The sequence below is a fragment of the Hemicordylus capensis genome, chromosome 6, assembly GCF_027244095.1.
Source record: "Hemicordylus capensis ecotype Gifberg chromosome 6, rHemCap1.1.pri, whole genome shotgun sequence".
Lineage (NCBI taxonomy): Eukaryota > Metazoa > Chordata > Lepidosauria > Squamata > Cordylidae > Hemicordylus > Hemicordylus capensis.
In genome coordinates this window covers 52,997,636-53,058,583 of record NC_069662.1, presented here as the reverse complement: position 1 = coordinate 53,058,583, position 60,948 = coordinate 52,997,636, and the positions used below count along the sequence as shown (strand labels likewise).

The 60,948-nt window shown below is 44.4% G+C and overlaps 1 protein-coding gene across 3 annotated transcripts; it reads right to left on the bottom strand.

Annotated features, from left to right (window-relative positions):
* Nucleotides 1-7,672: 7,672 nt before the first annotated feature.
* GJC1 (gap junction protein gamma 1) lies at nucleotides 7,673-50,965 on the bottom strand. Of its 3 annotated transcripts, none has more exons than XM_053265865.1 (2): nucleotides 50,663-50,965; nucleotides 7,673-9,249 (listed from the first exon to the last, which is right to left on the bottom strand). In XM_053265865.1, the coding sequence occupies exon 2, from the start codon at nucleotides 9,228-9,230 to the stop codon at nucleotides 8,049-8,051; it is 1,182 nt and encodes a 393-aa protein (XP_053121840.1). In that variant the 5' UTR covers nucleotides 9,231-9,249; nucleotides 50,663-50,965; the 3' UTR covers nucleotides 7,673-8,048. The 3 variants fall into 3 exon arrangements, with proteins under 3 accessions (XP_053121840.1, XP_053121841.1, XP_053121842.1); XM_053265866.1 differs by lacking the exon at nucleotides 50,663-50,965 and adding an exon at nucleotides 47,204-47,670; XM_053265867.1 differs by lacking the exon at nucleotides 50,663-50,965 and adding an exon at nucleotides 14,206-14,330.
* Between the last annotated feature and the right edge of the window lie 9,983 nt (nucleotides 50,966-60,948).

Genomic DNA, 60,948 nt, shown 5'->3' with positions numbered 1-60,948 from the left:
ATAACAATCAATTGGGTCCCAAGGGGATATACAAAAGGCACTTTTCTGGCATTCAGTCTAAAGGCTGAAACTATGCAAACGGACTACAAAATCATTTAAATAGCACGTCCTTAGTCTGAAAACATGTCGCCAACCCTTTAAACCCTTTTTCAAAAAGAGAAAAACATTAAGCTGCTCTATCGAAGTCATTTCCAATGGATCGTCACCAAATGTGCAGTGGAGTGGTGTCTTGTCACATAGTGAATGTGTGCTGACGACCGGGCAGATCAGACAAATGATTTTGATTTTATATGCAATAGAATATTCAGGGCTTATAATGGTGCAATGTTAAAAACATTCTCCAGCTTAACTATACAGTCATCCCTTGCCAATTGCAAGGGTTAAATTCCAGCAAAACCCAGTGGTTTGCAGATTCACAGTTGGCAAGGCAATGAAATACGTGGAAAACGGGGTTAGGGGAACCGCAATAGAAAAAACACCTAAAAATAAAGGGGGGAATGCTACATTTTTGGGGGGCAAAAATAACTAAAAATCCCTTAATATCGTCAAGAGGAATCAGCAGATTTAATCTCGGAAAAGTTTGGACACCCCTCCCCCCACCTGCCGCACAATCACTAAAATGCACTTTTTATTGGCAAGGGTCTGAACTGAAGACGAATGAGCAGACTGAACCTCTGAACCCCGCAGAATCCCTAAAAAATTCCCACAAAACCTTAAGATATCTTGCCAACTGCAGATACTCGGGTCACGATTGCCAAGACCGGTCACAATATTTCATTTGCAGATACTTAAAACCGCCGTTGTTAAAACCGTAGTTGGGGAGGGATGACCTGGTCATTCGTGTCAGGATAACGACAACAACTACATCCTAAAGTTCTCTCTTCCTTCTTCTCTCACACAAAACAAAGGGCGGGAGAACATAGTCACATAGTTTTCTATGTGACATTTTCTCAGCATGAAAGAGACATCCTCACTTGAAGCAACACACGCTCCATTTCGAAGTAAGATGAACCCGGCGTCTTGCAGCTAAAATGCATATGAAACAGATACAGAAGGAACAAAAAAAAATTGAGCTCAAGTCACTTTACATCTGCGGAGAAGGTTTAACTGCTGGTAGTAAAAATGTTTTTGTCTTCTTTCAGTGCCAAATGCAAATGCAAGCGAATGCAAATCACTTCCTCCTGTCTGAGAGAAACACAAGAATTAAGCCTAAGGAGGTGCTTTTCTTAGCAAGCAGCAGAGCCAAAAGGTTGCCCTGTGATGTGAGAGAGAGCAACATGGACAGGAAAAGGTCTTACAGTGGTTTCCAAACTTTCTACTTTCTGCTTTCCACACCAACCTATCTGCAAGAAACTTCTGTGCAGTGCAGAGGATTCTGGGCCATGTTCTGAGGTAAGCGAAGCAAGGCCCAGGAAGTTGCTGTCCTATGGAAACTGAGCGCACAGCGAGAGCACACTCCAAACCACCCCACAGCTGCACACTCTTCACTAGGGGTGAGAACAATGGGCAAGCTCTCTTTCAGCTTCTCTGCCGCTACTGTTCTTCTCAGAGAATCCCCTGACAAGTTACAAATATGACAAATATTTATATACCACTTTTCAACAAAAGTTCCCAGAACATAGCTATATTGAGTGATTGATTGATTTAAAAAAAACTAGCTGGCCTGAGTGCAGAGCATCTGTGCCTCTAGTTCTCCCTGCTCCTTCCCCCCTCCTCCCCCCATTCTTGGCCCTCTCCCATCCCTCTTGGCTCTTCCCCCCCTTCTCAGCACCCCTCCCTCATTCTCAGTCCTCCCCCCCTCTCTCCCCTTCAGCTCTTTGCCTGTTCTTGGCCCATTTTGGCCACTGCTTTCCCACCTCCCCCCCGCCACTGCTTCCCCGCTTGCCACCACTTTCCCACCTCCCCCTGCCACTGTCCAACCTCCCCGCCACCACTTTCCTGCCTCCCCAGCACCACTTGGTCTTGGCCAGCCGTCCATTAGCCTGCCCATTGACTTTTCCCCTGCAGCTTGTTCGCGAACTCTTGCAATAACTGCCACGCATGGGATTAGTGACGGGTACGTTTAAGAGAATTAGATAGATAGATAGATAGATAGATAGATAGATAGATAGATAGATAGATAGACAGATGGCTCCGTCTCCACAAAGAGCTCACAATCTAATATATTTTATTGGATTGGGGAGGACGTTGATAAAGTCAGGGTCATTTCCCAAGGTGGGGGCCATAGTTCAACATTTCTCTATTATGACCAAGTTCAGACATACTGGGAAACCGGAGGTCGCTTCATTTCTAGTTTCCGAAGCTGCATGTCCGAACTCGGCAAACTGGAGTTAAGAGTGAAAAGGGTCCTGCAGGTTCCCTCGCCAAACTCCATTCTTTACCTTTGGTCGGAGTGGAGTTCTGCTGCCCTTAACTTTAATGGTGTCTGTGCTATGTTCGAATGCTGGCACACAGTTTGGGCCCAATGGGACCAGAGCTGAGGGAGCCAGCTCCTCCCTCACTCCAGCCCAATTGGCTGTGCAGGCAGTCTTTCTGTCAAGAAGGAAGCCTGCACAGCCAGCTGTCCTGCCTCTCCGCAGCCTCGCTGACTGCAGAGAGGCTCCAATGTCCAAACATGGATGAGAGAGCGGGGTGGGGGAGATCTTTTAATTTGCTGTTGAATGTTAACACATTTAAACTGTACTTTATGCTGGTCAACAACCAAAATAAAGCATATATATGTTTCACCTGTACCAGATGCTGCTTCATATGGGGAAGAAGGGTGCATTCAAAGGTCTGTTTTCAATGTGTGTAGGTTGGCACTGGATTCCATTGTCCGTGTGTCCACCAAATGATGCACATGGAGAAAGAACTGCTGCGTCGCATGTGCATGGACACCTCTGCATGTACATCTGACCACCACAATCTATCTTTGATGTCCCAAAGCAACATGGATGAGTTGGACTGCACATTACCATCTGCCTTTCAATGCAAAAGAAACTGATAGCACTGATAGCAAGTTTCCTATATACAGTGTAGATCATGCTGCATAGCGCAGTGATCTCGGGAGAAGGGCAATGCAGGTTATGAAAAGCATAATATACAGAATCCTTCCTTCCACGATCTCTCTCCCCCTCCCTTCCTCCCATTTGCAGCCCACTATGCCTTTAAAAGGCCTGGCAATTTTACATCGCAAGAGCAGGCTAACGAAAGAGGAAGTCACAAGGATAGGTGGGCTTGATTTTAATGACTTCAGCAGGCAGGGCCCATTCAAAAGTTATAAAAGAAATCCTCAAACCACTGGTTATTGTTTTCCAAACTTCCTATTGAATGTGGTTCTGGACAGAAACCTTAAGTGACTGAACAGCTGTTGTTTCTAAACAGCTATTATACATTTTGAAGAATGTGTGTGTTTGTGCAAAATAAAGTCATACAATTATCTGCAGATAAAAAAATTTGTATGAACAATCCTGCCACTGAAATTAGCTGAATGCATTAATTTTTACACCAGAATATTCTTGGGGAAAGGTTTAAATAATATTTTTTGTAATTTTTAAAAGAAATCCGGAATAGCATACATCCTGGTTACTTATAGACACCAAATTTTGCATGAACAATCCTGTCACTGAAATTAGATGAATGCACTATTTTTTTTTACACCAGAATATGCTTTGGGTTTAAATATTATTTAAAGTTTAAATACTGTTTTGGATTTTTTAAAAAGAATTTCTGAATATAATCACATTCTAACTGTTAGTCTGAATAGGTTATTAATACTCAATAATCAGATCAATAATTCCAAAACAACATAATGCCCAAGAAAAGTAGAAGATCTTTCTCAGATTCAAATTTACTGTGATTTCAATTTACCATATATGGTCATTATGCAATAAATTGGTAATATTTGGTGTTGGAATCCTACAGATTTCAAACAGCCATTTTACTTCCCTTCTGCAAGCACTTCAATAATACATTTCTATGACATATATGTAATTTCTTGAACTTTCCTGACAGTGTAATCTGCACAAAATTACTTTGCCCAGTCAATGACAGGTCTCACTTCCTAGTGGGAAATGTTTTGCCAAGGCGAGTCTTGGAAGGTTGGTTGAAGACCATGGCCCACATGATGTGCAGTCCACCATCTCCTTCACATTCCGCCAGGGGGCTGCTGTAGACTCAAGAAGCAGCCCTGGCACCGTTCTCAATGGGTCATTGCACAAGCAGTGCTACTGCAGTTCCCCCCATTAGTGGCTTGCACATCTGCTCATTCAAAAAAGTCTTGAGTGAGACTTCTGAGTCTGCAGCAGCCCTGGGGTGGAGCATTAAGGAGACTGTTTTTCCATCATGTCACCTAACGACTATTTTTTAGGAGTCTTGCCCCGCATGAGCCTGCTGCCAGCCCACTCAGCCCTTCAGAGAGAGACCTGCTCAATGAATAAGCTGCTCACTGTGCTATGACTAGCAGACTTTGGAGCTGAGACTTCTCTGTGGTGGCCCCTATATTGTGGTGCTCCTTCCCAAAAGGGGCCTTCCTAAGCTTTAGCCTTCTGAAGGACTGCAAAGCTCCCTTTTAAAGAAAGCTTTACATGAGTGGTTTTGAAAATGGCTTTGAATCCGCCCCCCCCCCCCCACACAGCAAGTACCATTTTCCTGAATATTACCTTTGCAGGTACCACTTTTGCGAGTACCACTGCAGCTGCCCAAGATGGCGCAGAAGTGGGTCGCTTGCCCCACAGTGGTCCCTGCAGCAAGGGAGAGGCTGCTCCTGGTCTTCTCCTCTGCTCTTGCCAGGCCCTTGCCTCATTTGCAGGGCTGGGCTGTCACACAGTCTCACCTTGCTGCTGGCGCACTTCCACCCGTCATCTCTACTCCTGGCAGGGCGGGCTAGGTGGAGTAGTGCCATGCAGTCCCTCTGCCATTGGGGCCAAGTGCCACCTGCCACACCGTGAAGTACCACCAGTGGCGCTGGTACCACAGTTTGAGAAACACTGGGTTTGAAGTTCTAGAATATGGTTTGTTTCACTGATTAATTCAAATTGACTCTCCCCCCCCATTTCAGATTCATATATGGTGAGTTGCCTTAAGTTGTTTTTTTCAGAAAGGCATGCTGGAATAAATTTTGGAATAAATTCAAGCATGTCAGCTTGACTTCCATACCTTAGAGGAAATCAGAGCATAGGTCTATATACGATGGCCTCATACCACCACACGACAGGGTGGAGAACAGAGCAGCAGGGGCCTGGATTCATCATAAATATTTGTTGAAACTAGCATACACAGTAGGATCAACCTCGCATCTCTATTCTCACTTGCCCTTGCCAAAAAGACATCACCAAAGGCAATAAACACTGCATGCTCTGTTGTCTAATTATAAATCCGAATGCCAAAACCGACTGGTCTCTTGAGCACAATAAAAACAGAACTCCCCCCCGCTGCTCCTCCCGACATCATATTGCTCTGAGTGGGGAGACAGAGAAGGCAATTTAATCAGCACAACCCTTCCATTTAGCAACACTGAAGAGCCCATCAAAGGCGGCTGTGTACATTTGGAGTAATTTTTCACACTTGGGGTGCTTCCAGGCTAGAGGCCCACATACTGCACAGGAAACCACTGATCCAAGCAAGAGGCGCGTGGACTGCTTCGAAGTCACTCTAGAAACTGTAAGGTTAGTCCCCGGCTATCTGAGCAAGGAGGCACCTTTTTAAAGTAGTGATACTCTTAATTAGCAGGGGGAGGACCACTGGCTCTCTCCATCCCCAACACGGCATTCCTCCAGTGTCTGTGTTATGTTTCTTTTTTAGATTGCGAGCCCTTTGGGTACAGGGAGCCATTTTATTTATTTATTTCTATCCAAGTAAACCGCTCTGGGAACTTGTTGAAAAGCGGTATATAAATATTAGTCGTATTTGTTAGCTGTAACAGTGGGACTGCTCCATGGCATCCATTAGGAATGGATCACCAGTGCAATGATGCACTCCTTAGCAGAGGCGTAACTAGGGAAAACGGCGCCTGGGGCAAGCACTGAAATGGCGCCCCCGCCCCCCCAACATACTACATTATACTTAGGTTTTTCCTCACAAGCGCCCGCCGCCGCCGCCAAGCCAGGCCACTGACTGGCCGCCAGGCGCCAGCAAAGCAATGGGGGGGGGCGCGGGTGGCACGGAAGGGACCGCTCGTGGGGGAGGGGGCGCCAAGGCGCTCCCTTGACTGCTGCAGCGCTGCTGCACTGAGCAGGAAACATTTGTATTAACAAAAAATTTAAAAAAAATTGTCATGGCGGCACCCCCCACGTGACCAGAAAATATGGCGCCCGGGGCACATGCCCCCCCTGCCCCCCTATAGTTACACCTCTGCTCCTTAGTAGCCACAGAGCAGTGCTGCTGTCATTAACAGTGCAGGTGGGTTCTAGAGTGCTTTTTCTCTCACTTGGATCAGCAGATCTCTGCATGGTATGGTATGGGAGCCTAGGGGCTTTTAGCTGCTACCTAGTAATTGTTCTTCCTTCCACAGTAAGCTACATATAGAACTGCAGTTGATGTTCCACAATTCAGGAGGCACTGCATCTCTTTGGTACACATATCTCGCTATGTTTTTGATATATTAGTGGCATGATCTAGCCATGTGAGAAGAGGGAGGATAATCCTATCCTATCCTACTGCTTATATACCGCTTTTCAACCGAAATTCTCAAAACGGTTTGCATAGAAAAATAATCTACATGGAAAAATATTACATCTAAAATAAATAAGATAGTTTCTTTATTAGGACAATGCACCTAAGCATGATGTTTTCGCCACAGGTTTACTTTTTAAAAAAATAACGTAAACCATTTGCACGAACATGCTTTTTCATGTAAATGTTATGTTGCAAATATTTTATTTTAATTTTTGACGTAGGAAAAACGTCTTACAGCACTAACTGAAAGCTCAGCCCAAAATAAATAAATAGTGATTCTAAAATGGCATTCACTGGGAAAGGTAATAGGGTAGGTGTGCCAAAGTGTTGATGTCTGGTGACAGGCTTAGCTGCTTGATACATCACAGCCTATTTCAAAACTACAACTCTTCCAAAAAGACACCTACATCTACAGAGGTAGGTGTTCTAGGCAATCCATACCTACAGAGATCAAGCTAGCATTCTGTTCTTTTCAGAAAAAGTCAAATTTTCTGCAGTCTGAAAAGAGATGGGCGACACATGGGGGAAAATATAGGAAAGCAATTATTTGAGGACAACAGCATGCTGCTGCCCCATAATAAGTGAATGAACCAACGGTGGCAATTCCATAGTAAGCATGGAAGCACCTTTGAAAGAGGAATGACAGTGTCAGCTTTGCCTATAGTACACACATGCTTTCCCCCCACTGCCCTGTTAAGGCCTCTGGACTGAAAATGTCAGCAAGTATGCACAGCAAATATTAGCAATGCTGCTTGAAAGCATCCTTAGCTTTACTCCATCTGGGTTGGGTTGGGGTTTTTTATCCCAGTTTTGAGGTTCTGGAATACTCCTCATAACACAAGTTCCTAGAGCATCAGAAGGAAGGGGCACAGCTCACAGCACATACTTTGGCTTGCTTGTTGCTCTGTAACTCTAGGGTTTTTGTTTTCTAAATCATGTAAACCACAAAGGATAAAATCTGCAGGAATATGAAATGTAAAGTGTGTGTGGGGGGGGGCGCTTACAAAAATGACCAATGTTACCTATTTTGTTTGCTTTTAATATAAAAAGTACAACCGGAGAGATTCAATAAACAAATACAAAAAATTGTGCATAATAAAATGTACCATAATACTGTACATACAGTGTAAACCGTTCAATGAGAATGATTTTTTTAAATAAACCTGGGTCTTCTCTCGACCTGGAAGAAACAAGAATAAATCTTCTGCAAACATCAGCATGTGAGCATAAATGCTCCCCCACACCCCAACCTCACTCTTGGCCCTTTTAGAATGTCAATTGGCAGCCATTAACATCCCTGAAGCTAAACAAAGTCAAATATTTATTCAATGCAAGTTCTTATTACCAAAAATTGTAAAGGGGAACAATAGTCATTAAATCCCAGGCGGGCAGCATCAAATCCAGACTGAGGTTTTTCCATCCCCTGATTTGCTACTGCCACTGCTTTTGTTCGAGCTTCCTTTGGGTTTCTTCTCCTTGGAACAGCTAGGGTTGTTCTGGTTATTATAAGCTTGGATGGCAAGGTCTAAGCGTTCTTGAGCTACTTTGATTTCTCTTTGGAGGTTCTCCAAGTCAGTGGGAATGTTCTCTTCATTGCTCCCATATTGCTGTTCTTGAGCAATGTTGGCCTTGTTCTGTTTATAGGCCATTTTGGCATTAGACAGTTCTGTGTACTGGATCTGGTCAGGCTTTACTGCAATATTGTAGCCCGGAGGGGCAGAGGGTGTATTCCAAGTGAATGGATAATTATAGGTCCCAGAATCCTCCAGCTCTTTCCTCTTATGGTTCAGAGTGTCTCGGATAGTACCAAATCCTAAATGAAGCATTTCCCAGATGTTCAGAAGTAAACATAAACAGCTCACACCATACATGATGAGCAGAAAGATGGTTTTCTCTGTGGGCCTTGAAATGAAGCAGTCTATTGTGTGTGGACATGGCTTCCGACTACAAAGAAATTTCGGGCTCACTTCAAACCCGTAGAGAAAATACTGGCCAACAAGGAAGCCAATTTCGAACATAGTCCTGCTCAGGAGCTGTAGTATGTAAATCTTCATGAGCCCATCCTCTCGAATTCGCCTCCTGCCATCATGCTTTGCCTTGGTCGGAGGTGGATTCTCTTTGTTCTCCCGCTCACTCTCCACCTCAATCTCTGGGTACATCATTGGGTCTTCCTCGTGGTCATCCTCCGCCTCTTCTAAACCTCGATGCTGTTTCCAGCGCATTGGGAAAGGCTTGCTTCGGATCTTCCTCTCTGTTTCGCCATGTTCCACCATCCGAGCAATTTTGTGAATAGCATAGCCCAGGTACATCACTGAGGGAGTGGAGACAAGGATGATCTGAAAGACCCAAAACCGCACATGCGAGAGGGGGGCAAAAGCGTCATAGCAAACATTCTCGCAACCTGGCTGTTCCGTATTGCACACAAATTTGCTTTGCTCATCATAATAGATGGATTCCCCTCCTACAGCAGTGAGGACAATGCGGAATACGATTAGTACTGTCAACCAGATCTTCCCAACAAATGTGGAATGGTTATGGATTTCCTCTAATAGACGTGTCAAGAAACTCCAACTCATGGTGGTCAAAAACAGTTATCTGACGATAAAAAGAAGAGGGGAGGGGGAGAGAAGGTGTGAATTGTAGCTTGATATAAACAAAGTAAATCTGTATTAATCACCAGCCACCTTGCAGGGCTGTTCAGAAGTTTCAACCAGAAATGTTACAATTTGTAGGTTAACATGAGCATTGCAAAACAAAACAAAACAAAACCAAATCAAAAACAGAGAGGACTGAAAGGCATGGATGGTTATGATTATTTATGCTTGGACTAAACAATGGCTCCCAATGGGAGTATCATCACTACTGCATCTACACAACCCTTAGTAGGAACGCAGAAGGCCCCACATCTGAAGTCGTATGGGTATGCTTTACAGTGCCTTGGAAGCAGTGAGCATGTCTGTGTAGTAAGGGGGCCACTGATTTTATAAACAAAAAAACAACCAATTGTTCTGTTCTAAAAAATATGTATCCATAAGCATTTTACATCAACATGTGCCTACTGTCATATGTTATCCTGAACTTGCTATGAACAAAGCATGCTTGAATAATTTAACTTTTATCAATTCTACATTTCCACTACAAGCAAAAGAGCAGGGGGGGGGGATACAATATCTTACTGCAAAATGTAAAGCCTGTTTTCTCCACAAAGGAAAGAAAGATGGTTACCAAATGGTATTTTGAAACACACTGCTGCTGTGTTTCATGACATTTACTTATTTTAAAGATCTGTACTCTGCCTTTCAAACCCATGGTTTTACAAGGCAGATTACAGCCAGATAAAGGTAAAAATACATTAATGGATCACAATCAATACAATCTGTCACTTTAAGTTCTTAAAGCATACATAAATAAGGCAAAAAATAAGTGGATCTGGATGCTTGTGTTGTGTGTGCATGTTTAAATTTAATAATATAGACTAACACAGACAGCATTTACAAATTGATGACAAGTTTTGTCTCTTTTTTCCTTCCCTTCTCGGAACAGATGTGAAAAGTGTTATCAACCATATTTAGCCGAATCAAAGACGACTCTGAATTTAAGATAACCCCCCTAAAAAGTACAGGTTAAATACAGATTATACCAGCATTTACTTAAAAGAAAATGACTGAATTTAAGATGACTCCCTGATTTCTAATATCAAAGAACTTGGGGGGGAACCTAGTCTTGGATTCAGGTAAATATAATATATGGATTTGACATTCTAGTGTAACATTTTTTAAAAAACAAAAAAAAGAACAACTTTGCTGGGTTAGACCAAAGATCCATCTAGGTCAATTTTTATTTTATTTCCAACAGTGGCTAGCCAAAAGTCTCCAGGTGCTCACAAGCAGGGCATGAATATGTAAGCCTAATCAGATTTAAAATGCAATTAGGGTCAAACGACGCATTACTATAAAAGCATAATTTGACACATTAGCACCAATGGAAATGATTTCTCCAAGGAAAATAGCACATGCAGGGTGTGTGCAATCTGTATCGAGGTGGAGGCAGGATATATGGCCCTTCTACCCTACAGTTCTCAGGACAGCTTTTCCTCCTACCTCAGGCAAATGAAGGGGATGGAATCTGGGTAGGGCATACTCATCCTACCCAATCGCCACCTTGCACATGATCATGCTCCCCTCTTCCTACCTTGATGCTTGCAAGCACACAACTGTCGGGAGTACAACCAGGCTGGACGCTTCTCCTACTCTGCCGGCGGTCGTGTGAATGAGCCTAATGTGTTTGATAGCAATCTCTCACCTCAGGAGTGTCGACCTTAAGAATACTTTTGTTTCATATATATTAATATTTTTGTCACATACCCTTGCTAACTTGGCAAAGCGGCCCCTTTTAACGTGGTGATTCTCTTTATTTAGCAGGGGGAGAGTAACTGGCCCTATCACTGGCCAATGGCTGTAATAAAAACTGATTGATTGAACTGGCCCTATCCACCCCCAGCACAGGACCTCCAGTGACTGTTGCTGGTGTCTGTCTTCTGTTTCTTTTTAGATTGTGAGCCCTTTGGGGACAGGGATCCATCTTATTTATTTGTTATTTCTTTGCGGGCTTGGTTCCAATACAGAGGGGGAAACCCTAATTGTGTGAGGAGTGGTCTCTGAAATATCTCACAGACTTTGGGGTAAATCAGGCCAATATGTGAACACCCACCCACCCTCCCAAAGCGCTTTCCCAGACAGCAGGTTTTACCGTGGGTTTTCTGCGAGGCTTTACTGTGAGTTCAAAGTTGCCAAAAAAACCCAACACAAAAAGGGGATTTTTTTTTTTAACCCCAGATATAAACCAGGCTACACTCTAATGCCCAATGAAAAGCCCGAATTGTGTGTGAAGTGCTCCCTGATAACTCGTAGGGACTTCGCGGTAAATTTGACCAATATGTAAACACACACCCTCCATTCTGGAGGAGATGCAGACGAAAAGCTGGGTGTGAAAAACTTCAAAGTAAAGCCGCAGTAAAGTCACCGCCTGAAAAAGCTCCAGGAGGACAGAGCAAGATGTGCAAGGGTTCCTGGTGCATCCATGCAGACCCTCCTCACAAGACGTACTTCATTAGTTAGGATTTCAGCCTATGTTCTTAAAATCATCCGTTTTTATCCACTTGGAATGTTGCCTCCTCCTGCTATCTACCCCAAACATCTAGTATTCAGGGCGATTCAACTTAGCTTGTTATCATAACTAAGTGTGGCAAGAGCCAGTGTGGGTCGGCAGCAGTGTTGGACATGCACAAGGCAGACTTGGCTTCAAACCCCACCCAGCTATGATACTCACTGTGTGATTTTGAGCCAGTGGCACTCTCTCTTGGCCTAGTCTCCCTCACACGGTTGTTATGAAGATAAAATGGGCAGGGGAAACCATAATATAGTATATAAATAAAAGCTACTGCTATCTCTGGCCAATCCTTTCAAAAAAATCAATTTATCAAATAAGAAAAAACATCACGTCAGAATTAGGCCACAGGCAATCCAAACATAGCCATATACAAGCTAATCTTCTCCCTTCTTAGGTCCTTATCTTCCACAGATTCCAGTTCCTTCAGAATGTGGAGAAAGTCAAATGACCTTCTTAAAAGAAGACATAAATATCTTGAAGGAGCAAACTCACATGCCTTATTAGGAAAAAAGGTTATATTTGTGACAGAAAAAACACTTCCTGCTTTTAAGATGCTTTCAGCAGTAGAACAAGCTGCCTAGGGAAGCTTATAAAATCTCCATCCTTTGGGGCTTCCCCGAAAAGGCCCCAAGTTCCCCTGACAATTTAAGGCATTCCCACACATGAGGCTTAAACTGTCTTTTCCTTAAAAAGATCTGTACTGTAACATCTGCAATAGTGAGGATTTACATTAGTTACATTCACATCATGTGGCCACAAATAACACATAAGATGCTCCACACACAGTGCCTTAAACAATTGCGTTTGTGCATGTATCTGTGCATGCCTCATGTGAAAAGGGCCTCAGCCATTCAGATCAGAAACCTCTCCCATCCTCTTTTGGTGGGTGGCGATTTCCAAACCTCTGGGTGGATGGTGATTTCACACTTTTACACAAGGAGGCTGTTCTAATGCACAACCTAACCCAGGCTAGGGAAGCCCAGCCCGGGTTAGGCTGTGCATGAAAACTTTCAGGATCGAGCCTGATCCTGGCAGGGCTGCGCCACCTACCATGGCTTTGTTGCCTGGCTTCTAGTTGGGGTTAAGGGAGTGATCCATTAACCTGGGCTTTGTGGTTGTGTGTCTCCTTAGGCTGCATGCAGCCCGAGGAGACACCAAGATGGGTGCCTGGAGAGACCGTCCCCTGAATCCCCCAATGCACTGTGCTCAGTGCATTGTGGGATACCTGGAGGCCGGGACGTGTTGTCCTGGCCTCCAGAGCTCCACGCTGCATGGCACAGTGTTGCTTGTCAGTGTTGCTTGTCTGTCCGTGCTCCCAGCAACATACAAGGAATTGACTGGGTGGGAAGGTAAGGTTTTGCAGCCTTCCCCCGCTCAAACAGTCTTGTGTATACCCTCAAGGAGTTGCAGACTCAGTGAAACTATAGTGACACTTCTAGCCCACCATTAAATGGGATGGGCAACCAATGCAAAGAAAAGGCACAGAATACCATGGAGGTTTGGAGGATAGTATGGATCCTCCATTCTGCTCCTGGTCCACATATGGTGGTGTTCCAAGTGGAAAGATGTGACAGTGTGTGTGTAGCAGATTACAAGCCTTTGTCTCAGAGCAAGTGCATGTGAGGGGAAGAAAAATGCTGAATCATCTTCTCTATGCTTCCCTAGCATGGCTTTCCCCTAAACTTTCCTGTATCTCAGGTAGTTTCAAAAATGGTTCCACCACCACCCCTCCCTGGGCTTGGGGTGGATATCCCAGGAAAACTCTCCTTTTGCTATGGGAAAAATACTCAAAAATTCTCCACGTGCAAGCCTACATGTGGTGAGAAAACTGGTAGATTGCTGACTTTGTGAGGCATGTGTGCACCAGAATGTACCCCCACTTCCAGCCCTCACTTTCCTGAGTAAAAAATCCACTCCAAGAGGTAAAATGCAAAGAACAAAAAGAAAAAAAAACTTTATTCAAATGCTACAGACTGCTTCGGTCTGAGGCTCCCTCAGCTTTTATTTACTCAGTGGTTACAAGAATACTCCAAAAAGCACCCCAGCTGTAAGGAACAGGGATGTAGGAAAATACATAAGCACCTTTAAAAGCTTACAGAGTCTTTTGCAATACCCTGGATGGATTGGCGCAGGCTAGCGTTTCTTAGCTTACTTACGTTACAGGTAAACAATCCTAGAACAGTTTCAGGGATATACAAAACACACACTTTCCTAGTCTTGAACTCACTAAATCCTGGATGAGAATTCCAGTTTCCTGCCCTCCTGTCTTTCAAGGAGCTGCAGAGGTTCTTCCAAGAGACAAATCTCCAGGTTAGCTTTTGACCATGAAGGAGCAGAACTCCATTGCTCCTCACTAAGCCTTTCCACCCATGCTTCTCTTACCTCCAGCCTAGCTTCTTCTCACAGAGGAACCTTCTCTTCCTCCTCATGGTTCTCTAGGTCCCATCCACCTGGTGTGCTGATTGGTTGAGCCCTGGAGTACACCAGGCTGTCAGTCAGGACAGGGTTCACTTCTGGTGAGGGCTGGCTGGTCACTACGGTGTATAACTCTTGTCCCCCACCCCCCTGTATTTATATATATATACACACACACAAGGCAGAGATTCAGTCTGTGCACTGCCACCAAGTTCTGGCCACAGGAAGGAACAACACAAACAGGTCACACCAGTCAAAGAAGCCTCCTTGCACTAGTAGGCCAGAGCAAGCCAGGCGATATTTCCTAATTCAGAAAAGCTTTTGGGCCAGGCTTGCTCACTGGCCTAAGGAACTATAATACCCATGTTTATGACCTGAAGACTACCTTCCTCCTCCTTTGCCTTGCTCCATCAACAGCAAAGGAGGCAGGGTTGACAAGAGTACAACCTCACCCATGTTTGTCATTTCTGCCCATATGGCACAACGTGCTTCCATCATCCCTCCTCCATGTGCAGCAATCCATTCACCTTGGGCTAAAAATCCCACTGATGTTGCATGACACTGGACAGATTCTGTAGCCCAAAGTGGATAGGGTTACTTTGGGAGACATCTATGGATCTCTACCCACGCCATGTCAACAGGCTGGATGGAGGTAAAGCTGTGTCTTGAGCCAATATAGTTTTGGCAGTAGGCTTATCAATCTTCCTTTGACAAGAAGCAAGCAAAGAAAAATGCAAGAAGTTGGCAAATAACAGATCTTCCTCCCTTCACAAACAAACAAAATGGAACACAAAATAGTCTTCTCACTTATTTTCAGAGTCAAAATACTGAAGACAGGCCACAGAAAAGAAAATGGAATTGCTCCACCATAACAGTTTTATTATAGCAATACTAATGTTGTTAATTGTGCTTGAAATGAGCCTTCTAATGTAAACTGTGACAATTTGGTCTTTAACATGTACTTTGACGGACATTAGATAAGAGTCTCAACATTTTACATCTGCTGTTTTAGGAATGCCTTGACTCAATTATCTTCCAACACTTGTGGCAAAGATTTACAGACGCTGGCTCTTTCCCTAGCTGGTGGGGGAAGGACAAGGGTGCCCCATGAGTCCTCCCATCTGGCTGCTCTATGAGGTAGGAGTTCTAATCTTCCGGTAACCCCTCTTTTGTCTCTGACATGACCGTTGCTGTCGGCATGCAAAGGTGAGTTTGGCCATAGCCCTACTGCCCCGCTCTTTCTGATCCCAGTGCTCTGTGCAGTTAGCTAATGAGGGCAGCTCTTGTCTAGAACCCCTTCCAGGGAGGCCTGTGTGTTTGTTATGCAGACTTTCTACAGTCATCCCTCGCCAACCACGTTTTTACCTACCGCGGTTTTGAGCATATGCAAATGGGAAATCGGGACAGGTTTTGCCAACCGTGACCCGAGTATCCACGCTTGGTAAGGTTTTTTAGGGATTGGGGGGCGGGGTGTCCAGCGGTTTGATCTGCTCATTCCTCTCGGTGACCCTTGCGGACTTTGCTGTCCCTTGCCAATTTAAAATGCCTTTGAGCGATTGGGGGGGGGGAGGTGTTTTTTTAAAAAAAAAATTCCAGAGGTTTGACTGCTCATTCTTCTTGGTGGCTCTTGGCGATATTACAGGATTTAAAAATCAACTTTTTGGTATTTTTTCCTTTATGTTTAGGTCTTTTTGTGGTCACAGTTCCCCTAACCCCCTGTTTCCCATAGACTTTAATACCTCACCAACTGCGAATTTGCCAACGGCGAGGTTTTGCCAGAATGGAACCCTGGGGGTTGGCAAGGGATGACTGTACTACTACTACTACTACTGATATTTATATACCACTCTTCAACCAAAGTTCTCTAAGCAGTTTACATAGAAAAATAAATAATACACAAATAAGGTGGTCCCCTGTCCCTCACAATCTAAAAAGAAACATAAGGTGGTAGACACCCGCAACAGCCACTGGAGAGATGCTGTGCTGGGGTTGGATAGGGCCAGTTGCTCTTCCCCTGCTAAATATAAGAGAATCACCACTTTAAAAGGTTTCTCATTGCTCAGTTAGCAGAGATAACTTCTTCTTCTCCCATGGGAACATACATGAGCACAGGATGCTGCCTTATATGGAGTCAGACCATTGGTCCACCTAGTTCAGTATCATCGACACTGACCAAGAGTGGCTCTTCAGGTTTTCGGGCAAGGGGGTTTCCCAGTTGTACCTGGAGATGGTAGGGATTGAACGTGGGGACTGAGACTGACCTACCTTCTGCATGGAAGGCACATGTTCTATTACTAAAGTGCAGCCCAATTCCCAAATAATACTTAGTAGGCTTGTGCCCGAAACGTTTCGGGTGTCGGGGCAGATTCGGCACCGGCGGGGGTAGGGCTTTAAGGGCGGGGGAGAGTGTACTCACCCCCCCGCCGCGTTTCCCCCGCCGGCGCTCTCCGAATTTGAAGCCCCTCGGGGTGGCAGAGTTCCTCCTTGCCGCCCCGTTTGCCCCGTCGGCCGGAAGTGGCCGGAGGTTCCGAGCGCGCATGCGTGCGCCCGCCCGCCCACTGTGCAGATAGATAGATAGCTCATGGCTCATCCTTCCTTCTCTTTTTAAAGGGTGATTATTAACTCTGTGTATGTGTGTGTGTATGTCTGTGTTGTAAGGGAGCTTGAACTCCCGTGTGAAGAGATTCCTGGATGCTTCGAGTCCTAGGACTTTTGCAGCCTACATTACAGTCACTCATGGAGTACGTGTGCGGTGTGTGCACACGAGCTGTGGTGTCCCTGTCTCTGGCAGGTTGTGTGTTGTGCATGTGGTGTGGTGGCATCAAAGCAGCATCTCCCCATTGACAAGTGTCAGTTGGCTCCGTGGTTAATATGAGGCAGCATAATTGCTGCTCCAAGATTTGGCGTGTGTCAAAAGGGTTGCCACGGATGCTGGGGAGTAACTGGCCGAGGGGCTATGTTATTGGTGGTTTGAACTGCTGTTGCTTCCATCTTAACGTTGCTGCTGAGAGTACACAGGATCCCCACTAAGAGGCAGTGGTCAACAAGATGAGCAGTGTTACGGAGCCACTGTGTACTTTGTTGGGGCTGCTGTGGAGTCGTAAGGCAGTCTCGATGCAGTAGAGAGCGTGTGGTTGTGCGTGTGGTTGTGGTCCCATTCACAACAATGGGAGAAACGGTGGCAGCGCTGCTTGTGCAACCGCACTGTTCTCTCTACAGTGCCGGGGCTGCCTTATGAGGCCATCTGTGTGGCCTGGGTCATGTGTGGCGGCCTCCAAAATGGCCACTGCCAACACAAAGAGACCCCAAACAGGCCAAACACAGACTAAAGCGACCCAAATTGGAAAGGCCGGAGACCGGGGAAAGGCCAGTGCGAGGAGGGGGAACAACTGGAGACACCGCTCCTGTGGCAGTGCCTCCCAGAGGTGGCGAGTTGTTTAAAAAAATCTTTTTTTGTTAGAAACCCCCGGACTGGTTCGAATTCGAGCTGAACGGGGGGAGGGGGGGGAGTATGTTCGAGGGGCAAAACTGAACATACCTGGTTCTGTTTGAGTCTGGTTTCATGCACACCCCTACTACACCACTGTAACCACTCACCAGTGTAGCTGGGACGATAAGATTGCTCTGCCCATCACTTAGCCACTATCGTATATCAAAGGAGTGCTCCAACGTCTTTCCATATATCCAGACCTCAGACTGAGGCAGTGGCCAGTGCCTCACACAGCAGACTTCACTGTGAGTTTATTGAGAATGCGAAATTGTCCCAAAAAAACCAAAGCAAAAAGTGGATTTTTAAAATCCCGATATAAAATGGGCTACATGCTAAAGCACATTGAAAAACTCAAATTGTGTATGAAGTGCTCCCCAATAGCCTGCAGGCTCTTCAGGGTAAATTTGGCTGATATGTGAATGCACCCCTCCATTCTGGAGGAGATGCGAACTAAAAGCCGGGTGTGAAAAACTTCCTGGGTGAGAGTGGGGACGGGCACAGAGAAGAGCATGACCGGGGGGGGGGAGGGATCTGAATACCCAGTAGGGGTGTGCTCAAACCGTGCTTTGCGCACCGGTTTGGTGCGGGGAGCGGAAGCTTTAAGAAAGAGGGGAGCAGGTCCTTACCTGCTCTCCACTGCACAATGCAGCTTCCTGCTGGGGTGGCACTTGGCCCCCAAATCCCCACAATGGCACCAGCACACACATGGCATGTGGGAATTCCATGTGCACTCTGGTGCCGTGCAAGAAATGCTCTGATGTCATGTGCACTCTGGTGCCCTTCCCATGCCGAACCGGTGCAAGCACACTCCTAATACCCAGCCCTAAACTGCCTCTTCCTTCTACCTGTCTGAATGGAATTCCTTCCAATATTTGGAGGGCTGCAGCTGCTTCACAAGACATGAACCTCATGTATGCTCCAGGCGAGGCAAATTGTGCTCCAGTTTCTCTGCCAGTTTGTGCAGAAATTGCCACCTGCCTGTGACTCACCTGGGAGATGTCCTTGCTCTTTCCCCGAGTCTTATACTGGCAAAGATTATTTGTTGTTCTTAGAATTCACCGCTGCTGTAATGGAGATGGTTTGCCCTCTGGGCAGCAACCCTTTCACTTCTGAGGTTTGTACTAGAGTATTAAACATTATGCTGACAGTAATAGAGCACTTGTGGGTCATACTTGGGTTACAGGCAGGGCCTGTGGGCAGCCATACCCATATCCCTAATCTGAGAGTGTGTTCTTAAAATCAGGTTTCCTGAAGTCAGTTGCTGGGGATGGAACCAGAGTTAGTTTTCCTGCTTAAAGAAGATGTCAATGGAGAGGGCTAGGATGGGAAGAGAGCTGGTCTTGTGGTAGCAAGCATGACTTGTCCCCTTAAGCTAAGCAGGATCTGCCCTGGTTGCATACAAAAGGGAGACTAGAAGTGTGAGCACTGCAAGATATTCCCCTCAGGGGATGAAGCCGCTCTGGGAAGAGCATCTAGGCTTCAAGTTCCTTCCCTGGCATCTCCAAGATAGCACTGAGAGAGATTCCTGCCTGCAACCTTGGAGAAGCTGCTGCCAATCTGTGAAGCCAATACTGAGCTAGACTGAGCTATGGTCTGACTCAGTGTAAGGCAGCTTCCTATGTTCCTAGGTTGGACTCCTCTCTTTGACATTTTAACGCCTCCCTCTGACATAATCCGCACATGTCAGGGACTGCTCTCCCTGACATATACAGAGTAGTGTCCCCCTCCCCACCATGAGGGGGCATTCAAAGATGACACAATCTGAAGTGGTATATTTCTGGATAAGCCTGACAACTCCTGTTAGTTGGCACCACACAAATAGCGTAAAGGGATCTGAGATTCAGAATTCAAATCACAACTCCATTATCGTATTATTGGGTCTGCTGGGTTGTGATTTGAACTTCTGTTAATTGTACAGGTTCTCCCTTCGAATGCCTCTGTCCTTACTTCTTCTCTGGGGACTGTGACCTCTGAACAGCAGGGCTGCAAAAACATTTGTAAAAGGCATGCAGCTGAGCCAGCAATCAGCTACAAATGGAAGAATGTGCCATGTACTCTGCCTTCCCCGTTTCCTCTGAAAAGCTTTGCTGTTCTCAGTGGTGCTGTGAATGTATGGCAACTATATTTATTTGCTTGTTTTACTGTATTTATAAACTGTCTAACCCCTAAATCTCAAGGTGCTGTACGTAATTAATTGCTGTACACAATTAAAACAATAAACACAACTGAATAAAACCATTAAAACAATTTAAAAATCATAACATTTAAAAAACAGTTTTCATAAAAACGTTTTTAAAATAGTTTTAGCAGAAGGCCTGAGAAAATAGGTGCAACTATTTGAGACCCTGGGTTAGAGCGGTATAAAAATGCACGAAATAAATACATAAATAAACAAACAAACTTAAGTGATTTTTGAAAGGCAGGCAGAGATGGAGAAGCTCTTATATTGACAGGGAGCCCATTCCAAAGCCCTGGGGCAGCCACAGAGAAGGCCCGGTCTCACACAGCCACAAAAGAAGACTGTGGCTGCCATAACCAAACCTCCCCATGTGATCTCAGGAAGCGGCAGGGTTGATGACAAAGAAGGTGCTCTCTTAATACCCTGGACGAAGCCAATAAGGGCTTTATAAGTAATAAACAGCAATTTGCATTTTGCTCAGAAACCTATTGGCAGCCAGTGCAGTAGTTCTTTTAAAACTGGTGTTATATGGTCTTTTTGGAACACCCCAAAGACCAATTTGGCTGCGGCGTTCTGCACCAATTGCAGTTTCCGAACTACATACAAAGGCAGCCCCACGTAGAGCACATTACAGAAGTCTAGCCTGGAAGTTACTAGCGTATGTGCCACTGTTTTGAGGTCATTTGTCTTCAGAAATGGGCGTAGCTTGTGTATCAGCCAAAGATGATGGCAAGCACTCCTGGGTGTTTTTCACATAGGGCTTTTAAAGCCCTTTCGCTCGCAACTCCTCCAGAATGGAGCGTGTGTGTTTAGGCAGATTTTTACATCCGTTTTTTGGGCAACTTTAAACTCGCAGCAAAGCCTCTCATTAAAACTGTGGTAACGCCTACTGTCTGGGAAAGCTCCAGGAGTTGTATCCTCACTGCAGCCCAGAATGATGGAGAGATAGTAATGACAGCCATTCCCTTTTGTGTTGTCCCCCATTTGTAGGTAGAAGTAAACAATTCAAGAGAACAATCACAAGTCGAACCTCTGACACAACCGCAGGGTAGCCTTTGCTGGAAGGAAGCAGGGCATTCGTCTCAGCTACTTGTAAAATGGGCAGAAGAGCAAGCCACTGCGTGGTGTAGTAGTTAGAGTGCTGGACTAGGACCGGGGAGACCCGAGTTCAAATCCCCATTCAGCCATGAGACTAGCTGGGTGACTCTGGGCCATCACTTCTCTCTCAGCCTAACCTACTTCACAGGGTTGTTGTGAGGAGAAACCTAAGTATGTAGTACACCGCTCTGGGCTCCTTGGAGGAAGAGCAGGATATAAAATGTTAAACAAAACAAAACAAACAAACTGCTGTGTGAGGATCAATGACATAAGGACATGCCCCTTCCTCTGACTGAACCTCTCAATTCAAGCAGGTTATAAACTAAAAATAAACAAATCCCGTATGGGGGAGGGAGGAAAACAAACGTTTCTGCCCATTTTGCAGAGCTAATAAACAAGCAATTACTAATGCTGGAGGCACTCAAGGGAGAAATTCCTGCAGCGGCCACATCTGATTATGTCTCCTCAGTTCATTTAGATTCACTCATTCAGGCTGTGTCTGTATGTATGCCCCATGGACGCTAACTACAGCGTCACTTCATGTTTGGGACCCATCCGTTTAAATGTTCTGTGCTGGAACAAAATGAGTGGTAGTGATATGGAGCCAGGTTTCAGTAGATTTAATTACCAGACTCTACCAAAAGGTGTTGTTTTTTTAAAAAATGTCCCTTGCTTTCCCTTTTCCTGAGGACCACTCAGAAAGAGTAATCTCAACCTTTAATTAAAATATAATTTTGTTATTAGATTAACCGGGTCCGGGGCAGAAAGGGCTCTGGCCATGATATACGAGACTTGTGATCAGATCTCCCAGTGTCTTTTTCTTGGCTCAAAAAGATGGGTGGGCAAGATGGGTGGGCAAGGAGGTGGGGGTAGGTTCGAGCAGAGCTGCAGTAGATGCAGGGTTGCTGTTGTTTAATCCTTTCTCCATGTCTCTCATTTTATTTGCCATCCCCAAACTACTATTAGCTTTAAAAAAAACAAAAAACCCAACCCTCTCCCAGCACACAGGTTCTGATCTGGGCTGCCTTCCCCCAATGGCTGTTATTTACAAACACACACAGAGAAGAGCAATATTGATCTAGGTCAGACCTCCGTTAAGTGCATCTGTGGAGTGTTTGAGCTGGTAAGTAACCACTGCTTACCAGCTCAAACTGCTAACACCAGTGGCGGATAAAATTTCAAATGTTTTGCTGCAGGCCTGGTGGCTGTACTATTGTCACAGATACCTACTGGATACTGCTCATGACTGCTCTGCTATGTGCATCAGAAGTCCTTACCTGCAACATTTCGAATGCACACCAACTTTAAATTGAGTTGCTCTTGGTTCTTTTCTTTCTTTGAAGGTTGCACATTCACCCTCCTCAGCACTCAAGCACACACCTCCTATATTTTTATTTTAAAAACTAGCTCCTCCCGCTTCCATAATGTGGAGCTGGGGATAATGCTAGTGATAGTAAAGTACTAAGAGGAAATTTTACCCCTGTAGGAAAAATCTACTCTGGAAAAGCCTTCAAAAGCCAGATGGGAGTGCACAGATATCCTTACCTCTTCTTAACTCTCCATTCCTGTGGCCAACATCTACATCCCATGAGGATCTCCAATAGATGGGAGAGATAGGTAGGGGGAAACATAATCACAGTCCCGGAAATGACACTACTACTACTACTATTTATATACCGCTTTTCAACAAAGTTTCCAAAGCAATTTACATAGAAAAATAAAGCATAAATAAATAAATGACACAAGTCATTGGCTCCAACCAGTGGTCCCTCTAATTTTTTTTAATCTGAGTGAGGAATGAGTTTTGTTCTGGGCGGCAGTATCAAGGCAGTGTGTGAGCACTTGCATTCAGAATGGGGCCTTCCTGATTCAACCTGAGCAGGATATAAAATGAACTGAGCGGATATCCAAAAACTTGTGAGCATGCACACGTGCGCATGCCTTAGAGGGAACAGTGGCTCCAACTCGAATGCACAAGAATGGGTGTTCTATTTCCATTCATTTTGCCTTACAATCCACCCTATTTCTGAGTCTCTAACTAAATAACATTACTTAAAAGACACACAATGCAGATAAATAGCAACATAACAAAATGCAATCCAGCTGACTCCTTGTTCCAATCTTTCCCCTTCATTTTAATTCCCCACCCTTCCACATAACATGACAAATCTACACACTACCTAAGAGAGGGAGGGAAAAGAAAAGAGATAAAAGCTGCAATCCCAAGCCTCCTCCTTTGGAACTGGAAGCCAGTTGCCCTGATTTGTTTCTCAATAAAATGTTTAGAACTGGAATGTCAATTGGAGGACAGTTCCTACAAATATCAGTGATGTGGCAAATTCTAATTCTGTTAACAAACTATATTTCCAAACTGTGTACCAAGGCTGTGCTATCTGCAAGAAAACTGCTAGTGTACCCAAGAAATACCATTACAAGCAGAGGAGGCTGCCTACTACATCTCTGCAGGATTTACTGTTCCAGCCTTGCTTCCTTACAATCAGCAATTGCTAGGAGTGGGAAATTCAGCCATATCTTTGAATTAGGGGTGAATCAACTACTCCTGAAGCAGAAGTGAAGCATCACCTTTCCTCAGAGGAGGCTCCTACTGCATCCCTGCAGGAGTCATTGTTCAGAATTTGCCTCCCATCAATCAGAAAGCAACTCAAGCTTCATGACGCATGCAGAAACACAGGGCAGGTTCCTCTCAGGGCAGGCAATCTTATTTTTGCACACTTCCGAAGTAAATTATTTTGCCTGTAAGAGTGAAATGTGTCTTTAATTTTAAAACAGGAAAAGAGGCGTTTCTCAGAAGTTTTAGATATATCACTTAAGAACTTGTATCCATTCTGAATAAAAGCATCTGGAGGGGCCAGAGTTCTGTAGCAGAGCAGATCTTTTGTTTGCAGATCTCTGATTTAATCCCTGCTATCTCCAGTTTAAAAAAAGAATCTTTGGAACTTTGGAAAAAAATTATCCACTAGTCCATGGAGAGCTGCTGCCTATTAAAGTAGGCAAGTCCTGGACTAGATGGATACTAAATCTAACCCAATACAAAGCAGCATTCATATTACTATAGTGGTCGAGGCTCTTTGGCTTCCATGCCTTGAGCACAGCCACTCACATTATCTGAGGGACCCCAAATCATTTCCAATTCACAGTTCAAACATTCTGCTTCCAAATCTGCACCCCTATTCTAATTAAAAATGAGAATTCTGGACTAACTTTAAATTAGTGCAGGCAGCTAGATAAGGAGCAGTGAAGACCCTCAGGGATATATTTTGGTGAAACACAGTGGACCAGAGGGAAGGAAGATTTCCCCCACTCAAGCGGCAATGCAGCAGGAGTCCGGAACTCACAAAGCCGGAAATGCGCAATGATAGTTTGGATGTCCAGCACTGTTTCATAAAATTCATTAGCAACAGTGAATGGATACCAATGCAATATTAGGTCAGTCCAGCAATTTCAAGGTTGTAATTAATGTTTTTAAAGTTACTATACCTACCTGGAAAGTGTGTGAAATGGTACATATGTTTTACTGATTTATTGAGTACTCCAATAAAAATATTTTCACCTAAAACTTTTAATTTGTTTCAGTATAACATTTAAAGCACATTAAGTATCTTTACTGATTTCCGCCCACCACCCGGCCCCATCGAATATTTCAGTTCAACTACTTAGTGACTAGAAAAACGTTTGAGATGCAGTGTAGAAAGTTAATATGGTTCTGGTGTGTGTGTTTAAACTGTACAAATAGGTCAAATAATATGCCAAACCAGATGATACTCTATTTAGGGCATCCAGAAAATTTGTATAGTAATGGGGGGTGGGTTAATGCACATTTACCATTAATGTAATTTTTATTTTTTATTTTTATTTATTGTTAGATTTCTATACTGCCTTTTGCTAAAAACAACCCCAAGGCGGTTTACAAAAGTTAAAACACATAATAAAAATGAATTAAAAGTATTTAGCTAAAAATATAAAAACAATCCGATATTAAAATATATAATATACAAAAAACTATACATGGATAATGCAAATGATGGGATAATTTGTGTGGTGAAATTTTTCCTGTATGTGAAATTTTTCCTGTATGTGATAGCTACATAGGACTGGTTGATTGCCTTCAGTTCTTTAGCTGAATCATGGTGTGGAGTTGTATTTAAGGACAAGACTCAGCCACCTTTGTATAGCACTGAGGATGATGTCTTACACTGAAATGCTTGTTATTTTGCTACATCTGTGGTTTAGTTTTTAAACTTTTGAATGTTTTTAAACTTTTAAACTTTCAATTGTGCATTAAAGGTCATCGAAAAAAGTTTTGAAGTGTGGAAATGTGTATCTCATCGCCCTTATACCATCTGGTGAAATTTTTCCAATTCAAACTGGAAATTCAAAATTTCCAGAAAACCCATATCTCTGTAAGAAATAGTTCATAAGTTGATAGTGACATGAAGTCTAGAGATTATTAAGAGCTGGAAAGACCAACCAGGACCACATTTGGAATACTTGTGATGAATCTGAAATACATTGTATATGGTCTCACTGATTCAGTCCAGTTCCAGGATGGTAGAGAAAGCAAACAATGTTAAAAACTATTGTACAGTAAGGAATACATTCTTAGGATTTCAGAACAACCATGATGACCAGAATATGCTTGTAGAAGTGTTAATATTTTAGCTGTCAGTTTCAATATTAAATCTAGGCCTTTGATATATGATTTTTGTTTTTCATCAGTTTTATATGGGAAAAGCAGTTTACACATATATTGTATAGCTATAATATGATGTATTGTGAGAATGGTGTAAATGTGACTATATGAGATATTTTGCAATTTTAACAATGTGAGAATTCTATATTAATAACTTTTCTGAACAGCCTCCTATCTCTGCACTCTTGCATAACAGCTGAGTGAGAATCCCAATATTCTCATATTCTCTCTCTCTCTTTTTCTGCAAATGCTGCCCAAATAACTGGGGTTATTCAGTACATGTCTTGCCCATCTCATGTGACATGCTGCAAACAGAAGACAAACCCAAAAAATCAAACAAAAAAAGCCACTGATGTCAATGTCGATTTGAAGACGACTTTTCAAGAGATGTTTCGTTGACAAGAAGCCTTTGCTCTGCCTGCCCAGTCTGGGCATTTTAACAAGGCATGGCTGATCCCCCTCACATCATTTTGCCAAGAGTCTAAAAACACTTGTGAAATCATTAGACCTGAGATCTCTCCTCTGCATATAAATCAAGACATCAAAATATCTGGGGGAGGAAAGTGGGGAGGGAGAAGCAGTGATAGATTCACAAGATGTTTTTGCGCTGTCAGAAAAATGAAGATGTCAACTTAGTAGCCCTTGCTCCTTCAACAAATCCAATCACAATGGAGACTGTTAGAAATAAACAATTTTTGCATGGCCAGCACTAGAGAGAACCTTCTGCCTTCTAGGTACAAGAAAAAAGGCAACCAAAGTGGCCTCTGAACATTTCCCTTACGATTCAAGTTACAATGTTTGCACGCCACAGCTCCACTGTTACTATAGGCCGAGTATCCCTTATCCGGACATTCAAAATCCGGAATGCTCCAAAATCCGGACACCACGCTGTAACAAAACAAAAACAGAAACGCTCGGCTCACTCGGCTTGGTGACTCTCCGGTGGCTCCTGGCAGTGCGCTGCTGCTCCGAGCCGCACGCCATGTGTTTTGGGGCCTTTTTTGCTTTTATCCTTATTCGCCAGCACTGCACTCACCCCGGTTGCGAGGGCGCCGGTCAAACCCCCACCCCTTCCTGAACTGCCCCCTTGTAAGATTTCCACTTGCAAACACTCCACCCTGCGGGGGTCGCTCTGTCTGGCTTTGCAAGGATCAAAGCATCCGGCCGGCTGCTGTATACGAGCCTGCAGAGAGAATAACTCCTTGAGGATTTTGCCATTGCAGAGGGACTTCTTTTGCACATCTCGTTGCTTTCTTGGAAAGAATCCCCCTCTCCTTTGCTTTTGCTTGCAACCTTTCCCCACCCTCCCAAACAATAAAACTGTCCATGGGGTGGGGTGTATTTAGGACCTTGCACAAACTCGTGCTCTGCTAAGCCCTGCTGTACATGCATTCGGAGATTGCTACGCACACACCCCATCATAATACTGCTGTGTGCTGCGCTCATGCACAGGTGGCTGGCTGGCTTTTCGGTGGTGTTAATATTTTGCCAAGGAATCATAACTCGCCAGCGCTGCATGCAGCGGGAGGTGCCGCAGAGGAGGGCAAAGTGTGTTTCGGGCACTCCTGTCTGCGCCCACTTGATCGCCTCTTGCACCAGGCTTCCTGTTGACCTCCGATTTGTCTGCAGAAGCAAAACCCAGCTTTTCGCAATCTGACAGGCTAATCTGCAAGGCTGTGGCAGCGATAAGGTGGCTAAAATAGAAAACCTCCTTAAGACGAGGTGGCAAGCTAATTACAACTAGAGCCAAGGGGTAAGGAGAGGGGGAAAGATCTGGACTGAGGGTCCGTGAGGGGAAGTTTTGAGCTGAGACTGAGGGACCGTGAGGGAAAATATTCCAAAATCCAGAAAAGTCCGAAATCCAGAATACCTCTGGTCCCAAGCAGTCCAGATAAGGGATGCCCGACCTGTAACACCATTTATGGCTTACATATGGCCAACATGCTAGGCCTGACACACAGCTGTGGCATTGTCTCTGCTCAGGGAACTACAATCCACCTTAACGTGAAGGCAGATGAAACATTTCAACTGTGGTCACAGTGGATCCTTCACCCACAGTGAGATAACCAGCTCTGCAACTTGCTTTGCACACATACACACTTAGCAAGCAGAATGCTAGTGCCCCTCCCCTCACGCTTTAGGCAGGGCTATCTGCCCTTTTAAAATAAGATATTTTATCAAAATAAATGTGCAAATACAGTAGCAAAACTGCTCTGGAAATTGGAGGAGAGATGTGGTGGTGATGTCACAAGCACTAGGTGCCCTCCACAGCTGATTTTCCTCAGTTCAAAAAACAACCCCCCCCCAAAAGCAAACAAACAAACAAACACCTTTTGCTGAAACTGGTTTTTCACAGTTTATCCTGGGACAGAATGAGGTATGATTGTATGGAAAATAGTGAAGACACTTTCATATTGGCACCACTGCATGCCATTTTTAACACCTATATTTACCTTAAGAAAGGCAGAAACAAGAAAGGGTGGGGAGGACACAGCCCAGAGACCGGAACAAATGAACACTGGGGATTGGTTTAGCTAAGGCCTCCCCCCCGCCCTCCGACCAAGCCTGCTTTACTTTGTTTGTGTGAAATGCTGGAAAAGGAATTCCAACTAAATTTAAAGCAGATGGCTTGGTAAAAAGTGATAACCTCAAGCAAACAAGTATATTTTTCGCATGTGATGTATTCACCTTGTGATTGGCCACAACAGTAGCAGAGACAACATATGCACCCTGCAGCTTTTTCGTACACAAAGGGGTTAAAGCAAACAACCAGACAACTTGGTGATGATACCCAGGACATCAGGACTGCTGATTCTCTACTTCTGTGTAGAAAACCAATGCCTGTGCAATACAAAAAGGTTCTTGTGTGGAATCAGTACATCATTTGCAACACACCAATGGCCTAAGAGGAAGAAGAGAACAAACTTTCTCCAAGGCTTCTTCCATACAGCAATGAAGTATTGAAGAGCCAAAGCTTCCACACAAGTTCCAAGCGCTTTCTTATTCCTCCTCTCCATATATGTGCTGCTGTTTTTGCACTACTTCTTAGGGCGATCTTCCCTTCTGTACTGTACATATGTCAAGCAGGGACTTCATGTGATTTTTGCTAGCTAGCTCTTGCATTCCAAGAAGAACCCACCCTTTCCCACAGTCACCACAAAAAGTAGTAATGAAAAGAGGCACATTCTTCTCAGAATGCAAGAGCTGGTTGGCAGGTGGTGCTGTGAATACAACATGAGGTCCCTGCTCAGTGTATGTACAGAGGATAAGATCACACTAGAAAGTAGCACAGAAGCCTGCAGCAGCATGTGAACGTGGAGTAAGACTGCGCTTGGAACCTGCATGAAACCTTTGAATACCTTGCACTTTATTGCCATATTGGGCCCAAGCCAAGAGTTCACAAAAGATTCCCTGCTTGGTTGTCTAGAGGAGATTCTTACTCACCAGTCAATCAGCTGCTTGACAGTCAATCAGCCTGAATTACTGAACCAGAATAGGTATGTTGAATCCAGATGTGTCCCAAATACATACGCTATGTCCTAAATGGGTGTTTGGAGGTGCATGATATTGAGAGCAAACACAGGCCACTGCTCAACTGAGCATCCTCATTGTAAAAGGGTGCCACGTCCCATGAAGCATTCTCCTTCAGTCACAAAGCCTTTGTTTTAGTTGCATTTAGCATCCCTGCCACAATCATGGGGACAGCAGCAGGAGTAGCAGCACCCAAGCATGTTTTCACAGAAGCTTCCCATCTTAAAATGTGAAATAGATGATACTTCAAACTATATTGTATATCAGGGTTTCCAACTTTGGGCCCTTGAATGTTGTGGGACTATAACTCCTATCATCCTCAGTCACAATAGCCAATAGATGGGAGTTGTTGTCCAACAACATCTGGAGACTTCAAGTTGGGAGCCTCTGCTGTATATGTAAGCCACCTCAAAAGCTCTCGCAGGGCTAATAAACAGTGTCAACTTTTTTGAAAAGAAATGCCTAGAAAACATCACCCAGGCCCTTCCCAGACAGCAGGCTTTACATTAAGAGGCATTAAGAGGGGTGAAGTGCTGTGAGTTGCGAGGCATAACAGATATTTTGAATCTGCTTGAGAAACCGATGCAAAATGTGGATTTATTTTTACCCCAGACATATATTGGACAAAGTTCCAATGTGCAATGAAAAACCCCAATCGTGTACCGAGTGCTTCCTGGTAGCTCCGCAGGGACTTTGAAATAAGTCTGGATGATATGTGGAAGCAGACCTGCCCTTCTCATAGTGAAGGAAAGTAAAATCGCCATCTGGGAATGGCCCAGGAAGACAGGGATGCCATCCACTACAGCATTTCCCCCATCTGGACAGCCCCCCAACATACACAGCTGGCAATCTACTGTATTTCCAGTGAGGACAAGTGAGAGCTAACTGATATGGTGGTTAACTTCTAAAAAGAGAAATGCTGGGGCTCAAGCAAACTAAAGGTGCTGAGGCTGCCTCAGAAGCAACACCATCTTGCTGGGAAATCTAATCCCAGACAAATGGAAAGTTGTCTACGGTTATTCAGTACCAAAAAAATGTCACCAGTAGCAGATAGCAGGCTCAGTGGTCCCTGCTGGGCGCTTTCCAGATTGCCCACTGTTCAGCGGTAGTTTACTTTGGCTTGGCGGGATCGTCTTGAAGCCGTAAATAAAGGTTGTTGTGCAAAGCCACCAGCAGGGGGACCAGTCTTTTCTAGCCTGTGCGAACCATCCTACAATGGGAAAATACAGCTATTTTTTTACAATGTTGTAGAACTTTAACATGAAGATAAAACCCCAAAGAAGGAACTGGAAATATGAACCTTGATGACAGTGCAGGGACTGCGATGTCAGCAGCACACTTAATGGACACGTAGTGACACTGTTGTAGGGTGTAATCTAGAAAGTGCCCTGGACTGCTGGAGAGCAAAGCATTTTAATTCTGTAGTGTGAGCGAAACACAGCTACAGTGCCTCTACTGTGCACTCATTTTTGCATGAGGCAAAGTCAGTTTGGTGGTTGAGGAGGGATACAGTATATACAACCACTACCAAGCTTAAAGTGCTTGCCAGGTTAAAATGTTCAGCCTCTGGAATGGAGATGCTCTCTTCTTCCTGCCCACACCAAAAGTGCATGAACCAAGCCAGGGTTACTCGTGACCTGCTGAATAAATGATTGCTGAGAGGCTCAAATGATATGGTAGAGTAAACTGGGAAAGGGGGCCCACACCATCTTGAGGCTATTAAGTGGAAAGTTGGTTTATAAATTTAACTATAAATAAATAATTTCAAAAAGTTTGAGAAACATTTCCTAAGGCAAAGAGTGTGATCTAGAAATCTAGGAAAATATTGTAAGAATATTTGGAATCAGCTAGCTTTCTTTCCTACTTTCCTCCATCCTTTCTAATGTGAACTTTGCTTATGCCCTGATCATAGTCTTCTTCCAGGATGGAAGCGGAGAGAAACACAAGAGGAAAATATCCACAAGCATCCAAAGAACTGACACGGATCATTCTATGAAAAATTACTCCTAAACATCTTTGAGATGTTCCTTTTTGTTTCTTGTGACAGAATGGTGCATCCCTCTTGGGTATTGCCAAGGGATAAATGCAGACATGAAGACAGCACCATCAAACCAAAGTTGTCCTAATGTAACCAATCACATTGCAGTCTCAAAGCATCTTACAGTCAACTACATTTTAAGCAAGCAGAGGGAAGAACCCCCAATTGAATCCAATGCTTGAGAAAGGTGAATAATCCCAACTTGTCCTTTGGGGGAAGATGAAGTAGAAATAAAGCTCAGCCCTGCTGGATCCTACTGAGAACACCAGTAACAATTATATCATTACAATATAAATGAATGGATGGATAAATGAATGACTCTCAGGAGAAAGAAAGGGCTGTCATAGCTGTGAAACTGACCTTCAATAGCGTCAAAGGTAGTTGCCAGGAGAGATGGAAAATTTGCCTTTATCCGCTCCCACACTTTTTCATCACAGCACTTTCAAATTGCAAAGTTCTTTACAAATCATTTATTTGTGCAATTGCTGCTCCATAAAATGAGTCCATTATTCCCATTTTACAGCTGCTGAAACTGAGCCTGAGACGGTGTTGGCTTGCCCAAGGCCATCAGTGAAGCCAATAGAAGAGAAGGTGACCTGAACTTTTATGACATTTTGATCAATATTTTACATTAGTCCATGAGGTGGAGTATCAACACTGCCCAGAGGACGAAGTGTAGATTCAGATCCAGGATTAAAGCTCACATTAGCCACAGATTTCAGGAATGGGGTAGTCTTAGGCTACTCATCCTGTCAGTCTATAAAATGGGATTATCAGTAAGCTCACAGAACCATCAATGGATGAACAAAACAAAGAATTATAAAGCACTTAGCACCCAAGCGCTGGAAGAAATAAAAGACTGCCTAGTCCAACCAACCCTCTACAAATAAGACATGACCACCCACAGCTTCACAATCCAGATAGTTAGACAAAAGCAAGCCTGCTTGTCTGTCAAGCTCCAGTTCAATGTGACAATCACACCTTACCCAGATTCTACCCCCCACCCCCAGCTTTGGAACAAGGTAGGAAGAAAAACTGGTATACCCACATGGGGCTTAACAATCAAGCAAGTTCCTTGCCTCTGAACGTTTATCTAAGACATGATCAAATATCAGGAGCACACATAGCTTTCAAACTAGGGTAAGAGGCTTCTCCTTCCCTAATAATAATTGTGAGAACAGCCCTAGTATGTCAGGAAGAAGACAAGCCTAAACTCTTCTACCCACCACCCTAGTTTTCAATGTGCTGGAATGGTCTGTGGAGATCTCATGGCTGAACAGGTTCAAATCTGCATTCAGCCATGAAGAGTATTGGGTTCTCTATTGAAAGTTACTGAAGCTATTCTCACGATTACGGAAAAGCGTGCTAAGGGAGCTTAGCCCGCTTGCCAGGATTCATGGGAACCACCAGGCTCGCAGGTGAGCCCGGTGCTCCCAAGGCGGCTAGCCTGCCTAATTACCCCTCCCCGTAGACGAGGTTAACGGAGCGAGTGCTCTGTTAACCTCATCTTTTTGCTCGTGTGTTGCCACAGAATGTGGCGACACATGAGCAGTGCAAACAGCTTCCCGGGCTCGGGGGTCTCTCCAGGATACCCCACACACTTGCGCGGGACATCCTGGAACTTCCGGGAGCCGCGCAGCCCTGATCCCCGCAGCCCCTGCCAGCCCCGTGATGCTGCCCAGGGCTGCCTCTTAATCGTCTGCAGGGAGAGCAGGCTAAGCCCGCTCTCCCTGCAGAACCCCCTCCAGCAATGCACACCGTGTGAAGCACCTCACTATCTCTAAATCAAGCCTACCTCAACTGAATTGCTATGGGGACAAAATGAGTTAACTATCATGTTAAATTGTGATGCCCTTTTAAAATTATGGAGAACCTTTTGCTATATAAACCATGAATTCTTTTTTGTTCTGTTAAAAAGTGGTATATAACTATTCTAAATAATAATAAATAATAACTTTAACCACCCTAAACTTCTTTCAAGGAAAAATGATAAAGAAAGAAAAGTATCAAAATATTATGCTTCCTCCTAGGAATTCAAAGCATTATGAGTAGCACTACAGTGGGAAACAACTACAGTAATTCCTCGACCTACGAACTACTCAACTTACGTTGTTTTCGAGTTACGAGCGACAAAAAGACCGGAAGTAGTTGCTTACCGGAAGTAGTTGCTTACTCGACCTACGAATGTTTAGATGCGGCTTCCTCGAATTACGAGTGCTTTGAGACTTCCGTGGTGCGCTCCTCGACTTACGAAAATTTCGACCTCCGAACGTGCGTTCGGAATGGATTATTTACGTAAGTCGAGGGACCACTGTACATTGGGCAGCAGCAAGACAGGAAGCTGCTGAAAGGCATCATCTCATACTGTGCAGGAGATGGCAATGGGAAACGCCTCCTGTATTCTACCAAAGACAACCACAGGGCTCTGTGGTCGCCAGGAGTAGACACCTACTCGATGGCACACTTTACCTTTACAGTAGGATAGCCAAGTTAGGGTTAGACAAAGACCCAGGCACCAAGAAGCCACGGCAGCTAGAAATATAACCAGGGCTCCTAGATTAGGATATTCAGAGGTAGAGTTGCTTAATAAAGTATTTATTTGTCCCAGGCAGCCCTGTTTCTAAGTGCATTATTTGTAAAGGGGATAAAGAGAGGCTCATTTACCTTTCCCAATAATGTTTGTCACTACGACTGTCAATGTTGTCCATTGTCTGGCTCCTAATTTTTTTTGGGGGGGGGGGCTATCTAGATTCAGAGAAAATTTGCCAAGGCCTGGTGTAATGCTCCTTCTCCTTCTCCGAGAGGGTCTCTCCTCTGTGTCACAGTCTGGGTGGGTCTTGACATGGGAGAGATCATATACTCAGGGTTGTTGTGAAAGAGAAACTTAAGTATGTAGTACACGGCTCTGGGCTCCTTGGAGGAAGAGCGGGATTATTATTATTATTATTATTAGAGCTAAAGTAGAAAAGTCAACAACAAACAGCAAGTGCCGCCTTTGTAAAGAAGCAGATGAAACAGTGGACCACTTAATCAGCTGTTGTAAAAAGATCGCACAGAATGACTACAAACAAAGGCATGACAAGGTAGCAGGGATGATACACTGGAACATCTGCAAAAAATACAAGCTACCTGTAGCCAAAAATGGGTGGGACCATAAAATTGAAAAAGTTGTAGAAAATGAAGATGCAAAAATATTATGGGACTTCCGACTACAAACAGACAAACATCTGCCACACAATACACCAGATATAACTGTAGTCGAGAAGAAAGAAAAACAAGTTAAAATAATCGACATAGCAGTACCAGGGGATAGCAGAATAGAAGAAAAAGAAATAGAAAAAAATCACCAAATACAAAGATCTACAAATTGAAATTGAAAGGCTGTGGCAGAAAAAGACCAAAATAATCCCAGTGGTAACTGGCGCCCTAGGTGCAATTCCAAAACAACTTGAAGAGCACCTCAACACCATAGGAGCCACAGAAATCACCATCAGCCAATTACAAAAAGCAACTTTACTGGGAACAGCCTATATTTTGCGACGATATCTATAATAACCAACAGTATTGATGATAAAATTCAGCCATCCCAGGTCCTTGGGAAGGACTCGATATCTGGATAAAACAAACCAGTCAGTCACACCTGTCTGACTGTGTAAACAAGAAATAATACTGAACCTCCGAACATAAATAAACCCTCATGCCATACCTCATTTATCCCACTGAACATGCTGATCAAAAGCATGTCTGATCAAAAAAAGCATGTCTGATCAAAAACATGCTGATCAAAAGCACGTACCCAACCTGCCTGTGGCTTTGTGCTACCTTCATATGTTATCTGAATCAGGGTAATGGGCAGTGACAGGCTGTGATCTTACCAGATGTTTTTACATACACAAAAATGATAGTGCCAGTGCATAAAGATTCAGCTAGGGGAAGCTTAAAACAGCTTGTGAAGTTGATTAGAGGAAGCTACTGAACAAGAAATGGCCTGATAAACTCTGACACACATGGAGATCTTGGACACTCCTCAAGATTACAGCCAAAGAGTGCAACCTAATGTACGCAACAGAACTTAGGTCTTGACAAATTCAAGGCACCAGGAGCCAATAGCACCTAGAAATTTAATCATATTCAGATTTAACCATATTCAGAGGCAGAGGCAAATCTTTATTTGTTTCAGGTAGTCCTGCTGCTGTTCTAGGTATGTTACTGTTGTAAAACCACTTTTAAGCTTCTGTTCTAAGTATGTTACTTATAAAATGGATAAATGTCCCCTTCACACTAAGTTGTCACTTTCGGTAATTACTTGTCACTAAGTTCAGTAATTTTGTCAAGTGTCCATTGTCTGGCTCCTACATTTTTGGACTGGTTCCCAGATCCACAGAAAATCTGTCAAGGCCCGACTTAGATACATGTAACTGCACTGGTACGGACCAATACACATATTTATTTAAGAACATTATAAGAGCCCTCAATTCAGCATCCTTAATTCACCAGCCTTTTTTCAACAATGACCCATTATATTCCTTCACTGAGCACAAAACATCCAGCTATTCTCTATTTGTGTCCAGCATCTGGTATTCAGAGGTATACTACCCCTGAATATTGAAGCTCCATTTCATTCTCATGACAAATAAGCTGATAATAGAAGTATCCTTCATAAATGTGTCTAACCCCCTTTTCAATCCATCTAGCCAATGACCATCACCACATCCGGCAGCAACAAATTCCATATTGTGCGAAGTAGTATTTTCTTTTATCTGTTCTGAATCTACTGCCAACCAAATAAATACATAAATTTGTTCCTCAAACACATGAACTTTTTTGCCTGACCCATATCGACCTTGCAGAGATAAATGATTATTACCTTTAAATACTGACTGCAGATTGCACCCCAGCTATCCATGACTTTGGGATACTTTTCATACCCAAGTACTCCTTTGTTTCAAAATGTTTAACACATCTCTACCTTTAATGCAAGAATCAGTTCAAGGTCCACAGGTAACAATGCTGCAACTATGGCGTGTCCCGGGTTCACCTGGACATGAGCAGCAAACCAACAGAAAGTGCTCACAAGCTAAACCACAGAGGCAAGTGAACTGCTTCTGTTAAACCAGCACTGGAACAGAGACCAATTCTGTGAGCATCTGTTTGAGTTTAAGCAAATAAAACATTTTGCAGCCCACTGACTCCATAGGGAAATGCCTCTTGCATCAACTCATCTGATTCAAATTTTCCATTGCATTTCAACTTAAATAATAACCCCCACACACAAAACTTCCTATTTATTTATAGCCTGGGAAGGAAGCCCCAACCCATATCACAAACTCACAAGGTCCACATACATTAAATACACTGCACTGTTAATTTACAGTCAAATGGGCAAGGCTGTGTGTGTTCTGCGATAGCACTGTACAACGAACAGAAATTGGATGCAGAATGCGGCATCCCACACAATGGTCAGCTTTCCTTTTCTTTTATTTTGTTTTTTAAAAAACAAGTTTTGCAGCTGCAAAGGCTCTAAAGATAGATTTCTAAGCAATGTGAACAGCCTCAGGTTAAATTCCAGAAACCAGTGGGGTAGGGGCTGAGTTAGGAACCAAAGGAAGCTGCCTTATACCAAGTCAAATTACTGGTCCATCTAGCTCAGTATTGTCTACTGACTGGCAGCAGGTCCGCTAAGGTTTAAAGCAGGGGTCTTTCCCAACCCTACCTGAGCCCCTGGTGGCGCAGGGGCTCAGGGCCCAACCCTACTGTAGGGCCCAACCCTACATGAGCCCCTGGTGGCGCAGTGGTAAAACTGCCGCCCTGTAACCAGAAGGTTACAAGTTCGATCCTGACCAGGGGCTCAAGGTTGACTCAGCCTTCCATCCTTCCGAGGTCGGTAAAATGAGTACCCAGAATGTTGGGGGCAATATGCTAAATCATTGTAAACCGCTTAGAGAGCTCCGGCTATAGAGCGGTATATAAATGTAAGTGCTATTGCTATTGCTACCTGGAGATTCTGTATGCAAAGTTTGGTGCATGCAAAGCTTGCATGTTCTACCACCAAGTTATGGCCCCATCCCCAAAAGTGGCATACACAGGTCTCCTATATAAGCATTGGCCATACCAAGATCTGCTCAGCTTGAGCAAGGGTGCTTACCAGACTAGCTGCTCATCATCAGCAAAATGCCTCCGTTTGGGTAAGTCGCATTTGAAGCGCAAACAGTAAGGGGAGCAGTCTCGCAGCAACAAACACCCCGAAAAAACAGCAACTTTTCCACGCCCGATAGACATCATCCTAGCTCTATATTGCAGCGATTAAATTTGAAACAAGGCACTGGAAATGTGAACGGTACCCTGTTGTCTGTGTAGGAACTGCGCTGTCACGATGCAGGGAGTGCGGAAGCACACTTCTGAGATATATCCTGTCCTCATTGTAGGGTCTAGTCTGGAAAGCGCCAAGCTGGCTGTATTGTGTGCCCTTAGTAGGGGCAGGCAACCTTTGGCACTCTAGCTGTGGTTGAACTACATCTCCAGCCACAATAAATATAGTTCAACCACAGTCGGAAGGCCAGAATTTGCCTACCCTGCATTAGACTACGCTCTAGTGAGCTGGGACTTCACCACAGCTCTTTGCCCTCTCTAAGACAAGTAGAAGCATGAACTAAGCAGGAAAACTAGACAATTTGCTATCCACATATATTTTATACAAATCACAGAATTTAACTCTTCATGGTACAGAGTTTGGGTGAACCTGATGTAATTCTTTTTCCAGCAAAATATGCATGCATAAACTTGTTCGTAGGCTTGTGGGCTAAAAATTATGTTTGGACCAAAGTTAGCTCTTTTTGCAGATACTCTTCCACCATGGGAAAACAGTCATATGTGACATTTGAAAATCATCTGCCTCCACTAAGGTTTGCTAATGAGTTTGTCAGTTTGTTTAGGCTGCAATTAATGAGCCACTTCAGGCTGCATGACCACTCAAAATCCATCTCATTGTTGCAGGTCAGAGTGAAGGAATGTGTTGTAATCTATGCATACAGTGTCTGTAGTACACTTGGCTCTTCATAGCTGAAAGACAGTTCCCTGCTCTTGAGGAGTTTACAGTCTACATTTTGCCCATAGGGAAGACTGTAGAGGAAGAGACAACAGTATCAAGGTACTATGTGAACAAGCGACTTTGTTAAAGGTTACAGTAAAAGTTAATGTTAAGGACTACAGGGTTAAGTCAAAGACTTCACAGAAAATATAAGCTTTGAGGAAGAATCTGAAGAAGGAGAGAGAAAGGTGGCACCATGCACATGTTCAGAGAAGAAGGGCCAAACATAAGGGGAGCAAGAAGAAATAATGAACAGAATTATTTAAGAGAGTAGGAGATAGCAAAGGATCAAACTACATATTACAGGAAGCACACGCTAATAGCCAAATTGCGTCAAGGTGAGGGAGAGTATGTGTGTGGCTTCAACCCTACCCTCTGCCACTGTCTTGATCTGGAATGCCTCTGAAGCTACTTTTTGCTATAAAGAGAGAGGGAGTTCTTATTGACACCAATGTGAAATCTCACCCACCCCGCTGCCCTTGACAAATAACAGTTGGGGGGATCCAGACTGGGATCAGGTGTAAGTTTAAAGACCCCCACTGTGGTCCCAATCAGGTGGGGAGGGGTTGGAGCAATCTGGATGCTATTTACTTGAAAACAAACACACACACTATGCATTTCCTTTAATGTGTAATTTGACCCTGAGGGTTGCAGTAATGAAAGTCATGGGCAGGGATATATTAGGTGATAAGGGCATAAAATTGACTTTTATTCAGATGCAATTTATACGGCATTGATCAGGCCTGCACAACATGCGGCCCGGGGGCTGGATGCAGCCCGCGAGGCCTTTTTTCCTGGCCCCCGGGGCTATTTCCTCTTCCTCCCCCTGCTGCTTAAAAAACACCTCCTCAAAAAAAATTCCAGCCGCTGCACGGCTGAGGAGATGGCTGCGGGGGTGCAGGTGTTCTTCCTTACCCTCCCCCACAGCAGCAGTGGCGCACAGCGGCAGAAACCAGAGCGACACTCGGGTCCACCATTTGGCCCAGTGTTGCTTCCCAACTGCGAGGCGCGCCTGTGCAGTTAAGTCTCTTAAGTCTCTCTCTCCCCCACCAAGACTACTCCATTCTCTCTCTCTCTCTCTCTCCCACCAAGACTGCTCCATTCTCTCTCTCTCTCCCACCAAGACTGCTCCATTCTCTCTCTCTCTCTCCCACCGACTGCTCCATTCTCTCTCTCTCTCTCTCTCTCCCACCAAGAGCACTCCATTCTCTCTCCCCCCCACTAAGACTGCTCCATTCTCTCTCTCTCCCTCCCTCTCTCTCTCCCTCCCTCCCACCAAGACTGCTCCATTCTCTCTCTCTCTCCCACCAAGACCACTCCATTCTCTCTCTCCCCCCCACTAAGACTGCTCCATTCTCTCTCTCTCTCCCACCAAGACTGCTCCATTCTCTCTCTCTCTCTCCCACCAAGACCACTCCATTCTCTCTCTCCCCCCCACCAAGACTGCTCCATTCTCTCTCTCTCACCCACCAAGACTGCTCCATTCTCTCTCTCTCTCTCACCCACCATGACTGCTCCATTCTCTTTCTCTCTCTCTCTCCCACCAAGACTGCTCCATTCTCTCTCTCTCTCTCTCTCTCCCACCAAGACTGCTCCATTCTCTCTCTCTCTCTCTCCCACCAAGACTGCTCCATTCTCTCTCTCTCTCACCAAGACTGCTCCATTCTCTCTCTCTCTCCCACCAAGACTGCTCCATGCTCACTCTCTCTCTCTCCAAGACTGCTCCATTCTCTCTCTCTCCCACCAAGACTGCTCCATGCTCACTCTCTCATACACCCACCAAGACTGCTCCATTCTCTCTCTCTCTCTCTCTCTCTCTCTCTCTCTCTCTCTCTCTCTCTCTCTCTCTCTCCAAGACTGCTCCATTCTCTCTCTCTCTCTCTCAGGCCAAGCCTCGTGCTGCATCCTTTCCATCTTTCTTTCCCCTTCTCCATTCTTTTCCAAAATTATGAGAAGAGGTTCTCATTCTCCCCCCGCCCCTAAAATTGTTCCATGTTTTGTGTGATGATTTGGCAGAGGTGGAAAGGAAGAACAATGCATTTTATTATGTATTTTGTACAGATTATATAATATTTATATTATTAGAATGAATTTTAATTCAATTTATTTCATATTAATTTAAATCAATCTTGGCCTGCCAGAACATCAAAAGTTAAATATTGATTAAATTCATTTTAAATTCATTTTTAATTCATTTCACTTTAATTCAGTTGATTGGTTGATTGATTGATATTAAGTGTTACTCTAATAATCAGCACCCTAGGAATTGACCTCGGCCCCCATGAACCAAGTCACGGTTGGTTTCGGCCCACCAGGTCATTTGAGTTGTGCAGGCCTGGCATTGATTAACTGACTGATTACAGTTCATATTAATCAATTAAGATTTGTTTAATCAGGTCACCTGACTGAATATTTGCCAATGGGTCTGTCAGTTTGTTTAGGCTATATAACAAAAATAAAGTGTGCTAGAGTGTTACTATTATTAGAACGAGGCAAAATCCTTAGAGCTGAAAAAGAAAAAGGTGTGTGAACAAACATTGATTTAAACTCGAGTCTGCCATGAACCCCACTGGAATGTTGATGGGTCTAACCAGATGTTACAGGGTTGCTGTTGGTTGCTGTTGTCTTGAGTCTCTCCAAAACTTCTAATAAAATAAATGTGACAGAGTTGTCACCTGATTAAAACAAATCTTAGTTAATATTTATTGATTGATTAGACTTTTATACTGCCTCACCCAGATGGTTCTAGGTGGTTCACAAATATAAAAACAGATTAAAAACAAATAAATAACTCATTAAAATTAAATTAAAAGCAGTTTAAATATAAATTTCTGTACTCACTAAAGGCCAGGCAAAGCTGCTAAAACTTTTAAGCCTCTAAATATCCATAGGGAGCACATTCCAGAGCCCAGAAGCAGCTACAGAGAAGGCTGATCCTGAGTCGTCACTAGGAAGTTTTTCATATGGGGCTTTTAAAACCCTTTAACTAGCATCTCCTCCGGAATGGAGGGGGTGCGCTCACATATCGGCCAGATTTACCCCGAAGTCCCTGTGAGTTATTAGGGAGCAGTTCACACACAATTCGGGTTTTTCACAATGTTTTAGAGTGTAGACTGATTTATATCTGGGGTAAAAAAAATCCACTATTTGTGTCGGATTTGGGGGACAACTTTGAGTTAGCAGGAAAACCTCCCAGTAAACTCGCGGTAAAGTCTGCTGTGTGTAAAAGTCCCAAGCGAGCTGTCAGCAGCCGGAGAAAGATCTCTCCTGATGACCTTAACATGCAGTGGGGATCATACTGAAGGCACTCTCCCAGGTAACCTAGGCGTTTAGGGCTTTAGAGATAATTATATTGGCAACCAGTGCAGCTATTTAAAACAGGCATAATATGGTCTCTCTATATTATAATAATGAGATCATATATAACAATGAGTTGTAATCAATCAATGCTGCATAAACTGCATCTGAATAAAAGCAATTTTGAAGATAAAAGCATACTTACTTTGTTTTCAGACAATACATGTGTGTGTCAGAGCAAGAAACATTCTTTCACAGATGAGGGGAAAGCAGTGTCAAGATAGCACCTGCCACCAGCAGTTTTTAGGTAGCATCCAGAGAAAATGAAACCTGATCAAGCTTCATTTAAATTAATGAGTTTGTTAGACACAACTAACTGGTTTCACCTATTTCAATGGTCCTTAGTCAGGATATTTCTTTGGATACAACCCTTGCTAAATGTATTTAAAACATTTTTTAAAAAAGCATATACTTTTAGTCAATCAAAAGGATTTCAATCAATTAATCTGATTAATCCATTAAGCATCATAGCCTTAGTGGCATGATACATTACTGGGAAGACACATGGGGAAGATGTAGGTCTGCAGTAACCACACATTCCCCATAATGTCTCATTAGGCTCTGTGATAGACACACTGGAGCTTTAAGCAATTATTATCACAAAAACATCACTGAATCAATGTTAGAGAAGCCCCTCTTAAAAAAAGAATCTAGCTTTCATTCTTTAACACTCGGTCAACAATATGCTTCAATCACATTAATTTGAAATTCAAAATCCAGATTTCAAAATTTTGGATCTGTCTGTTCTGCATGGAGTTACACTCCCTCTGAAAGATCAGGTCAGTAATTTGGGAATACTTGTAGACCCAAACCTCTCCCTGTTATCTCAGGCCGATGCAATGGTCAGGAACACTTTTTATCAGCTTCAGCTGATACACCAGCAACGTCCATTTCTCTAGACGAATGACCTTAAAACCGTGGTGCATATGCTGCTAGCATCCAGGCTTGACTACTGCAATGTGCTGTTGGGTTGCCTTTGTACGTAGTTTGGAAACTGCAGCTGGTGCAGAATGAGGCAGTCAGGTTGGTTTCTGGGGCCATCCATAGGAACTACATTGCTCCTATTTTAAAAGAACTGCACTGGCTGCCAATTAGTTTCTAGGCGATGTACAAAGTGGCAGTTATTACCTATAAAGCCCTGAATGGCTTGGGGGCCCAGGGTATTTAAGAGAGCGACTTCTTCTTCATGAGCCCCACCACCTATTAAGATTATCAGGGGAGATCCAGTTAAAGTTTCCACCAGCTCACTTGATGGCAACCCAAAATCGGGCCTTCTCTAGGGTTGCTCCAAGGCTCTGGAACACACTCCGAAATGAAATCAGAATCTCCCCATCTCTGGTTGTTTGTAAACGACATTTGAAAACACACCTGTTTTATTAGGCTCTTCGTTTATGATGTTTTAAAGTTTTATTTATGGTAATTTTAATCTGTTTATATGATTTTTAGGTTTTGGTGGTTCTTTGGTTGGAATGTAAACCACTCTGAGATTTTATATAGGGCGGTATATAAATACAACAAACAAACAAAAGCTGCCATTTAAAGACCATGGCTGACAGAAAAAGGAAAATTGCTTATAGTAATCTTATTAAAATTAAAAGGTCAAGGCAGGCATTGCCTACCCTGTCCTTTTAATTTCAAAGGGACTTCGAGTAATTTTCCTCATGTCAGCCAGAATCCTAAGCAAAGCCACATTTCCGATCACTGCAGTTAGCACTGCCAAGCAGTATCTTTACTCATCCATTCATATTCAACTTTGGACAAAGTCAGAACAGGCTACCTCCTCACAACATTTTACACTGTGGAGTCATAATTATGGGACATCAACATGCCATTCTTATTAATGATGCAGACTCTGGGAACAAGAAGGCAGCCAAAAAAGGAAGGGGATTGCCTCAGATAAAGAGCCTTTCATTGGGAAAATGGTAACAAGCAGGGTTACTTTCGCACAAGATTATGCAGCACAGTCCCGCTCAAGTGGCCATTGTTGGATCCCAGCCACCCACTCTCCAACTAGGCACCATTTGACCTCTTGTGACACATACAAATGCTATGAGAAAGAACATGTTTTCTGGCACAACTCAGCTGTAGTTTAAGTCTTGAGTCTGGTGGGAGAAGAGATGGGGAAATAGAACTAAGATAATGGACAAATTCAGACAGAATAGGAAACCAGAGGTCCCTTCACCTCCGGTTGCCAAAGCCACACATCCAAATGTGGCAAATCGGTGAAAAGGGACTTGGGGTAGTGTTCTCTCTAAAAAAAATTTCATCTGTGTGCGGAATGAGTTTTACTCTGGGTTGCAGTATCAAGGCAGTGTGCGCGCATCTGCATTTGGAACGGGGCCTTCTTGATTGAACCTGAGAGGGATCTAAAATTAACGGAGCGGACATCAAAAAACTTGTGAGCGCGTGCATGCCTTAGAGGGAACCCTGACCTGCGGTTTCCCTCGCCAAACTCCACTCTAAACCTTCGGTCACCATGGAGTTTTGCCACCCTTAACTCCGGTTTTGTGGTGCCAGCGTTACATCTGAATGCTGGCACTGCAATTTGGGACTCATGGAACTGGAGCGGAGGGAGGAAGCTCCTCCCTCACTCCAGCCTGATTGGATGTGCGGGCTGTCCCTCTGTCAAGAAGGAAGCTGTATAGCCATCTCTCCTGCCTCTATGCAGTCTTGCTGACTGCAGAGTACTGGACCTTAACATGTCCAGTACTTATCTCTTAGAACTCCACTGAAACCTCAAACCCTGAGGACAGGGGAAATTAGAAACCCAAACACATAAATGAAGCATATTAAAAACCCCTTCACCAGTAAATATGAATGCTGCACTATTTCTCTAGGACCAACATATCTCACATCATGGAATGTGCCTTTTAAAGGGAATCTGTATTTTCAGAATATCACCATACAAATGACTAATACCAACACAGGTCACCAAATACACATCACAGGTTTGAGACAAAGCGTTGAAAGCAGTTCAAAGCAGGAACAAGTTTTGAAAGTTTCAGAGACCTTATTATGAAGAAAGCTGCTTTGAGGACTCAGAAGATGGGCAGGATATAATTGTGGTAAGAAAACAAATGAATAGTGGATTCTAACAGTCCCTGATACAAAAGCACCTGAGCAACCAAAAACTGTAATTTTTCTGTGAAGAGGCAGATCTACACAAAGGGGTGATTCACACGATTGCCCCGGGTGGGTGGGGGAGAGCGCAGGGGGAAGGCTGCTTTCACCTTAGCTTCCCCCCAGACAACCAAGCAGGTCCTCTGCAGCGCGCCTCCCGGGCACCCACATGGGCAGCCCTGCTCCACGTAGCTCTGTGAAGCAGAGTGGAGGGATCCGGGGCCGGAACTCGTTCTTCCGGCCTCCAGGCATCCCTCAATGCAACGAGCAGCATACATGTTGCATTGGGAATTTCCCCCTCAGATGGGTGCTCTATGCACCCGTCTGAGTCACATGATACCTGGTAGCCGGGATAAGGGTGCGAGAGCACCCTTAACCTCGGCTAAAAGCTGGGTTCATTAAGGGGGTTAGGTGGCAGGGGGCAGGGAGCAGAGGATCCCACTGCTTCTCATGACTAGCCTAACCCTGCCCCAGGAAGGATTAGGCTGGTTGTGAGAACAGCCTCAAAGGGAGCACAATCCAAAATAAACACCAATGACTTATTCTATTTGCACAAATACATCCAGTTCCATCCATGCATGATTTTCCACAGATTACTCGCAAGTGTGAGGAAATCCATTATTTGCTATTTGTCTACAAAAGAGGGCTAAGCAGGTTTTCAGCTGCTATTTATACTGAAAAGAGAGAAACAAGTTTGATCTCTAAATTACATCAATCCTTCATATTCTATAGATAAAGAGGGAAGTGCAAAAGGCCACACAATGGCTTCATGGTAGAGGTAGACTCGGGTCTCCACTAGACCACAAATACATGTTGGCGCATCTCTCCCTCTCCTTCCCTCTCTCAAGCTTTTGTTTGGCAGTCTTTTATGGAATATTGGAATAGGCATATGAGAATGTAAGATGGAAAGTCCTGAATGCCATTTAATAACAGAACAATTTGTTATGGGAAGGCTAACAAATAAAGTTTATTTATTATTATTATTATTATTATTATTATTATTATTATTATTGATTATTTTAACCGGTTTTTCACTTTTGCATGAGACATTGGTTTACAATGGATATTACTGATCATTGCATATTTATTTGATGAGATTTTTTTTTCCTGTAGGATTTATGTTGTTCCATGTTTTTAACTTCTATGTTTTATCACTGTCCTGTCTCATACTTTGTTTTTCTCCCTGGAAAATTACAAATTCTGCTTATCCCTCTTCTTCTGAACAAATTCTGTTTATCCTACCTATTGGGCTTATTGTATTGGTACTTCCCATCCCTACCTGGAGATGCCAGGGATTGAACCTGGCACCTTCTGCATGCACTGAACCACTGAGCTATGGTCCCTGTTAACTTGCAGCACAATCTTATGCCTGTTTCCTTAGAAGTAACTTCTACAGTGTTCAATAAAGCTCACGTCCGGGTAAAAGTGCACAGGATTGCAGCCAAAAGCAGTTTTCTCACAACCTTTTGCTCCAACTGTTATTAAATTTTATGAATTTATTGGCCAACATCATTGTTTTCCACTCTTCTAGAAAATCCACAAATATAAAATATGTTAACTGCAAATGTTATTTTCTGACTTCCCTTTATCTTAGAATAACTAACAAACAAGCAATACATATAAGCACACAACAAGGCAAAGCCAAAACGAGTTTGTTTGTGTGTGTACGTGTGAGAGAGAGAGAGATCAGAGCAAAGTTTGGATCCTGTTTCCCTATGTTATCAAACAAGTAAATATACATACTTCACAATGTAACTGGAATCAGCGGTCTGTGTTTTTCCTGAAATGCATAGCAGTGCATTTCAAAGCTATGCTAAGCAGGGTCCAGAATTGTTTCAAAGCCCCACTCGGGTTTTCAAAAGATTAAAATGAGATTTACATACACAGTGAATATCAGCATTTCATCCAAAAGTTCAAATCCCTTGAAATTTAGGAAGCAGAATGGAGAAAAAGTGGTCCAGTGAACAAATAAGGTGAAATAAATGTATTTTTCCACAGAAGTTCTGTTTGCCTCTTCTCTTCTAAAGTGAGGAAGAAGGAATGCCATGTAATAGCTGTCATGCTCCATTAGTTAGTCTTCATCCCCTCAACTCTCCACATATCTCCAAAACATTTGAATTCAAGTAACTGACATCAGTGTGTACAAACTAGAACGTTCACACACCTCTGTAAAACCAAAAAAGACATTACACTGCTAACACTAAACAGATACTACAAAGTTTCCCATCTTTAAATTTCCCCTTCTGTTCTTGAAACCAGAACTCTCCCAAAAGATTTAAAAGTTTTCCCCAGTGAATGTACGCTTCTTTTGTTTAAAGAAAGGGACTGCGCATGCACATAACACAAATACTTACAGTTTCCAGCGGTTTCCAGGAGGGGAAATAACCAATTCAACCCAAGGAGACATCAAGAAATGTGGGACAAAAGCAGACAATGGAGCGAGATGCTAAACATGAGAATGTTGGTAAACGTGACAAAATAATCATTAGGACAATGCACATTCCCGCAAATGCCAAATGCTTTCCGCACTCATGAGAAAACAAGTTTTGACAGCTAAAGAAAGACGTTCCAAGCCTGCTATTGTTTGAGACAACCCGGCACAACCCTTTTCTCCTCTCCCTATTATGGTGTATGAGCATTATATGCATCTCGACCACTCGGCAGGGGGACACGAGGTTCTCCTTCACAGTGGAGCTTTATGAATAACAAGAACATAAAACACGCGGTCCAATCTCTTTGCAGCTGTGGCCTTGCAACCTCCCCCACCCTACCAGGCAAGTCAATTATTTCACAAAAATAGTTTGGGTGATAAAATATCTCGTTTTTTCTTCCTCCCCAGTAATTAAAGGAAACGTCTACTCCAGCTTGCTCCATCCAGCTATCACAGAGAATCACAATGGTACACAATAAGAGGAGAGAAATTCCAGTGAGAGAAAGACTGCGATCCCAAGAATATTTACTAGGAAGTAAGTCCCACTGAAGTAAGTCCCATACTCTCCAAAACTTCCACTAATGTTAAAGTTTAGGATTTCTGTAGGCTGCTTTAGACCTCACACATTTCCCATATTTGTGTGTAAGAATCAACACATTACATGTGTGTAGATAATCCTACTCATGTATAATTTGCAAGCATATAGGCTAAGAAATGATGGCTAATCAAAGGTTCCCAGTATGTTTTACACAAAAATGTCCATATCACGTTACAACCTACAGACAGAAAAGAACATTATTTTATTTTTTACATTTTATACCCCGCTCTTCCTCCAAGGAGCCCAGAGCGGTGTACTATTATTATTAGTAGTAGTATTATTACATTACATTTATATCCCGCTGTTCCTCCAAGGAGCCCAGAGCGGTGTACTACATACTTGAGTTTCTCTTTCACAACAACCCTGTGAAGTAGGTTAAGCCTGAGAGAGAAGTGACTGGCCCAGAGTCACCCAGCAGGTCTCATGGCTGAATGAGGATTTGAACTCAGGTCTCCCCGGTCCTAGTCCAGCACTCTTAACCACTACACCATGCTGGCTCTACACAGGATTCCTACACAGAAGTGGCATTGACAACGGAAATGTGTAGCAAGGTAAATGATGATACATACGCAGACTTCCTCTTTAATTTGGGAACTCCTTGGAGCAAGGAATTTCCTTCACTTATATTCATCTATACTGTTTCACGTACATTGTTAATCAAGCAGTAATAATTAATAATTCTATAATTTAAGATTAAAATTCTGTTTACTACAGCATTGTTTTTAAAAGATTTGTAAATGGTATATGTCAGGGAGGCATTAGAAGTTACTGCTCCTACTAATTCAACATGCATGTACAGCAAGGAATGTGCTGGGCTCTGTACAAAAGCAGTGTGATCATCACATAAGACAGCATTTGCCTAAGACCCTCCAAATGCTTCAGGTGCATATACAAAAATGACCTCCAACGTGATACCACATTATCACACAAATGTCAGAGTGTCACTGCACTAGTTTGAGTGTAGAATTTAAGGCTTCCAAACCTATTAAGGAAAAGGTAGCAGGTGACTGGAAATATCCATAATTTCTGGTGACTCAGCTGCCCTTATGAGGAAAGGCATGCTTTGGGCTTTTTACTTTAAACAAACAAAAAATACAGCTGGGGCAAGGACATCATTATATCAGAAGTTGATGTCATTAATGATGTAGAGCAAGTGGCTAGAGATAATTTTCTCTCTCTTCCTCATAACTTGGGGCCGCCCAGTGAAATGAATAGACAGGAAAAACTTTTTCATTCGACACATAATTAAGATACGGAATGTATGTACATACAGAATATACTGGCATAAAATGCAGCGACAGTCCTTCACATTAATAGTTATAAGGATAGATACATTCATACAGAACTTCTACCAATGTCTATTATCACAATCGTTTAATTGAACGTTGGGACTTCCAAGTTCAGAGGCTGTTCATGTCTTAATGCCAATTGCTGGAAATCACACAATGGGGCAGGACTGTTGCCTTCATCCCTTGCTTCCCCAAAGTATTTGACTTTCCACTTTTTGAAACAAGATCCTTCTGTTTGGACCTCTGAGATCGATGACCCAACAAGGGCTCTTCTCATGTCCCTGGCCCATTTTGTCTATTCTGAGGCTATCCATTCCCAGTCCCCAAGTAAGTACCCATTATCCCCTCAGCACCCTCCTCCCATTCATCCCTAGAGGGAGTCTATCCCATTCCTATAGCCCTTCTTTCCCCGCTACCCAAAGCAACACCTCCCCTCCTCTCCCCACCATTTGCCTTCAGCTGCCACCCTCCACGGTTTTATTGTTTTCTTCATTTACTGTTTTCTGTTTGACTGTACTGCATTTTTATTATGATTTTCTGTGTTGTCAGCCACCTGGCACAGGACCAAAAGTAAGATATCGCAATAAAAACATTGTCCCACGACCTCCCCTTGGGACTTTTGTGCTCCGCTACCCCAGCTGCACCTTCGACAACCTTTAACCATCCTGGGGGTGTTCCATTTATTTTATTTATTTGTTTAAGCACAATTGTAAACTGGCGGCTCTGGGCGGTTTACAACAAAACAATACCAATTAAAACCAAAGAAAAAGATTAAAACATTGCAGCAATTTAGAATTTAACACAATACTAAAACTATTACAACCGTAAATCTAATTAAAAGCCTGGGTGAACAAAAGTGTCTTAACTGCCTTTTCAATGGTTGTTTTTATTTTTGCCCCCACATCCCCCCCCAAAAAAAACAATGGGCCTGTCCTGACTTCAATACTTTAGGTACTCATAATAACATTCCCCAGTCCACCCCTACCCTCAAGTTAAGGACCACAAGGACGCCCACTCCTCTGCCTCCTCCTCACACCTTGAGCTCCCCGCCCCTGTGATCCTGACTCCCTGCAAGTACTTCGGAAAGGCTCCTCCTCCCAGGAATCCCCAAGGTGGATACCTTAAGAATTCTCCCCCCCCCCCCACACACACACACTGTGTCTGCTCACCCCCAGCAGAGTAACTCTAACTTCCCCCCCTCCACACTTCCGAGCTTCACTGCCACGCATGCCACTAGCCCCCAAATACCCCCGCAACTGGCCCCAAGTTGGAATTGCCCCAAATATGCAACTTCCTCCCCCCCCCGCTCCCCGGGCATCTCCCCCTCCCCACGCCACCACGATTCTCCTCAGTCAGCTGCCCCTCCCCCCCTCTCACAAACGACCCCCAAATGCCGCCTCTTTTATCTCTCCCCTTCACCACTTGACCCTCCCCCATTATCCGAGCCCCTGCCTCCCAATCCCGCCCTCCACCACCCCTTTGCCGCTAGACTCACCCGCCTTTTTCTCATGCCATTCCCCACTCTGGGGTAGATGGGGTGTCTCCGGAGGGGGCCCCAGCCCCCTCCCCAGTTCCTTTCCCCTCGTGGCTGCGAGAGCCAGTGAGCCGGATGCGACCACTGAGAAATTCCCCTCCTCCTCCTCCTCTCCGCCTACTCCTCCTCTTCTTTTCTCTCTCCCGCAGACGGAAAAAAATGGGGGGAGTTGCAAAGGCATCTTGTCTCCCTTCACTCACACACACACACACACACGGGATGCGACCTTCATGCATTGCGAGCCTCTTTACCGCTGCAAAATTAAGAAGAAGAATTTGCAAAACCCTAAGGTGTGAATTAGTTCAGGAGACCCAGACTAGGCTGGCAACTGCAACCCTCGCGCTTCGCCATTGTTTGCAAAACTCTTTTACCATTGCAACAAGAAAAAAGAAAAGAAAAAGCCGTAGATCTTAATTTCGTTAGCAAGACAAATGCATGGGGGCAAATGATAGCCGTCCTGTTCCGCTCTTGATGGTGTCTGCAAAACTCTTTGGCACTGCAGAATAAATCAATCGAGATATAGATTTAATTTACAAAAATTAAATTACATTGATTAAATTAAATTAAAATGATTTGAATTCGGCAAGGGTGTCCAAAATGCACACAGATACACACAAGGATACAGTCTTAATGTCCAACTATTTATGATTCTTGCCAAATTCTTTCCTTTGCAAAAAAGGGGGGGGGAATCACAGGTTGGTGCAAACATACATAAAAATCTACATGCAATGGATGCACTCGATACTTTTTGACTCAAAACAAGTGATTTCAAGTGTCTCCAGCTTGAAACAAAACACGCTTTTAATAAAGGGCCTGTTTTGAGTTCAAAATAAAACACCCCTGTTTAGATTAGAAAAGTTTCAATGTGTCCAGCTCCAGCACTACTTTGGAGGCTGGTATATCCCTTGCTAATTGGTTTTCTGGCACTGGCTTCCAATTGGCTTGCAATCTCCTGGCTTCTTGATTGGCTTGTTATTATACCAATCAAGTGTTGTCATGGGCAACTGTGCCCCCAATGGCTGGGGAGAGGCAGAGGGGGCAGGAAAACACAAAAGAGGGAGTTTGGGAATGTATTTAAAGGGACTGGGAGACAGAGAGAGCCCTTATAGTGTGCCGTTTTTGAAGAGGACATCAGGAAAGGAGGAAGGAGAACAGAATGGTGGCAGCGGCGGCAGTGGCAGCAGCCTGGGCCTGCCCAGCCCAGCCCAGTGGAAAGAAGCACTCTCTCTCTCTCCCCATCTCTTTTTCCTTTCTGCAATGCCAACCAACTATCCCTACCTTCCACTGGGTCAGTGGGAGGATCCAACCCACTGAAACCCCAACTTTCTCTTGTTCCAGGCGTGGCTTGGAAGTGTGTGACCTATCCACTCAGGACTGGGCACATTTCCAAGGTTGACACTCAAGCCATTCTTTGTTGCCACAAACAGTTTGTATGCTAAAACAGCAACCCTGATCCAGGCCTTGCCCACCGCTCTCCTCCTTGATAAGACGATGGGTGACCTCCAGTCCACACTGAACACTGAGGAAGCAATCACTTTGGCAGGTCAGCTGAGGACTGGAGTGGTGGATCGGCTCAGGACACCCTTGGTTGTATCGGCAGAGTATGGTTTGTCCACTCTATGTGACCCAAGGATAAAGTTGTCACCCCTGACCAGCAGCCCATGTGGAGGGCCCTCCTGGCTGAAGAGGTTAGGCAAGCCCAGGAGAGGAGGCTGGGGCACAGGAGGAGGTTGCCAGAGCAGCTATGCTTGTGCACAGTCCACCCCTAGCAGCAGCATCACCACTGCTTCCTGGGCAGGTGTCATGGCTCAGACTTCTGACTCAGAAGAGTCAGAGCAGGAGGATTCACCTGCTAATGAGGGCTCAGAGGCACAGCAACAGGATTTGGCAGGGAGACCAGACTCTGGAGCTGAGGATTCGCAACAGCTGCCAGACATGATTTCTGATGGGGAGGAGCCTGGGATTTCACCTGTCTTGAGAAGGCATCTCAAGAGGCAAGCTCAGTGCCAGTCACGCAGGTGCAGGAGATCACAAGAGAGGAAGCTGAAGTGCTGACTCAGGGAAGCCTGATTGGCTGCTGGTTCTCTTGAGCCATATATATTTAGCAGTCTCTCACTTGCTCAGATGCTGTTTGCAACTTTTGCTGGCAGCAGACAGTGTGCTATTTAAATTCCAGACTTTTCCAAGTTCCAGTTTGCCTTGTTTATGCTCTCCTGCTTTGTTCCATTAATTCCTTGTTCTGGTGTCTTTCACTCGTTTCATTCCTTGCTTTGTGTTTTCTTTTCACTTATTACTCAGTTATTGTTAGAGGGGGGTACCTAGTTCAGTTCAAGGGACTTAATTAGTTTACTCTTTTCTTTGTGAGCCTTTTCTTTTCCTTCTTGCAGTTTCACTGCTGCTTTCTGTTATCTCACAGAGGAAGTGCTGAAGGGGGTTGTAAATCCTGTTGAGTTAGCCGAGCTAACAGATTTACGACAGCAGGACCAAGGAAGCCGGTAGTTCTGCCTCAGCATCCCACCCGGTGGTTCACAAAGGGCTTCCTTTCTGCCTTGCCAGGGGTATGGGAGGAGCTCACAGAGCCCTGCAGCAGTGCTGAGTTGTGAGTTCTGCATTACTTTCAAAAGCTGGTGGCAAGTCAGGAGATAGAGCAGATCCAGTTTGGGGCAACGTGTTGCCTAGTCTGGCCAGATGGTTGTCAGACAGTTCCTCTCATGCACACCAAGCAGTGTCCAAAGCAAGAGGGTGTTCTTCATGGCTGGGGACATAGTGGCACCGCATTGCTCATGCTTGGAGGCTGTCTTAGTGGGGCAGCTGGTCTTCTTGAAGGCCAACCACCCCCTGCTGGCTATCCCATGCTGACCATGGAGAGTGTGTGACTGCAACACCACTCGCCTCACCCTGGCCAACCCCAAACCCATATGTGTCACAGTCTGCCCATTAGTGCTACTGAGACACGCATGCACATCACTGCCATGGCCCAAGATGAGGTGGACTGGTGCCCTGACCCAGGATGTCAGCCTGGGCCCAGGACCAATCTGAGGTCATGGTGTTATCCGGACACAGGCAGGCAGGCTGCAGTGCCACGGGGTATACACTTGAGGAGAAGAAGAGTCCTTCTCATGGTAAGAGTCTAGAAGCATTGTTTCTTGTCAGACCATTAGTCCATCTAGGTCAGTACTATAATAATATTTTGCAGAAAATACAGAGGATTTTTTAATGTTACTTGTGCACATCTTGGTGCTTCTTGCTGCCCAGTGCATGGAATCTGCACATTTCACCCACAGTCCAAATACAAAGCTTCATCCATCCCACTGAATTCAATTAATTAAAGTTAACTTTACCTTGTGTAAGCTTATGGCCGCTGTGTCCATCCATTATACATCCAAATTGTGAACTGCACATAACCTGCATCGTCTCACTCAAAATGTAACTAACTGCTAACTGAATGGCTACTATACACTGTGCTGCCAAAATGCCAGTTGCCCAGAATGTGCACATGCAGAGCACATCACTGGCTGCACATCCAAAATGGTGTTATACAGTATATGGAATATTACATACCTCAAAGGCCAATTGTACATAAACTACACTCTTAAGGGTCAGTGCATGTTGTATATGCAAAAGGCCTGCATTACTCCACTGACCACTCCAAAACTTGCACACCTACATCCATGTCCTAGGCCCAGCATATGCAGTTTGTACGTTCTATGGCAATAGACCAGAGAACAGACAACACGGCGGAGTTTTGTACACTCCTGTCCTGTGACATTTAACATCTCACTAGCACATTTTACCTCTCACTAGATGGTAATAGTTACTGCAGAGCTTGAAAACTGCATAGCTCTGTTCCTCAGTCTATTAGAAGTATCTATTAATAGCCCCAGTTTACCAGATATACTCATGTATCCCATTTATAATTTTTTGCCTGTTTCCCACTCTATCTGGATACTTCAGGACTCCCAGAGTAGCATCTTATTTCTGTTCTTCCTCTTGTTCCACACACATTTGAACCACAAATGATTGGTGCTGGGATTCACATTAACCTGGAACTCACATGGTCTGCCCTGAAAGCCCTTTCTCCTAAACCAGATGTATTATCTCATATGGCTAGCTACTAAGGGAAAAGCATGATGCATATTCAGGAGCATTAGCGTTTCCACACAAGTTCACATATCTGGGGATATAGTCCTGTCATTGAAAACTAGTTTGTGGGCTAAGGCCTGGCTCAGATTAAGCCCTCGAGTCAAATTCATATTCTCTCCCTTGCTCCCTCCTCCTTCCTCCCCCCTCTCCATCCCCTCCCTTCCCCTCCCCGCCTCTCTTTCTTTCTTTCTTTCTTTCTTTCTTTCTTTCTTTCTTTCTTTCTTCATATGCATTCAGCCACGTGAAATGTCTTCTTGTTATTCACCAGTTTGCCACACTGGGCATTTTTAGCTCTTTTAATATTTCCTCGTAACGTCATCCCCTGAGGCCCTGCGATCAGTCGCGCCATCCTCTTTCTCTCCACTCTTCCCTCCAGTTTGTCAATGTCGTTTTGTTAATGAAGCACTCAAAGCCCAAACCAATCACTTATTTTTCTGCTCAAGCTTAGAAGACACTTTATAAAGCAAAGCCTAGCTGAAGAACCCTAATCCAGGCACTGATTCCTTAACATTTGCAGACTGGGTTACAGACTCCGTGGTGGTAGATTCCGTCATGTTGGATTCAACTTCCCAACCCTGGCACAAACCTTCCTGCCTTCTACAATCACTTGGAGAGATCTGGAGAAAGTGAGGTCATTCACATAATCAAAAACTGTGTTCTGAGTTTGGGAGCTGTGTGTGCTCCCAATTTTCAGTTGTGTGGAAGCAAGGTAAGAGGAAAAACTTGGCCTTCGCACACGTGTGTGCCGGCATTGCGCTGGGGCAAGTGCTGCCGGCGCGCGATGATAGCTGGGTGCTAGCACTGCTGATACAGGAAGAGACAGCAAGCGGCGGAGGAGCATTTGTGCATTTGTTCTCTTCCATTTTAAAGGTGCTGGGGAGGTGCTGCAAATTGCGCTTTGAATCACAATTCGTGCACATCCCTAGCCTGCAGTACCTAGATTGCACAAATTGTTAGGAATCACTGTATCTGTGTGTAGGTTAAAGAACAAATTAAAGCTGGGTGCAATGAGGTCCAGTGTACATTATCTTATATAGGCGGTGGCAAGCCATGTCCGTGGTGATTTTCCTAATTCTGCCATGACATCTAGTGCGTTATGTCTAGAGTTTCCATGCGGGCACAAGACGTCCCTGGAGGTATATGTGGCTGATATCGGGAACTCTTCATGTAGAGAAAGACATGTAGCCCAGAAGAGCTACGTGGCAAGCAGGGGCAGAGCCACCATTGCACGAACAGGTGCAAAGAACCTGGGCTGTGCCCCTCACGGGCTGTGCCTAGCGCCCTAGCCACTCCCGTTGCTGCGTCACACGTCAGGTGCAGGGGGCGAAGTTTTGCTCGCAAACGGGGCCACGTGCACCATTTCCAAGCAAATTCCCGGCCAGTGCTGCATTTGTGGCGCAGCCAGGAACAGCTCTCCTTGCTTAAAAAGGCAAGGAGATGCATTCCCAGCCAGGCTGGGAAGCTGGTGCTGGGCTAAGCTGCTCCAAAACAGAGCTGCATGGCCCCGTTTGCAAGCAAAACCCCGCCCACCGCATCTGATGTCAGATACAGTATCTGACGTCAGACGCTGCATCTGATGTCAGACGCAAGGGGGGCCGCCGGTGGTGGGCAGAACAGGGGCCACCGCTGGCCTCCCTATTCACCTGGTGGCAAGCCACACTAGATGCTATGACAGGCACAAAGAGTCCCAGTGTGGAAGCAGCTTACCATAGAGGCGTCCCCAAGCTTGGGTTCCCAGATGTTGTTAGACTGTTTGTTTGTTTAATGTCACATATTTGTATACTGCCCAAAACTTGCATCTCTGGGCAGTTTACAATTAAAATCATTTAAAACCAACATTAAAATTTAAAACCTACAGACTTCGCTCTCATCATCCCCAGACACAATGGCTAAAGGCTGGTTAACTGACCTACTACTGAGCTGAAATGAAGTTATGGATATACTTAAAACCAATGACAAAACTAAAAGTAAACATCATTTTTTGGCCTAGTTTCCTTAAGGAATGTAAGCTTATGAACAGAGGTGCTCTTACCCCTGGACCTCGGGGCTGAAGTCCAGGGCCTCCACAGTTCCTGGAGGCCCCCAAATCCTCTTCAGTCTCTCCTGGGTGGTGTGGTCGCCCGGCAGAGCACAATGATGCTTAATTTGCAGGGGAGGGGGCCCTCCGAATGCCTTTAGGTCCAGGCTCCAAAATTACCTAGGTGCACTTCCGCTTATGAAATCACCCAGCATTGTTTGTGTGTGTGTGTGTCCCTATTAACTTCACAATGCCTGAACCAATATGAACCAAATTGGATACATTTGTAGGGACACCTCAATGGTCTAGTTTGTGATTATGCCATCCAATGCAATTCAAGATGGCGGATGTGAGAATGTTTGAGGTGCAAGTGGGCTAACTTATGGACCGCCTAACTGATTTGAACCACATTTGATACAGTTGTAGTAAGTGACACATAGGGACACCTCAATGGTGTAGTTTGTGATGATGTCATCCAATGCAATTCAAGATGGCGGACGCATGGACTTTTGGGGCGCAAATGGGCTCTTGTGAACCACCTAATTGATTTGAACCTTATCTGGAACAGTTGTAGGGAACACATAGGGATACCTCAATGGAGTAGTTGGTAATGATGTCATCCACTCTGATTCAAGATGGCAGGTGCATGAATGTTTGAGGCACAAGTGTGAACCACTTAACTGATTTGAACAACATTTGAACCACAGAGCGATCGCTCCGCAAACCTGGTTTTAGCAATCGTGAGTTACCGTGGCGTGGCTCCGCGCTGTGGCTACTCACAAGTAGACCCCTGGAGGGGAGGCAAAAAGCTGCCTCCCAGCTCCGGGGGTTTCTCCAGCATGCCCTGCACGCTCGCGCAGGGCATGCTGGAGCTTCCGGGGGCCAATTGGCTCCCGCTCCCCCCAGCACCCACCAGCTCTGTAATGGAGTTGGCAGTTGTGTGGGTGGCCGCTTCAGCCGCCCAGAGCAGACTGTCTGCTCGTGTGCTTAGCCCGCTCTCCCTGCTCACCCTCCCCAAGTGGGTCTCTGTGATCGTGAGACCCGCCTCGATGACTGGCTGAATTGCAAAAGCATTGTATGCAATCTCTTGGGGTGGTGGGTTTTTCTGTATTTTCCAATACAGCAGAGTCCAACCATCTGAGAGGTGTCATCCCAAGCCAGTATCCTGTAGTGTTGCAGGACAGGATACTGGGTAAAACTCTTGGATCATTGGATGATAGGAGTGATGTAACAAAATCCACTTCTACACGTGTGGAGGAATGAAGCCTAGACCTCTTGGGTTTCTGTAAAGAAGCCCCTGAGGCTTTTTTCATGACTGCTGGAAAGCGGGCTATGGGAGCCCAGTGAAAACCACCTGGCTCACAGGCGAGCCAGGTGACTAGCCCGCTTAATTCCCCCTCCTCTAAAACGAGGTTAGCGGAGCGAGCGCTACCCCGTTTTCCTAGTTGTGAGTCGCTATGGCGCAGCCCCAAGCCCGCTCTCCCCACCAAACCCTCCTCAGCTCTCCACACTGCTTGTGTGGAGAGCCTCCCTGTATGGTTGTTAATATTCCCAAACTTCTTTTTGGATATAGCTCTTGTATTTTGAATGAATTATAAATTGTATTATATTCCCAAAGCTGCATTATTGTAAATAGGATTTTGTGGTTGCAAATCCCTGTGAATGGAGATGGCTGGCAGGGTCAGAAGTTCAAACTTGTTTTTCTGTAGTTTGACAGTTGATTTTTGGAGGGGAAAGAGATTTTTAAAAATTGAGGGGAATTTTTGTTTGTTCTCATTGGCTGAGTTAAGGGACTGTTGGGCCAGAGAAACTGTATATAAGTCTGCTGGAGAGAGAGAGAGAGAGAACTGGAGGCTGCAGAAGAAGGAACAGAGTCTGGAAGTTTGTTAGATTGAATCCAGGAAATCAAGAGTGAGCAGCCAGCAAGAAGAAGAAGCCTAGCTGAAATCACTAGAAGAAAAGGAAGAGCCAGGCTGGATTGAGCCCCAGACCTGTCCTGTATTGCAATTAGAACAAGAGACTACCCAGCAAGCCAGAAGCTGAAAACAAAACAAAAGAGGACTCTGAGTAGGGACCGGTATAGAGCCAGGTAGTGATTGCATTTCCCCAGCTTTTTATTTTCCCCTGACCTACCCTGTTAATAACAGTTCTGAATTTGTAATTTCTTTCTACAAAAGTAATGTTTTAATTGAGCCAATTTATTAAAAAGTAAACTTCCTTGTTATACAAAAATTAGAAGCTTGTTGATTTGTCTCCACCTACTGGGTTGTTGTTGTTGTGGGGTTTTTTGGTAATTTTTGATAAAGGGCAAGGGCTGTTGTAGTGGACCCAGCCATACCCAAAAGTCCACTTGGTGGCAGTCGTAAAAAGGTAAGGAGGAATAGAAAGCTATTCCTCCACACAACAAGTTATTGCATAGCTTGCTGACCTTTTGCATACACAAACACACACAAAATCCTTTAAAAACAAATCTGCTCAGAATGATACTACATTCTGAGTGAAATCTACCAAGCACCACTTCAGCATGTGACCCATTCTTTCAACAGGCAGCTTGCAGCACTAAAGCTTGGCCTGTTCTCCCCAAAGGCAGCAAACATTATTTATGTTACTAATTTAGCAATGTAATTTAGCCTCAAGAGAAAGAAAAATCAACCCAGTTTTGAAATGTCTCCATTTTGTCTAGCAGTACCAGTTTAATTAGTTTGCTTTTAATTTTTGTTTTAATTTCCCCCTTCAGCTTTTGTATTGTTTCATACATGTCCTTGCAGGCTGAAGACAGCTGACAATAACAAAATGTTGTTTTTTTACTTGAGAAACAATATAATGGGCATTAGAGCCACCCCAGAAAACTGATGTAATAATAAAGGAAAGGTTGTGTCATTGAGTTGATGTTGACTCCTGGTGACTACAGAGTTCTGTGGATTTCTTGGTAGAATACAGGAGGGATTTACCATTGCCAGGTCCCGCACAGTATGAGATGATGCCTTTCAGCACCTTCCTATATCACTGCTGCCCAATATAGGAGTTTCCCATATTCTGGGAAACACACCAGTGGGGATTTGAGCCTCCTGATCTCTAGGCAGATTACTTCCCCACTGTGCCATTAAGGTGGCTAATGTAATAATAGGGTATCAGAAATAGTGACACAGGTTTCAACAGTTCCCAGTTCACAACAAGAACAGATATACAACAGAGACTGGAGGGACACCTAGAAATCATCTAGCCCAACCCCTTTTTAGGATTAGAAGATTAGCCCAATCTGATTAAAGATTAAAGATTTGGATTAGAAATGCTAGCTGGCCACCTCTTTGTTCAGAAGATTATTGGTTTATAGTCCAGGAAGCCAGTAGATGTCTTTAGGGAGTGAACGGCTCTAGAGTATCTTAGATGGAGTTAATGGCTCTTGAGTACTCTGGAATGTAGGGAAGTCAAAAAACCCAGCCAAGGGTTTGTGTGTTTCAAGGAACAAAAGCAGTAGCTTAGTTTGCATGGAACAGAGTCACAGACCAGATGGAGAAGCTGGGAGAGAGCAAGCTGAAAGCTGAAGTACCTTGGGGTACAAGGTCCAGGCATGTTGGGACAATGAAGTGGGGAGAGTTCAAAGGGCACTGGGCTGCAGGACTACCAAGGCAGCCTCTCACCTCCCCAGGATGCTCCTTCCCCACTGTTATGCTTCCCTCCCACCCCTGCTGTTAAGGCTGGCTGCAATACCCTCGACCAGCCATGCTCCTCCCTGCATCCAGCACAGCCATGGGAAGCCCACAGGCAAGAGGTGAGGGCATGTCCTCTCTCTTGCTGTTACTCCCCTGCAACTGGTATTGAGAGGCATCACACCTCTGAGGCTGGAGGTGGCCTTAAAGCCATCCAAGCTAGTGGCCACCACCTCACTTTCCTGCCAACGAATCACATCTTGTGTTTTAATCTGAAAGCTAATTCATCTCGCTCTGTAAAGTAAATACCCTGAATCTTCCAGGCCCTGCTCATGACCCCGCCACTAACAGATCCAGTTGGCGGGGACTAGAGACGGCCTTTTTGGTTGTGGCTCCTCGGTTTTGGAACACTCTCCCTGAAGAGCTTCGCCATGCTC

Excerpts from the sequence above, each read along its gene's own strand:
- GJC1 (XM_053265865.1), bottom strand. The coding sequence starts at position 9,230 with ATGAGTTGGAGTTTCTTGACACGTCTATTAGAGGAAATCCATAACCAT.